This window comes from Notolepis coatsorum (assembly GCF_963971535.1).
Source record: "Notolepis coatsorum genome assembly, chromosome: 13".
NCBI classification, from domain to species: Eukaryota; Metazoa; Chordata; class Actinopteri; order Aulopiformes; family Paralepididae; genus Notolepis; species Notolepis coatsorum.
In genome coordinates, this window is record NC_140177.1 from 58,653,896 (window position 1) to 58,725,984 (window position 72,089).

Consider the following 72,089-nt stretch of genomic DNA (forward strand, 5'->3'; position numbering starts at 1 on the left):
TGGAAACCAGGGGTACAGTAATAAAATTAGCAATCAACCAATCAATCAATTCAATAGACCATGCTCACTTAAAACAGCGCTGCTTCTCTCTCAGTCTGACTCCCCCGCTGTTGCAGACAGGAGTGTGTGTGTGTGTGTGTGCGTGTGTGTGTGTGTGTGTGTGTGTGTCACAGTGTGTGTGTGCGTGTGTGTATGTGTGTGTGTGTGTGTGTGTGTGTGTGTGTGTGTGTGTGTGTGTGTATGTGTGTGTGTGTGTTTGTGGGTACGCCAGCGTCGGACAGTGTGAGAGAGAACGCTGCAAGAAAGTAGGAAGGAAGAAATTTAAATCAATCAATTAATCTATCAATCAATCCGCGATTTTTCTTTTGTTCTAGATTGAGTCAAGACCCATCAATTACATCATCCAACATTGTTTAAAATACTAACACATTCCCCTTGACAGAATCGCTTCATATTTAGTCGTTATGGTGCTTTCAACATAACCATTTGATCTCCGCGATCCTGTTTTCTCCCGGAGTGAGCCGGGGAGGGTTATGTGATTTGGTTGTGGGCGGGTCCTGAGCCCAGGACCGTGGATTGTTACCAATAAAGACGTGTGAATGGCCAATCAGAATCGAGAAATTTGCATGCCGTTGTATAATTAGAAATACACGACAAATGCATACGTTTCTAAGACTGTGTTGCCTTTCTTTGCCTTGATCTTGACTGGCACAATAGACAAGACGCAATTCGGTGCTCCGGCCCCTATGTGACCACAAGTTTTGGGAGTGGTGACTTGACTCATTCTGTTTTCATCTCGTGTGTCATCTTGTCGTGATCTTAGTTCTTTCCATTCCCTTTCATAAATATGTAGAATGGTAGGATGTCTTAGGTTACATATTTTACAAAAGAGCCTACTATGGCACTGTGAACTTATGTGCCCGACATATAGACATCCAAAACAAGCGCCCTTTCTTTTTAGAAAGTCTATTTTTTCACCATGCCGCTTTTTCTCCATTTTAGAACATGTTTCCAAACTGTGGCCCTCTTCACATAGCAGGCAGGATTCTCTTATTGGTTTGTCTCTCTCCTCTTGATTGTCAAACTCAACAGGTGCCACAAATGTAGCAAAACTGCTTCCTCTCTCCTGCAGGCGTCCTTGTGAAGTTTTGTTTCCAATCGTTAACTTTGACATTGAGACAACAGTGTCTAGAATGTCCCCGTACAGTGGGTCAGATGCAATAGACACTTGTCTTTCAATGAAGGTGACAACTTCACTGAAACCTGCTTGACGATGGTGTCTCTCCTGGTATTCAAAAGCAATGTTTCTCCATCTGTCTCTGAGTTTGTAAGGTAGCTTCATGATTATTGCCCGTAGGTTTGATGGCATGTTCATTTCAGACATGTAGCTGATGTCTTCCATGGCATTACAGCAGATGCGTAGAAATAACGAAAATGCTTGTAAGGCCTTGATATCCTCTGATTTTACAGGTACCCATCCAAACGCTCTCTCCATATATGCAGTGGCTATTTTCTGCTCATTTCCAAAACGTTCACGCAGAAGCGTTCTAGCCTTGTGATACCCCCTGTCGGATGGCATATGTTGACAGCTCTTTACCAGCTCTTTAGGTTGCCCTCTAGTGTACTGCTCCAGGTAGTACAAGCAGTCCACACTGTTAGCAGCCTTTCCTTCCACGCCATGTTCAAAGGCTCTAATGAATGTGTTGTACTCAAAAGGGTTTCCATCAAAGATTGGTATATCCCTGGGGGGTAGTGATAAGGAAACTTGCTGTTGCACAAGTAATGCTGTAATGTCATTTTGCTTCTGCATGATCGTGAAGATATTGCCTTGATCCTCACTGCTTTGAATGGGTTGCTGCGGTGAATATACAGCATGGGGTAGGTGTTGAGATCGTTGTGGCATGCTTGCAGTGAGAGCACTTGGTTTTGTTTTGGTTCCTTGAGAAATGATTTCCTTGTGCCGGGTGGCTACAGTACTGAGCTGCTTGTATGGCTTTTGGTGTGATTGAGTTGGTCTTGCAGGTTTGCTGCCTCCTGTTGGTGGATAGTTGACATGACAGTCTGACATTGATGGAATGAATTGTACAGCAGAGGGGTTGAGAGCAGCCTTTTCTTTTGACGCATAAGAGTTCATTCCATCTGTAACTCTGCTTTCAATGTCAGACCCTCTGTTCCTGAGAACATTCACCTTAGCTGTCTGAGCAGCAATTTGACTTTGTATTTGAAGCAATTGTCTTTTTTTCCTTATTTGTGCCTCCTGGGCTTCCATTTGTGCCTTTAATTGTGCTTGCTGGGCTTCCATTTGTGCCTTTAATTGTGCTTGCTGGGCTTCCATTTGTGCCTTTAATTGTACCTCCTGAGCTTCCATTTCATGACTTTCTTTTAACGCCATTTCCAATACCACGAGTGCCGCCACCTCGGCCTGTGCCAAGATGGATGCAGAAATGTTTGATGACATTGAGTGTCGGGTAGAACTACCACGTGACACCCTTGATTTAACCGTATTGGAAACACTGTCATCTGGCCCAATACTATTCACCTCCTCGTTTTCCATTTGACACAAGGTTGAAATTTGAACCATCATTATCAAGACCCTCGTTCGTATATGACACAGCATTGTTATTTGAACCGTTGTTATTCAGAACCTCATTTGTACTCGACACAGCATTGTTCTTTGGGTCAACCACAACCTCAGTTGCATTGGGCACACCATTGAATTCGTAACCATTGTCATCAACTTGTGTGGGCATGCACTGCTCCCTGTTAGCACACACCCATTTCTCCATTTTGTCAATGATTTGATTAACATTGTGCAGGTGACCTTGAAACCATTCTGTTTGTTTAGACATTTCGTCGTCGGGCAATAGAGGTTTTAGTGATTCATGTACCCGTGTAGTTTCACCAACCAACTTCCACAGTGTGTCGTGCTTAATTTGCATGACGGAAATATTTTCATTTGAGCACATCATTTGATCCAACTCTTTAGCCATTTTACACAATTGTTTCAGTCCAAAGTTCCTTTCTTTATGCAACAACATGATCTTTGTTTCCAAAGCTTTAAATATGGGCTTAGAAAGCCTTTTGCCAAGTTCATTGTCTGTTTCATATTGATTGACAGCTGCCTCCATTTCAACGTTAATTTCCTGATTCCCCACGCTACTCATGTCTACAATGTCAAGCAATAGGCGGAGGTTTTATTTAGAATTCTTGGTAGGTTTTGCCTTTATCCATTTGCGCAAGGCCACTCCTTCCACAACTTTATTCCATTCATTCATGAATCCGTCTCACCGTAACTTCTTTGATGTGTTGTTCCGCGTTGTGCATGTTGATATCGTGGTTGAATCGGCAGAAACGTCAATGAAAGGGGCGCTGTTCCTTGACTCCTTCCGTATCTGTCTGTCTTCGAAAACAATCTTGTTTAGAAGCTTATCTTTTTACTTGTGTAAGGGCAACCTAACAAGAAATGTTGCCAGTGAGGGAATACTGGGTGAAGCTCTTTCCTACGCGTGATGCTTGTTGATAATAAAATGATGTCTTCTCCTTGGTTACTGTTGAGAGTTTTTATTACTACTTGCGGTGTGGACAAATATAAGCATACAAAATAAACTCAAAAAGTGACTCAATATAACTGAAGACAAACAAACGAGCACGGTAAAAAGATAGTGTGGCTTCCCTGTGATAATTACCCAATTTCCCTGCCGCTGCACACCTGTGAACACATATAGACTGCACCTGAGCGCACATGAGCCCCGCCTCCTGTGCCCACTGCCAGCTAATTGGTCAACACTTTCATGGTGACACGGTGCCTTCATACAATAACATAACGTCAGAAAATCATTAAATTGGCTACAACAGGAGGCTTTAGATATGTACAGTCTTTTACAGATGTGTGCACAGGGGCAGTGTTTGTTTACTTTCTCAAAGCAAAGAGTGACACACTCCAGGCCACGGAGAAATTCCTGGCAGACATAGCCCCTTATGGTAACGTAAGATGCTTGAGGTCCGACAACGGAACCGAGTTCACAAACAGAGAGTTCCAATCACTGTTGAGAAGGAACAAGATAAGACACGAGACGTCATGTCCATATTCCCCACACCAGAACGGAGTGGCAGAGAGGGAATGGTGCACCCTTTTCGAAATGGCTAGGTGTAAGCTAGTAGACAGTAACTTACCTAAGAGTCTATGGCATTATGCGGTGCAAGAAGCCGCTTACACCAGAAACAGGTGCACCACCCCGGCACCACCCCGTATACAGCACTGACAGGAAAGAAGTGTAATCTAGCTAGAATGCACAAATTTGGATCAGTGTGTTATGCTTACCTGCAGGACAGAGGAAAGCTCGAGTCCAGATGTGAAAAAGGACTCTTTGTAGGGCACGACAAAGGAAGCCCCGCTTTCCTAGTTTATTATCCCGGTAAAGGGGGAGTGCAGAAACACAGGCTAGTCAGGTTTGTCACAAAGACAACATGTGAGAGCGAGACACAGACAGAGGAGCCAGACAGTCAGCAACCCCCAGAGGGCGATGACGAGGAGCACCCGAGGGTGACGTCACGTGCCCCAAGCAGTGGGAGGTATCCCTCAAGGGAACACAAACCCCCAAAGTATCTGACAGACTATGCCCGGAGAGGAAGTGACGAGGATGACAGTACACTTACCACCATTGATTACTGCTACAGGGTAGTCAGTGTGGTACCTCAGACCTTTAAAGAGGCCATAGTGTCCCCTGAATCAAGTAAATGGGAGAGAGCAATGGATGAGGAGATGAGGTCCCTAGAGGACAACCACACCTTTACTCTAACCAAGTTACCAGAGGGCAGACAGACAGTGGGAGGGAAATGGGGGTACTCAATCAAGGAGGATATTGAAGGCCACGACAAGTACAAAGCGAGATTTGTAGCTAAAGGTTACAGTCAGAGGGAGGGGATAGACTACGGTGAGACATTCTCCCCCACAGCCAATCTGACCAGTGTAAGGGTAGTGATGCAGAAAGCAGCTGAGGACAATTTGATTTTACATCAGATGGATGTGAAGACAGCCTATCTGCACGCACCCATAGATAGGGAGATATATATGGAACAACCTGAAGGTTATGAAAAGAAAGGAGAGAAGCTAGTGTGTAAGCTAGAAAAATCCATTTACGGCCTGAAACAGTCAGGGCGAAATTGGAACGAGATGCTTCATAGATGTCTCATTGAAGATCGCTTCCTACAGAACCCAGTAGACCCCTGTGTTTACTCAAGGGAGTCAAAAGAGTCAGGAAAGGTGATCATCGTCATTTGGGTGGATGATTTGATCATCGCAGCAGACAACACTAGAAACAGGTGAAAGGTATGCTCTCACCAGATTCAAAATGAAAGACCTTGGAAGGTTAAAGCATTTTCTAGGCATCCCTTTGAACAGTCTGCCAATTGTGTAAAAATATCCCAGAAGAGATATGTGGAAAAGATCCTGAAACGTTTGGACATGCAAGAATGTAGATCAAGGGAAACACCATGTGATCAAAAATTAGACTACCGGGAGGATGCTCAGAAACTGACAGATGTAAAAATGTACAGAGAAGCTGTGGGTAGCCTCATTTATTTGACAACATGTACTCGCCCTGACCTATTTTTTGTAGTGAGCAAATTGTCACAGCATTTTGCTGACCCCACAGAGGAGCACTGGATTACAGCCAAACATGTTTTTCGTTATCTCAAAGGTACAGCAGATAAACAGCTGTGTTTCAGAAAGAAGCAGCCCACAGGGGCACTATCAACTTGTGAAGCCGAATGTATGGCTCTAGCTATGACAATGCAGGAATGTGTTTATCTAGAACAACTGCTCGAAGTGATGGAAACCTATGTATATATGAAGACTCTTGTTTACGAGGACAACCAGGGAACCATTGCGATTGCTAGAAACCCTGTGTGCCGACATAGATGTAAACATGTCGATATAAGATATAATTTCATCAGATCTGTCATCAAAGAAGAAAGAATGACACTGATTTATTGTCCAACGGACGACATGGTAGCAGACACTATGAGGAAACCTATTTCCAAATTGAAATTGAAGAGATTTGCAGCGGTCATGTTTGGTGTGTAAATATTGACTGCCATATTCTGTTTGATGTTCTGAATTGTATTATTTTCTTTGTAAATAGTTTTTGAAGAAGTTATACAGTGTGCTATACCAGGGGTTCCCAAAGTCGGGGTCGCGACCCTCCGCGCGGGGGGGGGGGGGGGGGGGGTCGCCAGATGATTAAAAAAATAAAAATAAAAAATATATCCAAAAAGAAATTAAAATAATTTAAAAAAAAATTGCAGTCAGGCCACTGAACTTAGAAGCAGGCCAGGACAGTGTTTCTAGTTGCAGCAGCGCAATAGTTAGAGATAACCTAGGTGGGGAACAACCAGGAGATCACTGCAACTCACACAAGTTGGAGAACTCTCTCTCTCTCTCTCTATCTCTCTCTCTCTCTCTCTCTTGCTCTCACACACACACACAAGGAGCCGCATGTGATTGGTGGAGGCGGGACCCTTACAAAAAACTGTTGTTGCTAATCATTGACACATGCTAGCCTGTAATAATCCCCCCCAGAAAAATCTACTTTGCATTTGATATATTGCAAATATATGCCATCACACACACTGGCATTTAATGGGTTAGAATTATAAAAGTAATATGTGGTGTTATGATCAGGGCTGAAGTTGAATAAAATATTGTATTATTTTCAATTTAACATTACAAAAAAACTGAAAATCCATCAAAATCAGTGTTGTTGCTAATCATACAGCCTGTTTTTTAACAATAATTTGTGATGCCATCACAAACACTGGCATTTAAAGGGTACAAATAAAAAAATGCCTGCACCAGAATGCAGGAAATGAAGTCTTTGTAACAAGAAATGTCCTGGTGGGGGACCCCCAGACCAGGCATGTGCATACATTTTTTTTTTTTTTTTTTTTTTTACTGTTGCACATATAGATATACTGCCCTGCCCTTCCAAATGAAAGATGTCACTATAGAATCTAAATATTAGGTAAAGAAAGAGAAATGCCACCCCTCTTGTAAATAATAGGTCCTTCCAGCCTGGAAGGACCTATTACGCATAGGCATAGCACGTGGGTGGGTGATGATCATGAGATGATGTAAACCGCGCAGGGCCAGCAGCACAGCAGTGCACTGAACACGAAATTGATATCCAGCTGTTGTTGAGCTCACACTCGAGTCGAGACCTCTTTTTTTACAGTTACTATTTCAACTAAAACAAAGCAAGAGTACACTTCATCAGGTAAGGTATTTGCCCAACAAAATAAAATGTCGGGTTTGCAGTGCACTGTATATTTTCGTGAAACACGTCGCCAGATCACCCCTCCCCAGCCCCTCCCTGTCTGCTGCTAGTGCAGGAAAATCACACAGCATACTCTCTCTCTCTCTCTCTCTCTCTCCTCTCCTCTCCTCTCTGACGGAAAACAGAATAATTTTGATTGACAGTCGAGTCTGCCAATTACGTCACACGGCTTGCACCCGCCCTGCTGTTCTTAGCACCAATCGGCAAGCGCTATTAGTTTTTGACTTCGTGAATGTCCTGTGTGGTGACAAGTTTGACAACAACAAAGCTACAGTGCTAACAATAAGCTATTTGGCTGGATGCAGTCTGGAGGACAGTGGATATACATCAAGACAACAGTCTGTGACTGTGTGACAGTGGACATAATACTTCATCAAGCCCTCCTGACCTGGACCACGTTTCAACTAAACAAGGTAGTTAATGCGGTCTCGGTCGGTCGGTCTCTCTCTCTCTCTCTCTCTCTCTCTCTCTCTCTCTCTCTCTCGCAGCTGTTGGTCTGGAGCGCATATTGTGTTATTAAAGGGACACTATGTAGTTTTGGTGACATCTATCGGTGAAACTGAATGTACCATAGACTTGTATTAACCCCAAAAACCTTTTCTCATTTCGGGCACCTGCCTTTCTAAAGTCCTGTGCACGTCCCTGGGACTCCCTGCCCCAGACCCCCTGCTTAAAAAGTGGCCTGACTGAGGCTATATTTTGCACTATATTTCCTGGCCTGAATGATTTCCCCAGTCCGGCCCTGGTTAAAAGCCTCCAATGCTTATTAGTGTGTGTGCGTTTGAACGTGTGCATGTTTCAACCATACATTTCCATTTATAAAAAAAAAATAAAAAAAATAAAATAAAAGATTTTACCTCCTATAATAGTGGGGGTCGCGGCTCTCTGACCCCGTTATTTTTGTGTCGCGGCCTGAAAAGTTTGGGAACCCCTGTGCTATACAACCCTAAGTGGGAGTGTTAAAGTTAGAGGTTCTATGTAGGATTGCAAGTAACTGTCTAACTGTACATAACTGTTTCCACTAGAGGGCGCTCTAGGCGGAGCCACTAATGCTGCCACCAGGTGGCGAGTATTTAAGGAGATGTCTCCTCCCTCTCTACCTCTTCCCCACCTGCCTCTCACGGAGAGGAGAACTCATGTGCTGCTGCTTTACCATGCAAATAATAAACCACGCTGATTAATGGCTGAAGATAGAAACCATGCCTCTTGACCACATTATTGTCGCCCCATAGCCAGATTCTGTCAACAATAACCATGATGAGGTATATTATTTGTACATCTAAAATGATCTTGCGACTCCCTTGGGGGTTCTGACCCCCGGGTTGGGCGACTACAGATTTCAACCATTTGCAGTTACATGCAAAAAATATATATATTATTTTTTTAACAACGCGGCAGCATGATAGGAATACCTTTTAACGAGAGCTTTCTTGGTGTATTAATTAAAGAGATCACAGGGAGACGTATCCCATATTGTATCTCACAGCACTGCTGAGAGAATTGATCTCGCATTCCCGTATGTTTGAAACTTCTGATGCTAAATTCCTCTCAGCACACAACTGAAGGGGGGGGGGTGATAAAACACACACCTTAAAGATCATTAGCAATTAATATTTTGGAATTCGTGGAGAAAAACAGCGTTAAACACTTGTTTAATAATTCATACTATAAACAAGAAAGTCTCCCACTTCCTTAATAATTTAGTCGTAAGCTAATGTTGATTTATTCAGGAAGGTCTCTGCCACCAGCACTGCCTGGAGTGCTCAAATTTGAATTAAAGTAGGACAGTAGCAGGCGAGTCTGTAATAACATTTGTATAATTTTATTATTGCTCTGGGCTCAGTTCATTTCCTCCTCCAGTAGCTGCGTGAAATTGTTTGATTCTGGAAACCGCCTTGAGTCTGCAGCTCTGGGGTTGGAGGGTTGTACAGGAACAGGAAGGCATGCGACACACTCTGTGTCTGATTCTCTGTCAGAGACACACACAAACACACATACAGTACACACACACATGCGTGCACACAAAAAGAGATAAATAACTTTGTTACTTTGGGTCTCATAATAATGTTACATTGGCTCACTTAATAACTCAATCTGTCTGGAGAGAATATGATTGATATCCTCACTCACCTTGTCGCTTATGATAAATATTTTACTGTGTTTTGCGTGAGATTGCTAGAAAGCTGAATAAATCTGTCATTTATTACATTATCAAGTTATACAAATAATGAGATTTTGTGTTTGTGTGCAGTTTCAACGCAGAAGATTGCCATTTTCGGTTAACATTTGTTGAAAAAAAAATGACATCCACGTGTTCCTGTAATAAAAGTAAGCTATATTTGTGAAGCACTTGAACTGATAAAACTTCTTTTTTTGTGACTTTGACTTTGATATAAAAGGTATTGTTCATTTCATTTAGTCAACAAGAAAGTATAAAACCCTCATAATGACTCTGACATCCAAGCTACATCAGGCGGTGTTCCGTTCCTTGCATTGCAAATTTTGTTTACCAGTGATTGGACTTTCATTTCCAAAATGGTAATTTACAAAACTCTGATTACTCCAAGACAAACAATCACGTTTAGGCGGTATTAGGCTCGTGTGTAGCCCACACCTGAGACCCCGGTGGCTTTCGAGACAGGAAGGCAGGGTGGAGAAGTTCTGATTGGTTTCCTCAGGGCTCTGTTTTTCAGAGTTGCAACCACCCCCACACATTCCCTCACTGCACACCCACCCTTCCACCTCCACCTCCACCGCCACCGCCACCGATTCCTCTATGCAGAGAAGCCCAAACTCCGGTTTGATGAAACACATTTGTTTGACTTAACTCTTGCTTCGCCATCACGGCGGGCACATCTCGGAGGGCCTGGCGGTGTAATGTGGACCCATCAGCAATCGGGACTAATGAGAGGATATGTACAACTGTGGGACTTGACCGGAGGACCTGTTTTCCATTTGGGTCTCCAGTCTGCCGCCCATGTTATTAGGGAAACCTTTATTATTGTTGCCCTCTAGTGGGAACCATATAATAGGATTACATTTTATTAGAACCTCCCAGCGTTACCAAGCCCCCCCCCCCCCCCCCCCCCCCCCCCACCTCATCTTGTCCCTCTCCCCCTCATTGTAGTGTCACCGCTGCCTCTGCCTCTGTCCATGTGTGTGTGTGTGTGTGTGTGTGTGTGTGTGTGTGTGTGTGTGTGTGTGTGTGTGTGTGTGTGTGTGTGTGTGTGTGTGTGTGGGTGGCTGGGTTTTTGGGTCTAGCAGGAAAGGCCAATGAGTGTGGATTAGGAGGGGGGCTGGGGGTCCCACATGGCGAGGGGCCTTCTCTACTCTTATCCAAGTCACTGTTCAACTCGGCGCAGACTCATAATTTTTAAGGCCCTTTTGTCAAATATGATTTTAATATCGCTGCTTTCGGGGCAAAAGCCCTCTTACCTCTTGAATTGATTTTCTATGTTGTGGCCTACAGAAACCAATGGCCTAAGGACCATGAAACCTGTTCAAAACCCAACATGTGACTTCAATAATGTATTGGGTACAAATCTGAACGTGAGGTTGTTTTTCTTAAAGTGGCAACATGTAAGATCCTAATTTCTGTTTGTTTTTGCGACATCTATTGGTGATAGGCTGTTCATTGCTGTTGCATTTTTGCACTGTATTGACTTGCTGTCCATCTTGAAAATGCATGCTAACTACTGAGTTAGTCTTCTATTCATCCCAAATAAACAGCTGTTGCTGATAGTGACGTAAAACACATCACTTCCTGTGTTCTGAATATTTCCCCTGGAATGTCTTACCAGACACCAGCAGATGTAAAAGCATTCATGAACTGGGTATAGGCAGCATCAATATTGTGTTGTATCATTTGGCGATACAGAGTGGCAAAATAGACATATTTTTATATGAACATTTTGAGATTATTACTTCAATTGCTGAAAAACTGACCATTTTGGAGACACAATGTTTCCGCACGACAGTAGTGATAGAATGTCTTCGGTCAAATAAATGATTTCCAAAAATGTCTGGTAGCCTAAGCCTAATAGTGATACCATCACATGTGCAATCACACTACACTGACTACAGTAACATCATGGAACAGTTACAGTGTATCAGCATATCAAAGAACATATTTATTCCACAGATTTTGTGCCCAAATTTTTCAGTCGCAGGAACATAGATTGTCCTGTATTATGCTGACCGTAAAAACTCATAGCTTCAAATCTGAGGGCTTTAAATAGGATCGCAGCTATAGAGCCTTCCGCAAAAGTTGCATTTCATCTGGCCAAAAATACTATTTGATGAACAACTCTGGCTCAAAACTGTACACCCCTGCAGGGCAGATTGAGTCAGATTCTGGAGCAGTCTCAACCCTTTCCCATATCCAACCCACACTCCCTTACATAACCACAGGCCATTATAGGGGTGTGGCGAGTACATCAATGATCCAAGGTTACAGCTACATCTCTCGAAAAGCCCACACTGATCAGGAGGACCGAGGTTGTGACAATCACGAGGGAACAAACGTTTGAGATTCTGTAGGTGCCGTGCCTGCAGTGATCGAGCGAGAACGAGGTCTTTACTTCACAAGTCCCACCAACTATTTTCTGTCTTCCAAGCAGAGCAAAACTATTCCACGCAACTAACTAAACATTCTAGACAAAATAAGATGAGTTGAGATCGGGGGAGGGGGGGTTTGCCCTCTTTTCTTTTTGGCGTTCTTCATCACCGTATTTCAATGTTCTACGATTTACAGGTGAAATAATGACCAAATACTTGAACTAATTGATAATGGCAAGGTGTGTATTTGTGTGTCTGTGCGGTCGGTGGAAGTTCCAAAAGGTTGAATGCATTTTCCAGAGAGTTTGGAGACGTATTCCTCTCTCTCTCTCTCTCTCTCTCTCTCTCTCTCTCTCTCTCTCTCTCTCTCTCTCTCTCTCTCTCTCCTGTGTACATTTATAAGTCTGGCTATGATGTCATACACGCCAGGCAGTTTTCTGTTTGTGGCAACTCACATCTGCAAGCAATTTGGATAATTTGTCCACCAAAATACATCTCAGCTAGAGCTCTCCCACTGCTGCCGGAGCTGTTGAGCTCCAAAGAAAACACTGCTCTTCTACCGCAGCTCAGCATTACAAGAACAATGGCCCCGTATTTAATTTTTTTGGCCCCAAACACCAAACGTATTTCGAAAATCACCACTGGCTGGTCTCTACAACATTTAATGCGTATCTTGAATACTGAAGCGGGAGGACGCCATTATGACTTGGCTCCATTTGTGTGGAAAATGGATAACGTATGAGATTTTGAGGCCGGGGTGTTCTCGGTTTGCTACAGTTTGTCAGCCCTGATGGCGAAGAGAAAAAGTGCAAGGGGTGGAGGGGGGTGGCAGAAAATGCTAGGCTTGGTTGTTTGTGCACCAGCCGGTAACCTCCGGGGCAAATAACTTCATCGTAACACTTTAATCCTGTGTTTGTTTTCCTTTGGGACATGGTGGTCAAACAGTGGAAAGTTAAATGGCCCCTGGATTGGACGGCGAGGAACCTCCTTGGACCCTGGTCATTGTCTCTTTTAATGATGCTTTGAAAGGCACACTATTCTGATGAAGAGGAGCCTGGTCAACACGGTTGCTTGTGTAATTACAGTACTCTTCATCCATCTGTACCTGGATTTGAGTATTCGTCGTACCCATCACATGTATACTCACTGAACCAGTCAGATGTGGGTTCAAGTTTAACTGCCCTGAACGAATATTACCATAGCCTAGGAGTAAAAAAAAACTGTTTCATATCAAAGTTAAATTATACTCAAGATTTTTACCATAATTATGCTAAGACATTTCTTTTATCTCATAACTCCCTTTCATAACTTTTATCCTCACTTTTGTAAGTCGCCCCCTTCCCCCCGCGGATTGTGACATCGGATGGTGTCATGTCACTAAAACATTTGAACCAGATGAATTTGAATTCATGGGTTTTCTCAAAGGCTATTGCTTTCAACAGCAGGGGGCAGAAGAGAGGGCGCTCTAACTTCTTTATAAAATCGATTATGGATGGGATGTTGGGGGTAATTGGTGAGTCTGCAAATGAGGAATGACCCGTTCAGCCGCGTGTCCAGGTACAGACACAGAAAGGGGGCTTGCTTCTAAATCAACCCCAACTGCATTCAGATAGAAAATCGTGCATGTTCTCATTCCACTTATAAATGAGTTCTAGTAGGAAAGCACTTACAGCCTGCAATTCCTTTACTGCCTGTATCCCCCAAGTGAATCTCAAAGCCTGAGAAGTGCCTCAATCTTCCTGAAATTATGCATGGTTGAACATTTGAAATGAGCTCGCACATCAGCCCGGGGCACTGATTCAGACTTGATTGGGGCAAGGCAAACTGCAAGTGCTTATTTATATAACTACGTCATTTGGAGGTTGGGGGAAGAAAGAGAAAAGAAAATATTTTTTTAAGAAGAAAAGAAAGGGAAAACTCAGTGGTATTTTTATTTACTACGTTCTATTGGTTAAAAAAATAAAAGCTGATTATGTGTTTAGGTTAATCAACAAGTTGTTTGATAGATACATCATGTAGGAGACACCAAAAGATAGGCTACACGCTTAAGAAAGGGGGGGAATCAAAGGACTCCACCAGCAATCTATATAATTATCATCATCTGCTGCTTTTCCTCCCTGGCAAAGAAACACTCCATCCATTTGTAGAAACCGCCTCGGGGAACGTTACATCAAAACTAATCATAACGATTAAAATCAGCTTTTCTGTGCGAGAGGGAGGCAATAGGCAAGTTGGAGGCAGGAGTGAGGGTGTTGTGTGTATATGCAGAAAATATAGCTAGATTTCTGTATTCGATTTTTACTAAACACATAAACTCAACAAAAGACGGAGGCACTGCCGCTGTGATCTGCTCCTTTGCTCTGAGTTTTATTCTGCAGATTGGTTTAGACTGGGGCAGAGACATGAGCTAATTGTATCCTGATCTTTGCCTTGAGGGGTTTCGGAGCCCTGGAGCAAGTATTTTCTGTATTTTGTTCTGTCTACCTTAGCCAAGCTATTGCATTTCTCACTGGTGTAGGAAGGGAAGCAGACCGTGGGCCAAATCGGAGGGAACGGTGCTCAAAAAAAGATACTTTATGCCGTTGTGTGTTTCAGGTAAGCGGAGATTTATTTGCTTTGCTGTTATTTCGGAGGCTGGAGAGGCTGGGACACGGAGAGGCGCAGCCGCTTTTACGCATGTGCCAGTTGATGCGAGCAGTACAGTTCTTACACAATAAATATTTAACCACTTCCTGGTTATTGTTCCTTGATAACTGTACAATTGATGTATGTGACTGCGGTGTAAATCAGGGTTTCCTTGTAGTATATTTAGTAGATTACGACCTTGTTGGGCAACATTCTAGGTCTCGTCCTCCGTGTGAATTCGCTCCTGGCGCGTAGCTTCTTCAGCCCCCAAACACAGTCTAGTCGTCGTGTCCCCGTTTAGAATACTTGTAATAACATACTTGCTTAATCCGCGTTTTGTCGTGTCCATACACGCTTTTTCTATATAAGTTTTTCCTAAAAAACAGTTTCATTTCCTGACTGCCCCAGATATTCTAATGAAAGACGCCATTGTGGAGTAATTTTGCCGGAGGGGTTTTTCTTATTTTGTAAGACAGGAGGTACCTATCCTACACACGTCAATGCAGATTCTATGAATCGTGTCTTTATTCAAAGATAATTTGTCTATCTATGTAAACGAAGAGCAATGTGGATATTGTGCCTTTACTTGTCATTCCTAGCTGCTGCCCTGACCTGTACCGCGCGCTGCCTGGGAACTTCAAGGTCCAGACACGACTGTGCAAATATTGTCTTTAGTAGTGCAAGTCTGGATCTTGGATGCCGTCTGATAAAAGTTTACAAATTATACATACTGATATTTTACAATAGTCTAAGGCGGTGTATTTTCAGATTAGGTTTCCCTGGTTTTAGGCTATAAAATGCTAATACTTAATCACCATTTAAATTCAAACAAAAATCATGTAATCCCATACAGTTTATGTTAAAGTCATCAAGTGTTTTAACTGATAATAAACTATTCCTATTTAAATCGCCTAATATCATTACAGTTAACCACAGTGCAAAAAGGCGCACGAAGACGGTTAAGATCAGATGTTTGGTTTGGAGGGATTGGTCACTTGATGGCGCTGCAATAACAAAAGCATTACCAACTTCTGTTTTTACAGCATCTCCCCTTACATTTAGTTGTCTTCATTATTTGTCCACATGTATTGCATTGTGTCTATAAAGTTAAGCTGGTCTAGTTCAGGCAGATAGTATATGACAGATCATAAAAATACAACTAATTGGATAACTAACACAAAAGTTGGTGATGCCTTTCAAAACCTCTCTCAAGGGACACCTACGGGAGACTGCAATTCAACACTGGCCCCTGTAAATATCCTAACCCAACCCCCTCCAATGTACAGTCATTTACCTAGTATGGTTTTGTCAATAGTCCAATGTACAATTTTGTTTGTTTGTACAGTGTCTCCCCCCCCCCTCAATGTACAGTTTTGCTTGTATATACAGTGTGCCCCCCCCCCCCCCCCAACCACCTCCAATGTAGATTACCCAGTATGGTTGTCAATATCCCAGTGTACCCAACCCCCCCCCCCACCCAACCTCCTCCAATGTACAGTTTCTACGTCAAATGTATATACTCCCTTTTCCTGACTCCTTCTGTATCACAAACAGTACTGTATTTGCAAATCTGGTATGTCATAAATGTATAGATGTAGCAGTACTGACTATCTGTATGTCATGTATGTCATATATGTCCAGATGAATTGAAAATGGGGGACCCTGATGTAAACAAGACGAAAGTCTTTCTCTGGTCTGCATCCCCTTAACAATTGTGTGTATTGAGCTGTACTGTATTGTACCCATTCTGCAATCTGTTAATAAAGTTTTCAATCAATCAATCAATCAAACCTCACTTCCTATTACCAGTTTGGCAGCATTAAAGGGGAATGCCACCAAATTTCAGCTTTGAATTATGCCAATCGTGTGCCTTAGACCTACGCTCTAGAGGTAAGACTAGCCGTGCTAGTGAACATTCAGCAGGCTTATGCCTTTCATAACTAGAAACAAGATAGTCTCTGTCCCACCTCCTAATCTGCCAAAGCAATGTACAACCTAGAGAATCAGAATGATTTGGACAATATAGAAAAAGTAACTGTGACAGAATGGATTTGTGGGGATAAGGATATTCGTTTCTGGTTCAGATGGCATGGCAGTGCCATCATAAAATAAAAGATAAATTAAAAAGCTCTAACAAACAAAAGCTTGATTTAAAAAAGCTCACAAACCAACTTTATGAGTTCAGTTTGAAATCTCGTATTCATTGTCAGGCTGCACATCAGTATGACATCACATATTCTCAATTATCTGGGTTCATTGGGAGAGTCTGTAAACACAGATTGGCCTGCCCTAATGCATAATACTTTAAATATATGAATTCAGTGATATTTTGTGAGCCTCTGAGTCTGACTATATTATACAGTATATCCCACGTGCATCAATGTCACTTGAACAAAGATTAAAACATGGTTTATTTACCTTCTCAAGAGAAAAGAAAAACAGCTAAGACTTGTAACTTTTTTGTTATTGGTAGGCAATACTTCAGGCTGACCTGCTGTTAAATGTCTGTTATTTCAAAAATTCATGAATAGGCCTACTGCACCTCTAGAACAAACAAGTTCAGCTAGAGGTATCTTATAAAGTATCCATTTACTGATCAAGTACGCCTGATGAAGCTGATGTATTATCATAGTGTCTACAAGCCTAAATAACTTGTTTGGTATTCCCAAACTACATAGTGCACTTATAAGCCCTCATTTTGGATCCAATTATAAGTAATATTTGTTAAGATTTATTTGTCTCTGCGGCAGGGTGGCGCAGCGGACATTGCGCTCCTCACCAACGCAAGATACACCAGGTTCGACTCCGGCTGTCGGCGTTGCCTCCGGCTTGGGCCAGCCGTCATACTAACTCAATTGGCAGAGTTAGCGGGTGGAAGTCGATGGGTGGTAATCTGCGACTCCTACAGGTCGGTTGGGGACGCCTGCACAGCAGAGGCAGGAAATGGCGGGGGTAGTGTGAGCCTCCCACACGCCACACCTCGCCAATGAGAGTCTGCGCTGGCAGGTGAAAAGATGTGACAGGCTGCCTCCTCGTGTATCGGAGGGGACACGTGATGCAAGGCTTCTATCCTCCCTACAACCGGCCAGTGGGGGGCATATGCGAGCAACGTTCAAGACAGGGGAGGGGAGAATTGGCACAGTGGAATTGTGATGGGATAAAAATAGAAAAAGAGGAGAAAAAGTGGATTAAAAAAAAAATATTTATTTGTCTTTCCTTTTGAAGATACATATTTGTATGACTCGTCTAACAGGGTATTCAACTGCATTAGTCATTGCAGTTAGTAGATGCTAAAATGTGCAAAAGGTGGCCATTTCTATTGGCAGTTAATACATAATAGTTGCATGTAGGGATGGATTAGCTAGCTAAAGTAGAAAAGCATTCATTTCAACCTGTGATAAGCTATTAAATCCTGGAACAATTTATCAAAAAAGTAATGCACACCTATCTGGCCAATCAGAATTGAGTATTCACCCAGGCCATAATGGCTCCTACTATTCCCAATCCATACCTATTGTGGTTTACACACTTCAAAACTAGGTTGCAGTGAGTGAAGGTGAAGTTAACAGAGTCTGTTTGTGGACCTTTGAAAGAAATGGCCCTGGGCTAAAAGGCAGAGACAACCCATCCATATTATGTAAATACAATCTGACTGCCTCCGACTGAATGCTAATGCTCTGATCGGAAATGTAAAAATGCGTCTTGGGTGATATGTCGAAACACTGAAGAGTTGCATTATGTGATGCTGATCCAGATTTTTTATTTAGCAGTATTAGTACACCCTGATGGGACCAGGTTGTTACCTCCTCCTTATGAACTCACGGTTAGTGTAATTAGCCTATTGTTTACTTAGCACTGTTGTTTCCTTGATATAGTGAAGGAAGACGTTAGAAGATGTTATCCCACACCAACACAAGACTGGCCCGTCGAATAATTTCAAAGCCCTGACAGGAAACAACACAAGGGTAACAAGAGCAACCCGAGAACTCTGCAGGCTTTGATGCACTGTGCCAGGTTTAGATTAGCTTGAACATGTTGTGGTGTGGTTGTGTGGTCAACAAAATTACACAAGTTGGGTAAACAACCAAGCCGCTAAATGCAAAACAGTTTTGACTTTGTTTCAAGTGTTTCGCAAGAGTGCTGGTTTCCACAGCTATTATACTACAGGCCTGTTCACATGGAATGACATGTTTCATACTCTGATGTGGTGCCACTAATGTGCCTTGTGCAACGTGGCAACAGGTAAGACTGCGGTGATAGACCTATATACTCCAATGGGTCTACATGGAGAATCCACTGTTTTATGTTCCTGGTGCTGTCAGTACAGGCTCTGAGTACACTGGCCACTGCTCTCCAAGAGGATGTGTAGATTTGTTGGATATCATTCTCATGAGGTCAGGGCAGGGGGGTCAAGGGGAGCGTCCACAGTGATTTGAAGATAAGGATTCCCCCAACTGTGTCGGAATTATCGCAAGATACGGTATAAGAGCTCAATACCACAATCTTTCCATTCTCTCTCTCTATCTGCCTCTCTTTCACTCACTCACTCATACACTCACACACGCACTCGCACAATTTTCCACAATGCCTCACATTCTCCACTCAATCCACCTTTTGCGATGACAAGGCTTTGAGGAAATCCAATTCCAGCAAGCTGTTTTCAGAACTTACTCTTCACAGACACACACTCACTCACTCACTCACCCAGTCACTCACACTCATACACACACACCACCATCTCCACAAATTAGTCAGGGAACAAATTACCTGCATTCTGAGTGTGATCCCACGCACTTTGCCGGTTGCCTTACACAGGTCCCCTTTTGAAGAGCAGCCATGTGATTTCTCTCTCCTTTGCCCCGCAGGCCCCTCTGCCTTCTGCAAGGGATTCTGGAGTTGAATTTTAAAACGATACATGGCTGCTGCCTGCGCTTATCAGCGCGTGCACAAACGGCATGCAAATCAGACCAGGATCACACACTGCAGTGGAGGCCTACACTCAAAGGCAGGCTTAATTGCTAATTGGGTATCTAGGTGTGAAACCCACACTGCCAATGAGAAGTAGAAACGTGGATGTTTTAAGGCCAGTGGTTGAACTAATTAATTTTATTCTGAATGTTATTAAAATTGTGGCTTTCCTGCATTTCCTAGGAAAAACAGCCCAGGAGAGCGTTGCGGCATTAATTTCAACAATGATGGTAATGTGGTCAGTGGAGTTTTTCCACAGTTTTAATATTGGGAGTGTCGTGGTGTCCTACTACTTCTCTAGAGAGAACACTACTGCTTGTGAGACATGGCAATTTGTGTGTGATGCTTATCACAATTAATAATTTCACAACGATAAAACTCAGGTTATTTGAATTTTACGTGTGAAAGAGGGAAAGCGTGTTTGTGTTGTTTTCATTTGGTATTAAAACAACTAGTAAGTATACTAGTACTTTCCAGAATCATTGGATACAGGCTAATGTTCACGGGGAAAAGCTGCCACTTGCTGCTTTATGGGTGGAAATGTCTTGAGATGCTGTGTGTAGTAAGTAGACTATAGGGTTCTGAGGACAGGTCAAGCGTTCATAGGGTCAGGGCAGGATGCCCCAAGGACATGTCCAGGTGAGTGGGTCTGATCATCTCAATGTAGAGCAGACATGTTGTATTTTGATGTCAATAGCCTATAGTAATTTAACATGCTGCTCTTATAGTTCTGGTCTTATATTGGAATTTGGGTTGTATGGAGCTGTTGGGGGAAGGTTTAGTAATAATACAGCTGCTTCAGACTCAGATGAAACAATGGGCATCAACAGTATAGGTGGGGTAGGCAGAGACTAGGAAAGGGTAAAGGCCAGGTGTCAAATCCAGATGTGCCTCGACCTTTAGCAACCAGACGATTTCTTTGTTGAGCACAGGGCGGGCGTAGAGGTTTTAAATTCTGAAAATGCGACACGCATACCTGCCATTAAAACAGCGACAGCCCCAAAAGACCCGGAGGCACTACAATGCTAATGTTGTCGGGGGGGCTTTGACTTCTCCCAGCCATTACAAAGAAGCTGCTCCGTGTGACTGCCACGGCATCGCTCTTTACCGCTACCGCTCTCCACGCCTCCAGATTTGACAGGTGGAACCCGACAGTGTATCTCTCTGTTAACTTGAACTCTGGGCGAAGTAATGGACGAAACGGATATCATCATGGACTTAACGCATCAGAAAGCGAGAAAGCGACCGCGTCCAATCAGTTCCGTGGACGAGTCCGTGCACGCGTCCCTACGCACCCCGCTGCGAGAGTGCAGGGACCCCGCGCTCCTGTTCGCAGTGAGAGGAGACCTCCTCATACCCGCAGCGTCTTTAAAGCTAAATGACCATTCCCTGACCTCCTCTCCGACCGCAATAATGCCAGCGCAGGTAAAGCCAAACGTCCGATATATTGTCTCAACAAATTCGAGAACTGAAGCCCTCGCCGTGACGACCCACTTTAAGAGTGAAAATGAAAACACCGGTGTAGCCAACAACACTTATGTTTTATCGCATGCTGGGAATCGGATTCTTAACTTGTTTTGTGGTGAATCTGTAATGCTCTTTCGGCGCACGTGCACATGATGGCATTTTGCCTTAAAAAACAATGTTTTATGCTATTTCTGTTGAAAAGCGAGTAATTTTCAAACACAATTATAATGTCCTACGGTCCTACCTACATGTTAATCATTTGAAACACTGTAATACAGGTTATTGAAAGTAACTTCAGATTGCTGAATATTCTTCTTCAATTGACACTTGGTGGGCTTTTAAACTTGTTTGGCTGTGATGGGGGAAAAGTAAATTAGGTTCTGAATTCCATTATAGACATTGTCAGCTAATTGTGTTTTTAGGTTAGCAGGAGACCGTTTCTCTATATTACATTATTTAAATCTGGACTGATTATTGCTCATGTGAGATTGCTTCTCCAAATTAATTTGGTTTTGGAGATTATTGCCCACAGATATAGAGGATTGTGTGGTAACATTCAGGTCAAGGTCAGGAAATAGCTGCAACTTGGAGAGACAATTCTAATCGTGTACCCCTGATTGAGAAGTATATTAAAGTGAATTGCACTTTTGGATAGTACAAGTCTTCTTAGCCTAATCACAAACAAGATAAAAATGTCTCACTCATGTAGTGGCATGTCAATGAACCATGTTCACATCTCAATTTGAATAGCCTATACATTCTCAGTATTACTGGTAATGTAATACCTTAGGTTGCACAATAATAACAAGTACTCAATAACTATGTTAACAAACTGTTGATTCACGATTGGTCACTCAAGTCTCAGTGTGTAGGGAAATCCTTCCAGAATGGCTTCCAGCTTACTTTGCTTCCGAATGACACATTCAGTAAAGAACTATCCGTTTGACTCTCGAATCCCCATTCTCTACCTGCTTACCTACTGCTTAGTTCCAAGGTCCTTGATCATTATCTGTGCGTCCTAAAGTAAAAGTGTCTCTGAATCATTTATTGTGTGTTTGACCTGCTAAATAATCCCCCCCCCCCCCCTCAACTTGTGTCTGTACATGCAGGATAATCGCTCCAGCATGTCCAGGCCCATGATAAACAGATCTCCAGCCTCTCCCTTGAGTACCCAGGGCATCCCAACATCCGCTCAGCTCACCAAGTCCAACGCCCCGGTCCACATCGATGTGGGAGGACACATGTACACCAGCAGTCTGGCCACCTTGACCAAGTTCCCAGAATCCAGGTGAGACCGCAGACGATGGCGAGGATGACGAGGATGACGAGGACGATACACCGCCTCCAGTATAGGCTACCGTGTGTAAATGTTATATTGATAGTGATGGATGTCAAAGTGGCCATTGTTGTATGTATTTAAGTGTTTACATGGCCGTAAATGTCCAGTCTGTATGTAGGCCTTGACGGGGAACAGAATTGTGGATGACTCAAGAGTCTGAAGAACGTGAGTTGATGCTGCTCAGGCCAGATGTGTTCATCTGCATTAGAGCTCCCTCACTGCTTAATGTCATCCCCTGACAGCTCAAACAAATGTCAGATAAGATTCCATCCAGTCACACAAAGAAGAGAAACATGTCTTTCGTCTCATGAATGCATTGGGTATGACTAGAATTTAACCACTGGACTTGGACTTTATACAGCGCATGAAAACAGCACATTGCTCAGCGTGTTCCAAAAGTCAGTGATATCAGCGATTTTGGCTTCATCTACAAAATGGCTCCTCTTGTGATCTTTTAGCCCACAGTAATTTTTCGAGCGGTAAACATTAAGGGCTTCGAGTCCAAAATGCAGAGCGCAGACAAAAGCAGCTCAGCTATTCTGACAGATGTCACAGCAGCAGTAAAGGGCCAAAGGGCATGGGGCCATCTGGAGGCTGGGAGGCCGTGCTGTCACCCGGGGCTCAGCCCTAAGGGTGGCATCCTGCCTGGGGGAACCCTCTACCAGCTGGCCCTGACCTCTCCATCAGACTGCCTCTCTTCTCCTCTGTCTCTCTGTCCCAATGTCTGTGTTTCACTATTTCTTCCTTCTTTCTCTCTCTTTCTCTCTCTCTCTCTCTCTCTCTCTCTCTCTCTCTCTCTCTCTCTCTCTCTCCCTCTCCCTCTCTCTGTGTCACTCTCACTCTATCTCTCTCTCGTTCTTTGTGTTTAATGTATGCATTGAGTTCAGTAATTGTGTAAGCAAAGGTATCGACGGAAACGAACGATCTTGAGCTCGCACACGACGAGTCACAACACAAATGCGTGCGCACACACACACTGTCGCTCTCTCTTTCTCTCACTCACTCTCGCACACACAAGGTGTCAGCTATGCAGAAACAGAAGTGCATCATTATTATCAGATGATGTCATGAACATTAGTTTCATACCATTATCACCCAACATAAGGGTTGTGGGTTGTTGTTTTTTCATTTTTTTTCACATGATCTATCTTTCTCTGCCCCCCCCCCCCCCCATTCTCTCTCTACCCAACCCCCCGCTTCCACCCGCCCCTCTCCTCTCTCCCTCTCTCCTCTCCGTGGGTAGAATTGGTCGTCTCTTTGATGGCACAGAGCCCATAGTCCTGGATAGCCTAAAGCAGCACTACTTCATTGACAGGGATGGACACATGTTCCGCTACATTCTCAACTTCCTCAGGACGTCCAAGCTCCTCATCCCCGACGACTTCAAAGTGAGTTGGACCGACTGGTCCAGAAATGACCGGCTAAGTCCCGTTAGCCAGTCAGCATTCCCCCACAACTTAATGCATACAATGAATCCTAAGGCGTTGCAACGCCCCCCCCTAGTCCCCGGTCCTCCTGGAATTAGTACAAATGCTTCACATCCTGGAAACAAAACACTAAAGGCTTTGCGAAAACCAAGCAAGCTCAATCACAGAGGGGAATCCTACTGTTATGTGTGTTCTTGGTGTGAGCATGTGTACGTTAATTTGTACCCCTATAGCTATAAGTGACTAAAGATGCTTTGAGATATACACGGAAAACAACAGACATGCCTCTGTACAGGAAAAGAAAATAAAACAAGTGGCCTGGAGCCTATGACCACATTGACTAGATTCCTCTAATTCTGCTCTGTATAGCAAGTGTCCGGAATAGAGAGAGAGAGAGAAAGAGAGAGAGAGTGATCCTGACTGTATGTGACACGCTCGCATTCCGTTCGTCTTATGTGTCATTTAGTCCTCCTTAATTACTAAACTTGCCCTGGGAGAAAACAAATAATCACCATTATCTGATGGACTGTCCAGTGTGTGACTCAATCAGTGGGCGGAAGAGAGAAAAAAAGTATATGTCAGTAAAAATATGTGGCTTAAGTTCAGGCCGGGGCCAGATTTACGTTGGATTCGGAGACGTAGTGTGAGAACATGGTAATCTGGTAGGTTCCAGTCCCCGGGCACGCAGCCCTGTGTTGGGTGTCGCACTCTATCTCCTTTAGTCTGCCTCTGTGTAATAATCCTGAATGGTGTCTCTACTGGAGATTATTGCTTCTTCATGTGGAATAATGGTTGTTTCTGCCCCCCCCTCCACACACACACACACACACACACACACACACACACACACACACACACACACACACAACCTAAAACAGATTTTGTTAAATGTTTAGGCTAATATCCTACTAACCCGCTAATATTTAATTCAACCTTTGGTCTTATACAGCCGACCTTTCCAACAGAATTGAGCTAGAAGTTCTGGATACATAGCCAGCCGTAACAATTTGAAACTTAAAAGAACACGTATGGGAAATTTAGGACAAGAGTCAGACAATAAGATGGATACCGATTTATTTGACATTTTTTTATTGGAAGGATAAACCCCTTGATATATGCTATCTCGTTTTCGAGGGGGTCCTTAACCCTTTGATCGCCGGGGTTAAATTCATAATTTACCATCCCTCGCCAGCCGTATTTAACATGGAGAAGTTCCCCTTCTTTGCAGGGCTATAACTTTTTAAATTGTATTGCTAAATTGACATTACCATGGCCCATTCAAAGTCCTATATCTATTGTTCAGGGTGTAGCAACGTTATACTTTTTCATTCACATATTCATACTAAAATACGGTCTAAAGTAGGGATGCACGATAATTATCAGACAGACCGGCGCATGCAGTTCAGCGTTGCAGAGCATTTAGCCTGCTGGCTACCTAGCTCCACTTCAACCAGCATCGGGAGCTCCAGCAGCTTGTCGATGTGCTAATAGCCGCAGCAAGCTAACGTTAGCTGGCTCCAGCAGCTTGTCGATCTGCTGGAGCCAGCTAACGTTAGCTTGCTGAGGCTATTAGCACATCGACAAGCTGCTGGATCTCCCGATGCTGGTTGAAGTGGAGCTAGGTAGCCAGCAGGTTAAATGCTCCCGACGACATCAACAAGCTGCTGGAGCCAGCTAACGTTAGCTTGACTGGTTGCTGACTAACTAATGAAGCTACTCGTCCCGGGAGATAACGGCGTTGCCTGGCTGGTTGCTGGCTACCTAATGTAGCTACTCGTCCCGAGAGATAACGGCGCTGCCTGGCTGGTTGCTGGCTAACTAATGTAGCTACTCGTCCCGGGAGATAACGGCGCTGCCTGGCTGGTTGCTGGCTAACTAATGTAGCTACTCGTCCCGGGAGATAACGGCGCTGCCTGGCTGGTTGCTGGCTAACTAATGTAGCTACTCGTCCCGTGAGATAACGGCGCTGCCTGGCTGGTTGCTGGCTAACTAATGTAGCTACTCGTCCCGGGAGATAACGGCGCTGCCTGGCTGGTTGTTGGCTAACTAATGTAGCTACTTGTCCCGTGAGATAACGGCGCTGCCTGGCTGGTTGCCCTTCTGTCAAACTTCTTTAATTTAGCAAACGACTCGTCAATAGGTACAAGCGTGCTCGCGCCGTCGTCGCGGGCCCCCAACACCGTGGCGGTGGTGATGCCGCAGGTGACCCGTTGTTGTGGTGGTGATGTGAGGTGGTGATGTGTCCACTCAAAGCCTCTTTTTCAAGGCTCCGCTTTGAAAAAAGAACAAAAAGCTTCGAGCGTCTTAGGTTGGATGCACCACAAGCTGTTGACGGATTGTGAATTTTCATTTGGAAAAATAAATATGGTCACTTTATCAGTCAAAACTGTTGTCTTGGCTTTTGTTTCTGTTGTCTGGTTAGGTCACATTTAAGTTGGTGTTAAGTTATTGTCCTGGGAAGTCTTTTTATGTATTATTATTGTATTGTGATATGTTTTGTTTCATGTTGAAAAAAAAAAGATTTGATCAAAAAAAATATATACATAATAATTTTTTTAATAATACAATAAATATCGGTTATCGATATCGGTTATCGGCTTGAGGAGCATAAAGTTATCGGTATCGGTGTCAAAAAAGCAATATCGTGCATCCCTAGTCTAAAGTATAAGTATGTTTTTATCGTTTTCTGCAGCTTTCTCCAGAACGTGATTTATAGCCCCAAATGCATTATATTGATGATTGTATACAGTTTGATAGCAATCGGCGCGAGATAAAAATTTTCAAATGGACGTACTTCTAGAAGTTACTACGTATGATCTGATGATGACTGGATGGGCGGGGGGTCGTTTATAATTCCGTGGGCAACGTTATATCATTCATCTAGTGTGGGTGATATGATCATTGGAGCAGTTAGTATAGAAGACATTACAAAATAATGCTGAAACTCACCGTAGCTTCCTCGCGCCGTTGGGAGATGAGCGTGGAACAGAATTTTTTCTATTATGGGATATAGAAATACCCGATCCATTTCCAGGTTGTATAATAGTATATACGTCCAAATCATGTTGTTTATCGAGTTATTGGCAACGGATCGATATTCATTGTGTCGAGCTCGAGTCCCGGGACCTATAGCGAGTGATCGGACCAAATTGAAATGAGCACCAGCGTCCACTTCCCTGTTTATGCCCTGGGCGATCTGCCGATCGGCCACCAGATGTCGCTCTTGAACCGTTAGAGAGTTGACAGGGGCTCACCAGTACATATAATGTCTCCGGGGGAGAAATATGATTTCGATCACAGATTTTTGAAATATTGATATCAATGACGCTGTACAGCGTCATCGGCAGAATAAGCATGGCGGGGAATGACACTGAAAAGCGTCAACGGCGATTAAAGGGTTAACATAGGATACAAAACATACAATACAATACATAACAAAACAAAAAACAGGACAACAAATGCACTTATACACTGACAGACGCTCTCCCAAGCTCACCCCCACAATCCACACTGATTCCTCCCAAGAGGATCACCAATATATATATGTTCCCTTATAAAACACATACAAAATTATAATTTGATCTGAAAACGACATGTAAGCCCTAACACAGTAAATCAATAACAGGTGCAAGTAGTCTGTAGATGAGTGAACAAAGATATCTTGAATAACCGGTAAGAAGTAAGAGATCTGAGTGAACTAGGCAGTTTGTTCCAATCAGCTGGTGCTGATTTGCTCTCTGTGTGTTCAGTAGAAAGCTATCCGGCTAGCCTAAGGAATGGAAGCGGATACGCATCAGCTAGCCTAGCTTAACCGGTTCACGGCCAACCACGTATATATACGTGATAAGCTTGTTTTTGTTTTTATTACATTTCAATATCCCGGATGTTGTCACAGAGCTATATTTTGGCTGGAAAAGGCATATTGGGACTCCGAAAGTGCAGTACCGGCCAGATCCTGGTATTGCCGCTGTCTCGAGAATGCAGTTTCCCCTGTTGCAGACCGGGTGTAACTTTTTTTTTCGCTTTGGGTTAGCTTTTCTGTTAGCCTAAAGCTATGGCTTCACCAGATCGCCTGGAATACTTATTGCAATGCTGAATTCAGTATGCAGTAAAGTAAACGAATATAGCATCAGCCAATGGACATATCGATCTACCAGATGGCGATCAAATAACTAGGAAATTCTTTTTGGAATCCAACCGGCCACAGGTAAGAGCGATTTGACGCCAATTTCAGTCTGATCGGCCCTTGTTCTCATAGCCATCCACTCGGTCAGCGTATGATGTTGCAATAACGAATGCTGTTATTGGTAATCAATAATCAGAAACAACTTCCCCCGCCCCCCCCCCCCCCCCCCCTTTCATGCATTCATGGTGGAACATGATACCGATAATATGCATTTAGATTTTTAACTCTAGCTTGTGTAGGGCCGAAACGCCAATCGATTTAACGTTATTAGCTTAGCGCCCTATAACTAGCTTTGCAGGAATTACCCCAGACCATTCCGGTATATAGTTCATATTCACGACGCTATAAAACGGGAACGTATCAGAGCATGTGAGCGGCGCAAAGCGGGCGAGAAATCCGCTATTCGCTCGGGACGGCTTAGTTCCGCTCTCATTCGCTCATGTTGGCCCCCCCCCCCCAAGCCGCTCTCCGCTCGCTCAGTGCTCATCTTCATTTGCGCATCAAGGGCTCCGGCGCTCCAGCCCGCTCAGCAGGAAAAATGTAATTTTAATTTAATGTAAATTAGCTTGATTTGACCAAACTACAACAGTCTGCACCCCCTGGGCCCCTTAACAATTGTTTGTATTGAGCCGTATTGTATTGTACCCATTCTGCAATCTTTTAAATAAAAATGTTCAACCATTCTACTAGCTTTACTATGCTAATGTTCGCTAGCCTAGCCGCAATGCTAAGTGTTTATACTGGCAGATCCCATTCACGTTAGCATGTAAGCTAACAACACCAGCGCTCTTTTTGTGAGACTAAACTCTCCGTTCTTGGTGGTACATTGTGTTGATGTTGGTTTCGTTTCATCAATAAATGAGGCAGAACACAGTGAATGTATCATTTTTTTTTGCACTTTGTTTGTTTCTTGCTGAAAATAAATGTTGCGAAATACTAGTTCACTCGAGTCCCGAGGTGATTTAAAGATGGTGGATTTTCTGTTTTGACTTAGCAGGATGTGTAGTGTCTAGTGACGTGTTCACCCTTCTGATTGGTTGAAAATGGCCTTCATGTTTGAACTACATCGCCACCTATTGCTTTGGCATTGTACTACATGTATATTACGTCAGTTTAAACTAGGGCTGGGCGATATGGCCTAAATATTATATCACGATATTTTCGGACCTTTCGGCGATACACGATACACATCACGATGTTTTTCCTTTTTTCCCCAAACAATTCATTATGAGGCTTACCAAGACAGTATTTGAGTTTGCAAGCTAACATTAAAGACAAAAGACTCATGCATTTAGCATTTTTATATTATATATTAGATTTAGATTATTGGATTCTTAAGATTATATATTTAGCATTTTAGCCTTTCGTTTTTTTAGATTATATATTAGATTAGATTTAGATTATTAGATTATATATTGTAACTATTTATTTATGTATACATTTATTATTTGAACGGCTTAAGGCTATATCTGTACTTGATGTTTGTTTGTTGTGTTGCATACTTGAAATAAACTTCAATCAAATCAAACCCCCCCTCTTAAAAACAAAAACCTGTGTTTAACCTAGCCATCTATAAAACATCATGCTAAAACTGTGAAACAAATGTCCTACTCCCCTAAAGAAATAAATACATAGCAAACATGACTCAGTTATCCAATAGTGCTGCTGCTTTTTATTTTGTTAAAATATTTTAGTTAATAAGACTAAAAGACTACAATATGACTACAACGGTTTCATGACGGCTTCCTGTCCTCGCCGGAAGTGCGTCGGATACCTAAGTTAACTTATCGTTAAATGTTCAACAACAGAACAGATTGCTGCTAATTAAACACTTCATGGAAACGGAGTAACGTTAACGTTATGTCGAGTTCATACGTGTAGTGTAGTATGAACTCGACATAACATTACTCCGTGTCCACTCTTGCGTCGCAGATGGATGGTACACTATGTTAGCTCCGTAGCTAATCCGCTCATAGACTAATTTACCGATAGCAGTACTGTTAACGTCGGAGCTTATCAATACTCCTGGGTTTCGGGGGGCATCCCTAGCATCGACCCACCGCCTCTCTGTCTCTGGCTAGGTGTGTGCGCTTGCGTGCGTGTAGATGACGTAATTTGGACAAGTGTGTGTGTGACTGACTTTTTTTTCTGCGAGAGGGAGAGGAAAGCATTTAGCACTGCGCTTGTAAGTCTCATCTCAGCCGTGGCGGCCTCTAACGCGAGGGCAAAACATCACGATATCCACGATACGTTTAAAAAGTGTATCGTTAACACTTTCTTCGCCAGGCTTATGTACATCATTATACCATCCTCTGCCAGCTCTATTTGTCTATGGAGAAGTTCCCCTTCTTTGCAGGGCTATAACTTTTTAAATTGTATTGCTAAATTGACATTACTATGGCCCATTCAACGTCAATTATCTATCGTTCAGGACGTAGGAACGTTATACTTTTTCATTCACATATTCATACTAAAATACGGTCTAAAGTATAAATATGTTTTTATCGTTTTCTGCAGCATTCTCCAGAACGTGATTTATAGCCCTAAATGCATTATATTGATGATCAAATACAGTTTGATAGCGATCTGCGCGAGATAAAAAATGTCAAATGGACGTGCTTCTAGAAGTTACTACTTATCATCTGATGTTGACCGGATGGGGGGGGGGGGTCGTTTATAATTCCGTGGCCAACGTTAGATGATTCATCTAGTGTGGGTGATATGATCATTAGAGCAGTTTGTATCGAACACTGTAAAAGAAAAACGCTGAAACTCACCGCAGCTTCCTCGTAGTGTTGGGCGATGAGCGTGGAGCAAAAATATTCCTATTATGGGATGTTGAAATATGCGATCCATCTCCAGGTTGTATAATAGTATATACGTCCAAATCATGTTGTTTATCGAGTTATTGGTAACGGATCACTATCCATTGTGTCACGCTCGAGTCCCGGCACCTGATCGGCGAGTGATCGGACCGAATTTGGATGAGCACCGGTTTCCGGTTTGGGTGATCCGCCGATCGGCCACCAGATGGCGCTCTTGAACCGTTGGAGAGTTGAGAGGGGATCAACAGTAGATCTCAAGTCTCCGGGGGAGAAATATGATTGCGATCACAGATTTTTGAAATATTGATCTCAATGACGTGTTACGGCGTCATTGGCAGAATTAGCATGGCGGGGAATGACGAGTTTAGGCGTCCTTGGCAGAGAAAGTGTTAATGAACTGTACCCGATATTTATATAATATCATCATATCGCCCAGCCCTAGTTTAAACCACTGTGTGATCGTGTGCACTGAACGGCTGGGAGCGGAGGAGAGCTCTCGCTCCGGAGTCACTCTGACCCATTTTAAAGCCCACTCCGCGCTCACTTCAAAATCCACCTGCTCCGCTCGCGCTCTGGAACGTATTGATGGAGAAAAAATCTTTATGGCATATTGAAGGGAAGGTTTATACTGTCAATTGACAATGACAATGGACACATAGCAATAATATAAAATATAGATTTAGCTCTACAAACAACCTCACGCACAGTGAAAACTTGTAATGAAAAGCTGGCCTCAAAGTCTGTTAAAACTCCGGGAGAGGTGTTTTTGGCCAACAGCTAGGCTAGCTGATCCATATCCACCGTATAAACAGTTATAAAATTTTTGGTAATATAACCTACCTACCTTATGTAAAAGAAGAAGAAAAAATGCAATGATATTGAAAAACTGAGTCTTTAAAATACATACAGATGTTACATTTATTTACTACAGGCCCAGGATTTCAATGCATTTTATTGTTTTATATATACCAAAAATATTGATAAATGAGGCATATTGTTACTTCAGTTGTCAGTAATGCATGAATCGTAGCCTGTTTAACACATACTGGTACTTATATAGCAAAAGTAGCTCCACATACACCTTTTCCTTAGAAAACTTTTTTCTAGTTATATTTAGACTATGGTAAAAATCTGGGTGGAGGAAAGCAGATTTCACTGTACTGAAATACGCCTCTCTCTGCTGCCCCCTGTAGGACTACAGCCTCCTGTACGAGGAGGCGCGATACTTCCAACTGCAGCCCCTGCTGTCCGAGCTGGAGCGTTTTCGCCAGGACAAGGAGCTGAGCCGGGTGTCTCGCCTCTGCGAGTGCCTGGTGGTACGCGTGGCACCTGACCTGGGCGAGAGGATCACGCTAAGTGGCGACAAGGCCCTCATCGAGGACGTCTTTCCGGAAATTGGCGACGTCATGTGCAACTCCGTCAATGCCGGATGGAACCACGACTCCACGCACGTCATCCGCTTCCCTCTCAACGGCTACTGCCACCTCAACTCTGTGCAGGTAATGAATGGCTGATCTGACTGTACTCGGAAGTTATATTGCAATTAATTTGAGCCAATGCTGTGCCATTTAAAGGAACATGCCAACATTATGGGAAATATGCTTACGGTCTTCTCCAGAGTCCTTTCTGTGCGTTCAGTAGAAAGCTATCCAGCCGCAAGCTAGTGTATCTTAGCACAAATTAATGGAAGTGGTTATGGACCAGCTAGTCTAGCTGTTGGCTAAAAACACCTCTCCCAGAGTTTTAAAGGAACACGCCAACTTTTTGGGAAATTTGCTTATTTGCCATCTACCCTGGAGTTAGACAAGCAGATATATACCCTTTTCTTCTCTGTGCATGCATTAGGCTTAGGGAACAGCCACACCGTTAGCCTAGCTTAGCATCATTCACTGGAGTGTAGCCTAGTTCCCAACAGTCACGAAATACACTCCAAATACAACTCCAAAACGTTCCTGTAAACATGTTTTGGAGTTGTATTTGGAGTGTATTTCGTGACTAGGCTACATTGGCACACCTACTTCCAGTGAATGATGCTAAGCTAGGCTAACAAGGTGGCTGTTCCCTAAGCCTAATGCATGCACAGAGAAAAAAAGGGTATGTATCTGCTTGTCTAACTCCAGGGTAGATGGCAAATAAGCTAATTTCCCAAAAAGTTGAGTGTTCCTTTAAGCTAGGCTAGTGGTCCGTATCCGCTTCCATTCATTTGTGCTAAGCTAGGCTAGCTTGCACCCGGATAGCTTTCTACTGAACGCACAGAGAAGAAATTGGTATCCATCTTCTTGTCTGACTCTGGAGAAGACGGTAATCGCATTTGCCATACTGTTGGCATGTTCCGTTAAGAACCATTTCTGCAAAAGAGAGCACAGAGAGGGTTCTTGAGGATATTAAAAATAAACGTTTACCGTTATTCTTTCCCAGCCAACTCACAGACAAAGATTGATTAACACATCCACCGCCAATCACGTTGTACGATGGGTTTCAAGGTCATGCGAATTCCGCCATTCCACGGCGTACGACGTTATTGAGATCATATTTCATTTTTTCGCCATGGTATTCATAATTCCCTCACCCAGCCTCGGCTGAGACAGTGGGACTCGGCACAACCGTGCAACGCTTCAATACCGCCGCCTGGTGGATGATCGGGCGAGTTACAACCGGAAATGGATCTCTGGTGATCTCCGTGCATCTGGGAATTCCGTCCGGCAGTCACATATTGTTGCGGGACTCTAGACACACATCCGTGTATATGGATCGCTGCCATAACTCAATAATCGATATGATTTGGGCGTTTATTGCGCCATACAAACCGGAAATGGATCTAGTCGATCAACGTCAAATGAGTGGGATCTTTTTCCTCCAGTCTCATCGGCGAACAGTAAGAGGACAGTAACGTTACTTTCAGCGTGATTGTTTATTATTATTAACACTTTGATCGCCATGGTTAAATTCATAATTTACCATCCCTAGCCAGCTCTATTTGTCTATGGAGAAGTTCCCCTTCTTTGCAGGGCTATAACTTTTTAAATTCTATTGCTAAATTGACATTATTATGGCCCATTCAATGTCCTATATCCATTGTTCAGGGTGTAGCAACGATATACTTTTTCATTCACATATTCATACTAAAATATGGTCTAAAGCAGGGGTCGGGAACCTATGGCTCGCGAGCCATATATGGCTCTTCTGGTGACATCATATGGCTCCCAGACATTTTTGAGTAAAAAAAAAAATAAAAAATGTAATACTTGTGATATTTCTTAATAATACTGTGTCATTTTAAAGTAAACAGAAATTAGTTTTGAAGATACAGCCAATAGTATCTGTAGCTGAAGATATAGCGAGCAGAGCTGGCGAGGGAACACAAGTGGACAGAAATTAAAAATCTTCAACCTGAAGACCAGCTGATTCTTAAAACTTGGAACGAGCTTCCTGTGACATACCACACAATGCAGCATGTGAGTATTGCCGTATTGACCATGTTTGGCTCTACATATGCATGTGGGCAGTCATTCTCGCATATGAGGAACATTAAGACCAACCTACGCTCACGTTTAACTGATGGAAGCCTCAACGCCTGCATGAAGCTCAACCTCACCACGTATGAACCAGATTACAAGGCCATCAGCAAAACCATGCAGCACCAGAAGTCGCATTAAAAGTAAGACATATTTAATTTATTATACGTTAAAAATACTATATGGCTCTCAATGAAATATATTTAGAAATATTTGGCTTTTATGGCTCTCCCAGTCAAAAAGGTTCCTGACCCCTGGTCTAAAGTATAAGTATGTTTTTATCGTTTTCTGCAGCTTTCTCCAGAACTTGATTTATAGCCCCAAATGCATTATATTGATGATCAAATACAGTTTGGTAGCGATCGGTGCCAGATGAAAAATTTCAACTGGAGGTACTTCTAGAAGTTACTACGTATCATCTGATATTGACCGGATGGGCGAGGGGGCGTTTATAATTCCGTGGGCAACGTTATACCATTCATCTAGTGTGGGTCATATGATCATCAGATCAGTTAGTATAGAAGACGTTAGAAAATAACGTTGAAACTCACTGTATCTTCCTCGCGCCGTTGGACGATCAGCTTGGAGTAGACAGTTTTCGATTATGGGATGTTGATCCTGATGAACCATTTCCAGGTTGTATAATACTATATACGTCCAAATAACGTTTATTGAGTTAGGGCGAGCGATTGATTATCCAGTGTGTTGAGATAGAGTCCTGCTAATGATCGCGAGTGCCCGGACGAAATATGGATGAGCACTTCCTGTTTGACGAGTCACTTCCTGTTGGCGATCTGCCGATCGGCCACCAGATGGCGCTCTTGAACCGCTAGAGAGTTGAGTGGAGCTCAGCTGTACATCTCAGGTCCCCGGAGGAGAAATATGATTTCGAGCACAGATTTTTGAAATATTGATATCAAAGACGAGTTACGGCGTCTTCGGCAGAATGAGCATGGCGAGGAATGACGTCTAAACACGTCATCGGCGATTAAAGTGTTAATGCAAACCGCTCTGATCAATATATCACCCATACTACATAAAGCATTTACTGACGATCACGGAATTATAAACGACCCCCCCCCCCCCCTTTCATCCGCGCATGATGAGTCATAACGTTTAGGATCGTATTCAGTTGGATTTTTTAATATAGCGTGGATCGCGAATAAACTGCAATAGATAATCTATATTATGTGTTTAGGCCTATAACTAGCGTTCTAGGAATTACTGCAGAAAACGATAAAAACATACTTATATTCTAGACGGTATTTTCGTATGAATATATGAATGAAAAAGTATAACGTTCCTACATCCTGAACGATAGCTAATCGATGTTGAATCGGCCATAGTAATGTCAATTTAGCAATACAATTTAAAAAGTTATAGCCCTGCAAAGAAGGTGAACATCTCCATAGGCTTAGACTGGTGGCAGTGATCATACATTGATGGATATAAGCGTGGCAGTTAATGTGTTAAGAGGTGATAGTCTGTTCGTTTGACTTCACGTCATACGCTGTTTTACCACAGTGATTGCAACTAGAACTTGTTTAGTGGAAGGCAACGTTTCGATCCCGAAGGATCTTCTTCAGGTCTCTAGTTTGCAAGCGGAATCTTCTCCCTCTGACACACCTCCTCTGACAGACATTTATTCGCCTTGCAGAAACACATTAGTTAGTCAAATCCTGGAGTTATGATGATACCAAGGCCACCATCACTGCTGCTCCAATATACAGTATAACATCCACTGTGGCGCACTTGGCAACTGCATTATAGAGGTGATCAGGGGGTCTTTGGTTCAATTTCAGAGAAGTAAATTATATATCATGCAATATTCACAAGGGTCCCTGAAAATGGATTGCTTTTTGTATCTGAAGTTCAACATAAACTCTGAACTTTCACATCTTTACACCCACGCACAAAGCAGAGGGAGATATTGTAACTCTCTGTGTGTGTGTGTGTGTGTGTGTGTGTGTGTGTGTGTGTGTGTGTGTGTGTGTGTGTGTGTGTGTGTGTGTGTGTGTGTGTGTGTGTGTGTGTGTGTGTAACCGTTAACTCACATCTTTCTCATCCAATTTGGTTCAAATTTTGTGGAAAGGTCGATAAACAGTCAAGGACCTACACTGTTGAAATTTCTTCCCAAATCCACAAACGTTTGACAGTGCAGATCGAGGTCCAGTGTAGACTGTAGAGCAGGAGTTCCCAAACTTTTTCAGCTCGAGACCCAAAAGAGAAATTTGGTGTTTCCCCGGGACCCAAAATTACAAAAATACATCATGAATTGCCATAACATACATTTATAAACTACTGATAAAGAACACAACAAACCATGAATTTCAAATGTATATGAAATGTATTTATTTAATTATAAAAGTACATCACAGCAATAATCAGAGTGTAATGTTAAGTTGCTCACCACCTCATAACATACAATTTTGTAACACTTTTAAATGAACAAACATGTTCTACTCTCCTTTCTATTTCTCACCCCTTTTTCAACTCTCTATTTCTTACCCCCTCCCTCAGTCCCTCAACCTTAAACCCCAACATTGAGCAACATTCTGATTAATTTGTACTGACTTATTTTAAAATTCTACTGACCTGACATCATGATAGAAGGGGTATAATATTTCATCTATGGCACAATGAAATCTAATGAGAGGTATGTGGCTGGTTGAAGTTTTCAACCAGCAGATTTATTCTGGGCTTGGTTTTTGAAAGTGCTATTCTGAGGTCATGCTGAGCATTTAGTCTGTTTCTGTATTTGTTTTTTAGGTATGCTAGAGTAGAAAACCCAGATTCACATAAGTATGTGGTGGTGCCATATTTTTTTTTTTTATTGGCGACCCAATAAAAACGGGTCCGCGACCCAGAGTTTGGGAAACGCTGGTGTAGAATATTAAACACCAACTTGACAAAATCTCCAACCGAGGGATGCTAGGTTGGGACGCAAGCAAGATTGATACCAGAACTACTCAGCCTACATAATTATAATGTCTCAGTCCTAGAGAGAGACTGGAGAACAGGTTTACGGATCAATGTGTGCCGTATGCACAAGTGTTACATCTCTCTGAATGTCGTTGTAGTTATTATTAATTAAATTATTATAATGTAATATGCATGTAATTAATACCTCTGATAAACCGTCTTCTACATCAAAAAGGCTTCTACATTGCACCCAATAAGTAAGTAATAAGAAGAATCCCCTTACAGCATAAAACCAAAGAATACATAAACTTGCTAAGTTGCACTTTTCTTTTTATTTAACATGTAGCTCACCCTATTTCCCCGATTACCAATTGATATTCCACAAATTAATTGGTGGTAAAATCCTCCAATGCGCAATCAATGGACGAGGGTAGAGAGGTATTATTTAAAAGATTTCACAACGACTTGGACTTCTATAACTCCTTCCCGCAAACCCCACAAACAAACCCCTCTCTGAAGTGTGTGAGTAGTGGAGAGAGAGAGAGAGAGAGAGAGAGAGAGAGAGAGAACGCGCTCCCTAGCAGGTTGTCCCCAGGCAGGGCCCATAATCCTGTTTGGTTATTAAAGCACGCCGGCGGTGGGTGCTGTATCTGCGGCTAATGGAGGCCGGGGCGGGGGTTTCGGCAGGGGGAGGGGGGGTGGAGAGAGAGACTGCCAGCAATACGGGGACCTTTGTAGTTTTGGCGGAGGCTTGGGCCCGGGGGCTGGGGGAGAAACGGGGAGTGGTGGGGGAGAAACGGGGAGTGGTGGGGGGTGGTGGTAGACTGTAGCGGGCCATACTGAGCCAAGTGGCAGAGAGAAAGCCTCGGCGCTCCCTGGGGCCTCTTCCATGGAATGTGATCCTACAGGCCCCCCGGACACGTCTGTAGATGTCTGCAAGGCTGCGGGAAACAACTACACATGAACGTGTGTGCTGCAACGCAAAACAATGAACACGAGGCACAGGTTCTTGGTTCTGTGAGAGGGGACTCGTACGTGACTTCCTCCCGTTTATCCTCCTTCAGTCATCTGTGTCTGTTCATCCAAGTTCCTGTCACTGGCCGTATGTCGCCGTTTCCCTATTCCCCCGCGCCTCTCGCTAAACCTAGCATTACTTCAGCTATGTACAGATTACCAGAGTCCCTTGGATGCACTCCAAGTTGCAAAGCATTTACGCAGCGCTGCAGATTGTTATATCTTACAGTATAGAAGATGTTAGCTGTCCTCTGTAGGGCTGCGTAGAGCTCGCCTGGGGGCAATGGCCAACTCAAACCACAGCATGGGAAGCATCGTACAGTATGTTCATTCTTTTGCCCAGCTGTCAAATTGTCTTTGTACGTTGTCACCAAATGTTAAACAAATTTGACTAAGCATAACAGTACTGTCCCCGTTTGGCCCACGTAGCCCTTTCAGGCGCACAATCTCACACACAACACAATGAGATTGGAGTTTAGAGAACTGAGCATAAAATGGTATAATTCTAAGAGGCAGAATCCTGAGAAAACATTCCACAAGACACAATTTGCACCTGAAAAAGGTTAGTGGAAAGTGCTAACCAAATCACGACTGTTAACGAGCGCTAGTCTCATTTCACATCTCGTATCCCTCCGCTCTGCACTCAGGTCCTGGAGCGTCTGCAGCAGCGCGGCTTCGAGATCGCCGGGTCCTGCGGGGGAGGGGTGGACTCGTCCCAGTTCAGCGAGTATGTCCTGAGGAGGGAACTGCTGAGGAGGACAGGTCAGCGAGGGCCCAATTCCAACAGGATAAAACAGGAGCAGCTGGACTAGAAACCTCCCAACCAGCAGGAGGTGCTAGACTTTTCAGTGGCAGCCGAGCACTCGATGCAGCAGAGCTCTGTGGACTCTGTCTTTGTTTTGTTTCGTTGATGTTTTTACTTAAACTTGAGAACCGTCTAGAAAAAAAAAAGGTGCAACAGGAGATTTTTTCGCCATAAGAAGATACAAGACATTTGATAAGTTTGAGATCTCAAGGACATTTGTGATTGTCTAGCCCGCCCCTGCGTTATTTTTCTTCGTAGCCGCATTTTGCGGAGACGCTCTCTGATTGGCCACTGACTGACGCTCTCTGATTGGCCACTGACATGTGCAGCCTGCTACCTAACGCCTAGTTTATCACTGGTTAAGCTTAGGCGACTCTTTCGAAGTTGGTTACGGTTAGAGTTTGGAATCAGGGCTGGTGTTCTATCGCCCTGCTCTAAGACAAACTCTAACCTTAACCAACTTCGAAAGAGTGCCTAAGCTTAACCGGTGTAGAAACAGGCGTCACACGATTGGGCGCACATGTCACATGAAGTGGCCAATCAGAGAGCGTCTCCGCAAAATGCGGCTACGGAAAAAAATAACGCCCCCCCCCCCCCACACACACACATCGACAGATTTAAAAAGGATTTAGATACGCTGCATCCCCAAATGAAGTTTGTTTTAAAACTTTGAACCTACATTAGGTTTAATATGATTTCTATTTTCCCCGTATAAATTAAAAGGATTTGATTGCTTATGCAATATGTTGCATAGCCTGTTACCAGTGATTCATTTTTGTTTCTCCGCTGGCATATTGGCCAAGTCTCATCTTTATTTCCTTACTGTACAACGTTCATTGTAATGTGTTGCTTACAGTAAGGAACGTCTCGGTTAGCAAAATAAATGAATTTCAACAGAACAGAATATTAATTATCTTTTTTTGAGTATTGTGATAAAAAAAATGAAGTGTTTTTTACTTTAATGGAAGTTATTTTATCGGATTATACTATGATATATAGTTCACATTAGTATCATCAAAACTTTATGTCATCGACCATTCTATACTCGCTAAAGGAAATGATTTAGTAAATTATTATGATTATAATGTCACACCATTTGCCTCATTGGGGTGTATGAACTACCAACAACCCCCATGAACTACCTTAGAAATTATTTCATTGTTATCATGACATCCCCTTGAGTAATGACCTGTAAATGCTATTTGTCATTGTATGTGTATGTTTGTGTTTTTTTACATTGAATCTTTTTAAAGCAAAAGTGTTTTGCCTCAAGACATGACTGAACAGATTAAAACTTATTGTACTACCCAGTCCAAGGTCACTTTTACTCTTAGCACATGTCGATATGAAGTTGGATATGAAGTATTTCTAACATGATTGACCCACCCCACACTCCCTAGATTTGAGTAAAGAGGAATGTAGCACAAAAATGTGAAAACGAAATAATAATAAATCTTCAACTAAAGTTGTTACGATGGCTTCCTGTTGACTTGTCTTTTAATAGTGAAAAGTGTTATAAGAACTCTTACTCTACTGGTTCTAATGATTTCCAATTGGTTAGCAATTAGCAATGTGTCAAATGTTGATTAGAAGAATGTTGAATGATAAGTCAAGATGTACCTATCTCATCTTTACCCTTTTTCTCGCCAAATGGTGTATTTCTTACAACGGGAAGAAAAACCATAGAACGAAATCTTTGATGTTGTGTAGTGTTTTCGCTCTCTGCAGCTAGAGGTGAAGCTACTGTATTCCTACCAAAGCAGTACTGTACCTCAGAGGATGAATGTCTGTGCATTGGTAACTGGATGGGGCATTCTTTACCTAGTTATATTGAATGAAGCAGACTTCTCAACGCAAGTCCTGTCAGCTGTACTTTCACATATCCCTTCAGGGCCAAAATCCAAAGTGAAATCCCACACGGAGCCCTGTCGTCTTGTCTTCATCCCTTGTGGCAGAATCTCCACTTTCTTTGGCTATCTACAGTTTGTGCTATATGTCTCCCTTTCAGGCCTCTTTGTCCTAGATTCCCTTTTGACTGACTTATTCTGAAAAGCTAGAGGTGTAACTGAGTTGTGAACAGCGCTGCTCTTGCTCTCAATCCATTCTACATCGAATTGCCAGCTAGTGGTAATGGGCACAACAGGCATTGAAACCAGTTGTGCAACCCTTGTGCCTCCCTAGGACTGCTGACACACCCTGGGCTTGGTCATGAAATCATGGCTCATGTTTAAAGCCATATAATTTTAACTGTTTACTATTTTTAAAACCTTTTTTTCCCCATGATTAACAGTAATAGCATAATCTCAATATATCTCTCAACAGATTACTCATATTTCGGAATTATAACCACTCAAATCTGTGTTTGTTTGATACAACGTTTTTTTTCATAGAAAAAAACGGATAAATGTTTTTTTTACCATATTTCTACACATTTCCGCCGCAACACTACTCGACGAAATATCTCGACGAAATACTTCTGAATATGAATAAAAAAAAAAGATTAAAGATTCGATGACTAGTTCGGCCAGAAACGGCTTTGAGGCGAAACGTTACTAAGCGCTCATACTGACCTAAATGTTCTGCGGGCGGTTCCAAGTGGTTCTGCGGCAGGAATCTTGGGCTCTGCTCGCTGGTGGGAGGAGAACCAGACTTGCTCTGTGCGGTGTGCTTCCTCGTTGGAGCGCGCTGGCCAAGGGGGGCTTGTGTTTCGGCGTGTGGCGCGCTGTGGACTGCGCGGTCCGGTTCGCCTCTGGTTCTGTCTTGAAAATCCACTCGCTCCCCCCCCCCACCACCCCAAACCATGTATCCGGAGTTTCAATCACCGGCAGCCCGCCACAGCCTATTCACCCTCCCCTGAATTGTGGCAAAGTTATCTGTAGAGCAATTACGCCACCATGCGTTTTACATCTGTAACAGCACACCCTGACGTTAGTTTCATTAGGTTGTGGAATATGCAAAGGTTTGGTAAATATATCGAGAATTGAACGAATGAGAACAGATTTAAAAATGGTTAAAAATGCCATTTTAACATGGGAGCGGATGGAGAGTAGAAAACATGACCAGGGGTAAACAAGGCACTAAATACTGTAACTATTTTTCTAGAGTGTTTCATGTTATACGCTTTTGACACAATGAACATATATGTAAAATTAAGATATTTTCCCAATTTCATGAAATAATAATAAACACAGACACCGCTGAGCTCACACACACACTCAAAATATTTCAAAAAAGTAGTTTTCATGACCAGGGGTCCACAAGGGTTCAGAGCTCAGTTCAGAGTTGTCAAGGTGTTTTACAATCTAGCCGAGCGTTTAATGTGTTTTGGGTGATATTTTACAATGATAGAATATTAGAATATTCTAGCACATCAGGCTCTAACATATCAGGCTCTAACATTAGCCTCTAACATCAGGCTCTAACATTAGCCTCTAACATCAGGCTCTAACATCAGGCTCTAACATTAGCCTATTTGGGAAGCTATTGTCACTCCACCAGGCGGAACTGAGATGAGTCAAGATGGTCTTTCCCGAATTGAATAAAGGAATATCTTATCTCATCAAGTCAGTCGAGACCAAGACCAGAGTGTATCAAGTAAGAGTCAAGACCAAGACCAGAGTGTATCAAGTCAGTCAAGAACAGAGTGTATCAAGTCACAGTCAAGACCAAGAACAGAGTGTATCAAGTCACAGCCAAGACCAGAGTATCAAGTCACAGTCAAGACCAGTGTATCAAGTCACAGTCAAGAACAGAGTGTATCAAGTCAGAGTCAAGACCAGTGTATCAAGTCACAGTCAAGAACAGAGTGTATCAAGTCAGAGTCAAGACCAGAGTGTATCAAGTCAGAGTCAAGACCAAGACCAGAGTGTATCAAGTCAGAGTCAAGACCAAGACCAGAGTGTATCAAGTCACAGTCAAGACCAGAGTGTATCAAGTCACAGTCAAGACCAAGACCAGAGTGTATCAAGTCACAGTCAAGACCAAGACCAGAACGTATCAAGTCTGAGTCAAGACCAAGACCAGAGTGTATCAAGTCAGAGTCAAGGCCAAGACCAGAGTGTATCAAGTCACAGTCAAGGCCAAGACCAGAGTGTATCAAGTCAGAGTCAAGACTAGAATGTAGAATGTATCAAGTCGGAGTCAAGACCGGAGTGTATCAAGTCAGAGTCAAGACCAGAATGTATCAAGTCGGAGTCAAGACCAAAGTGTATCAAGTCAGAGTCAAGACCAAGACCAGAATGTATCAAGTCGGAGTCAAGACCAAGACTTTGAGGGGGGGGGGGTCATTACTCAAAGAAAGTAATGTATTACATATTACTCAAAGGTAACAAATATTACATTACACATTACTCCCTAGGGAAGGTCATTTGTTACACTACTCATTACATTACCTTTACATTACACCTAAAACGATCTGCAATGTGTTCTCACCAAAGAGTTCTATATGTCTCTCATTCAATGGGACAGGATGCAGAGGTTTGTGGCGCCAGGTGAAGAGAGGGGACACTATCATCTGTATCCTTGATGTGTTTCTATCAGGTGAAGAGAGGGGGCACTATCATATGTGTGACTGTCCTTGATGTGCTTCTCCTCATTCAGGATGAAAACAAGCAGGAAACTCTGGGAACGTTTAGATTTGCTGTTTGCTAATCATGTCAATGAAGAGGGAATAACGCTCCTTCAGCATTATGACAGCAAACAGAGACGGGATGAGAAGAAAGCTGTAAAATGGGGGTATTCTTCGATAAGCTTATGCCAAGAGGGAATAATTGTAGTATCTATTTTAACTGATGACAATAGAAGAGGTAATGTACTGTATCTCTCTCTCTCTCTCTCTCTCTCTCTCTCTCTCTCTCTCTCTTCATAACATCTGCAGTGTGTGGACTTGATTAAGCTGTAACGTCTAGCTCGCTCTTTCTCTCTAAGAGGTAAAAGAAAAGAAGCAGTAAGATAGGGACATTCTTTGTGGTCTCAAGACCGTTCTCGGTCTGTGGTTGCGTCTGTCCAAACTGCAGGGCCCATTTGGATGACAGTTTCTCATATGCTGACAGTAGGCAAGGGACCTGGATGCTGGAATATTTCTCAGATCGGTCAACAACAAGTATTTTATTTGAATTAATTTCCATCATTGTCCATTGAAATAAATATGTTGTATGAAGTTATACCTTTTGACCGCAAGAGAGCGATACTACACATAGGCCCTATTTGTTGGTAATCAGCTTTCTGGCACCTGTTTACAACATTCCATAGTGAGCCTATTGTTGTTGCTATATATGCATACAAAATATTTATTAATATATTTCCAATTGTCCATTGAAATAAACCATGCCCCTTTTCATATCTCAAGAACTGTTTCATGAACATTGCCGCACAAATTAGTTTCAAGTTCTTGACCTGGCATGTGCAGGAAGGGGAACGGCTCCCTCCTACCTCCACTCTTAATGACATGCCCTCAAGACCCCTACGCTCTGCATCTTCTGGCTGCCTGAGACCCACTCCTATAGGGAGGTGTAGTGATTACGTCATTGCTGTTTCCCGCGTGGTCCACCCCTCTTGAAATGTATTTCCAATGGACCCATTTCTAAATCGTCTCGTCTAAATCAAATAAAGCATGAACATTGGCATGGTGTACCTTTCTGTGTGTATTCATCCACAATCTATAGCTCAACATGAAAAAATTCACAATTAATGGTAAAGGTAGCAAAATAACAACGTTTATGTTTTCGTTCACTGAGGAACTACACTTATATATCAACTGGCTATCACGTCCCGCTCTGCCTACTGAGATATAACTCATCATCTCTAGCACCTAGTGTGCTCTAGGAAACAACAACAAATGCACCCACTTGCACGTGACCATGCCACTCCCATGTGCCCTATATTACACCGGAAGTGGTCACGCCTCACCCTTCCTCTTTCGTTTCCAACGTGGAAGCAGCTAGATGCACTTCGGAACTGGAGAGAGGTTATGAGCAAGAAGGTGATATGCTCAGCGGGGGAGCCTATGTCACCAGGGGTGATGGCCGCTCTCCCCGTATCAGACCGGCCGTTTCTGTCGGGGTCCCCCCTTGGGTGCGATTGCCTCGTTGGTAGAGTCAGGGTGCGATATTCAGACTCCGCGAGACGCCCTGCTTGCGCGGCTGGCGAGGCCAGGGTTGGCAACACACAGCGGGAGGGGCCGGGCCTCCTATCTACGGTTCCTGGCGGACCAGCGGCAGTTGGCTGCGGGTGCGCTTTGGGATTATCATCACGTATGGCTACAGCAGTGCCATATGTCGAGGTGGATGGAGAGAACGCTGAGGGAGCGGCTGGTGTTACAGTTTACACAACCTCACCCTCCGTTTTTGGGTTTGGTACAGACCCTCTTGTCAGGGTCCGCAACAGTGACAGCTCTGGCCAACGAGATCCAATCTCTTTTGGCGAAGCAGGCCATCGTCGTGGTCCCAAGGGTGGAAGCGATGTGTGGCGTTTACTCCCGCTATTTTCTGGTGCCCAAGAAATCGGGAGGTGTCAGACCTATACTGGACCTGTCCGCGTTCAATCGTATGATTGTGGCGAGAAGGTTCAGAATGTTGACCGTCAAACACCTGTTAAGCGCTGTCAGAGTGGGAGACTGATTCACCTCCATAGACCTGAAGGATGCGTATTTGCGTATTCACATCCCGATCTTCCCTCCTCACAGGAAATTCCTACGCTTCCTGTTTCAGGGCGTAGCGTAAGAGTACCAGAAGCTGCCCTTCGGCTACTCTCTGGCTCCTCGCACTTTCACCAAGTGCGTAGTGACCGCGCTGGACCCTCTGCATCGTCAGGGGATACGAATCTTGTTCTACCTCGACGACATTCTGGTCCTCAGCTGGTCGGAGGAGGTCGCCAGGTCTCATACCCGGCGGGTGGTGTAATTCCTCACCAGCCTGGGGTTTGCTGTTAACTGGGAGAAGAGTACTCCTCTTCCCAGTCAACAGGTGGAGTACTTGGGCTTGGTTCTAAGCTCAAAGCCCATGAGGGCAACCCTATCAGAGCGGCGACGGGAGGATATTCTCGGCGCGCTCAGGAGGTTCCGTCATGGCAGGATAGTTACGGCGCTGTCCGTGATACGCCTGCTCGGTATGATGGCATCTGCTCACTCTGTGGTCCCTCTTGGCCTCCTCTTCATGAGGAGGATACAGAGGTGGTTTTCCAGGATGAAACTAGACCCGGTGAGAGACAAGTGGAAGCGACTGACGGTTCCCGTGTCAATACTGGGGGATCTCGACCACTGGGGGAGACCTGGTGCCTTCACCAGCGGGGTCCCCATGGGCAGCAGGCTATCACACGTCACGGTCTTCACCGACGCCTCTCTCACGGGATGGGGGGGGACGTGTCGGACCCGCATAGTAGGGGGCAGATGGCAGTACCATGCTGCCCGGTCTGCTCTACATATCAAGGTGTTGGAATCAGGCATGCGTTCGTCATGGGACGGGGTTGCACTCCGTGCAGGCCCAGGGTAAGATAAGTACTCGCTATAAGTAGCCTACCCACCTGGGGTACTTTGCATATCAATAGCGCCGGTCGTCAGGTGTGTTAAATACGTTCTCAGATACGTTCTCAGATACAAGTGTTACATTCCATTCGTAGGGGCAATTAGGCACTGTCTGTAGTCTGTGCTCAAGCGAGGGGACATTTATGCGCATCCGCGGGAGCGCGCGTGCACGTGGCGCCATTAGGTGCGTGCAACCCCAGTTGATTTCAGGAACGCACGCCTGGTTGGAATTGAAGTCAGTCCTTCTGGTCCTCAAGCGGCTCGGCCGCCTTGTGGTGGACATGCATGTTTTGGTCAGGACGGACAACACAACGGCAGCGTCGTATATCAACAGACAGGGGGGAGTACGCTCCCTCCGTCTGCACCGGGCGGCGGTCGAGCTCTGGCTGTGGGCGTTTCTCAATCTACGCAGCCTGAGGGCTCTCCACATCCCCGGCAGGGAGAATGTGGGTGCAGATGTGATGTCGCGGGGCGGTCCTCACCCCGACGAGTGGGGACTGCATCCAGGCATAGTCAGACAGGTCTGGGACTGCTTCGGGAAGGCCGCGGTGGACCTGTTTGCAAGCAGACAGGCCCACCGGTGCCCCTTGTGGTTCTCGGTCAGTCGCAAGGACAACCCCCCCCCTGGGGGTGGATGCCTTCTCGGTGTATCCGTGGCGTCCCGGGATTTTGTACGCGTTCCCCCCCATACACCTGATAGCTCAGCTGTTGGAGCGGGTACGTCGGGAGTGCAGGACTTTGATCCTGGTCGCGCCGGACCGGGCCACGGCTGTGTGGTTCCCGGCGTGGCCTGTTCTGAGGTCACCGCGGGCCCTCTCCCAGGCTCACGGGACGCTATTTCTGCGTCCTGTTCTGGAACAGCCGTTGATGGTTTGGCGGCTGAAAGGGTGAATCGGGAGGTGATGTGTCTGAACCCTACTGTGGTTGACACCATCCGGAACGCGCACGCTCCGTCCACTACCGCGGTTTACGCTGGGAAGTGGCGTATATTTCAAGAGTGGTGTGAGCTGTGAGGTTGGGGGCCTGGACCCAGTGTCTTGCCCCCTGGACTCAGTTCTTGCCTTCCTCCAGACTATGGCTACGCTGTGGCTATATCCTCCTGTCACGTGGGCTTTGAGGGCGGTACGCTGTTTAGCCACCCTCTAGTGAAACGTTTCCTGCTTGGCGCTCGGCGTCTTAAGCCTGTGGAGCGTTCTTTGTCTCCGAGTTGGGACCGCCGACTGGTCCTGGGTCGGTTGTCGGAGGCCCCGTTTGAGCCTCTTAAGCGGGCGCCGTTGGGTCAGCTGTCTTTTAAGACCGCGTTCCTTTTGGCCATCACCTCCGCTAAACGCGTGGGTGAGCTTTGTGCTCTCTCGGTGCGGCCTGAGTGCCTGTCTATTCGGGTCGATAGCGGGGCGACTCTGAGGCCTAATCCAGTCTTCGTGCCAAAGAATATCCGGCGCTCTTTTCGCTCCAGGGATATTGTGATTCAGGCGTTTCATCCTCCTCAGGCTAGTGAGTTGGAGTCGAGCCTGCACCTGTCGTGTCCTGTCCGTGCACTGGGGGTTTACCTTAGCCGCACGCAGGGTTTCAGCGCCTCCGACGGCCTCCGGCATCTGTCACATTGGTTGTGCGAGGGCATTGCCCTTTGCTACACGTTGGCTGGACAGGTTCCCCCCGGGGGCGTCAGGGCGCACTCCGCTCGTGGTGTGGCGGTCTTTGCTGCCCTGTTAGGGGGGGCCTCGGTGGAGGACATTTGTGCTGCGGCCTCCTGGTCCTCCCCGAGTCCTTTCGTTAGGTTTTACCTCATGGACATGTCTAGGGGTTCTGTCTCCCAGGCGGTCCTGAGGTCCGGGACCTCTCCTGCATCCCGCCATCAGGTGGGCTAGCAGGGGTGTGTGGGTGTGGACCGCAGGGTGCTGTGTCAAACGTGGTCCCGCCTGCGCTGTGCGTTCAGGGGTCCTTGGTTCCCCCCCTTTTCACACTTTGGTGGAGTTGACTGCCTCCCCCCCTTCGTTAGGACGGGCGGGTGGACGGGACTCCCCTCCTCCCTGGCTGGGGCTTACGGGCCCTCAGGGGGTGCATTTGTATGGGCCACGCGTCTGCTCTGCCCTTATCTCAGTAGGCAGAGCGGGACGCGATAGCCAGTTGATATATAACGTAAGGTTATCCTATAACCCTAGTTTCCGCTTATGGAAATCGAACTAGGAAGGGTGAGGCGTGACCACTTCCGGTGTAATATAGGGTACATGGGAGTGGCGTGGTCACGTGCAAGTGGGTGCATTTGTTGTTGTTTCCTAGAGAACACTAGGTGCTAGAGATGATGAGTTATATCTCAGTAGGCAGAGCGGGACGCTCAGCCAGTATCATATAACTAGGGTTATAGGATAACCTTACGTTCTCTCTGGCGCGGCTGACGGCGACAGCACTGAACGACAGGCGTGCTACTGGTAAGTGTAGTTATTTTTTAACTAACTACAAATTAAAAACCTTATAACTACCTTTATTTCAACCAAGATTGCTTCAACAATAATGTTAGTGATAGAAGGGAACTCATTTTGTGCAAATGAGGCAGATTTGTTACAATAGCCAATAATCCATTTTTCTAATGATAAATCCCTATACGGGTGGACCGCGCGGGAAACTAAAGTGACGTCAGACTACATCTCCCTATTTGGGCTCCTGAGGGGTCATCAAAGTGAAGCAGGCTGTCCTCTGACTTACCACCACAGTCAGGACAGCTGAAACCCACCCAATGTTCCGCCATCAACTAAAAACACAGCTCTTCAATCAATATCTTTATTCTTATATTCTTAATGTATTTTACTATCATGTATATACTACTATCTACTATGCCTATACTACTACCTACTATGCTAATATGTCTATACTACTATGCACTCACAGTTCGACACTGACAAACAATACCACTTACCCTTAGCTGCCAGAGGTGTTCCCCTCTGGCTGATTTGTTTTACACAATTTGTAAGTCATTTTGGATAAAAGTGTCAGCTAAATGTAAACTGTTTGACATAGAGACTTATGGGAGATGTCAATTACCTTAAAGTTGGTTTATTCCACCAAAATCTTTTTTAAAGGTTTATTCTGCCCCAATACTGTAATACTGTGTAATAGTGTAATAGTTAGAGTTGGGCAGTATCCACATTTTGACACTGGCACCACAATAAACAACACAAATTAAATTCAAACGTATCCTACCGCAAGGGGAAGATATTACCGTCTGTGTCTGTAAGTTTATATTTAAATTAGAACCCAACATAAACATGCCTTTCTGCCTTTGCAGAGACAACAGCTTTGTGGATGGTAGCATATCCGTCAATTCCAAAAGTTCACCCTCCTCAAACTTTTCTGTCCATGAAAATGGACACAAATCTAGCTGAGAAAGACACATCATCAGCCCTGTCCAATAAAACGGATTTGCTGGCTTTCCCTTGTTATTCAACTGGAACCCAAAATGATGCCAAATTGCAGCAGTTGTGTACTTTTTAGGGACCACCTTGCAGCAGTTGTATACCTTTTAGAGACCAACAGTTCATAGAAACATTCTACTGGAGAAAGAAACCACAAACTCAACCACACAGACAGTGCTGCTGGACAAACAGTAAATTTAGTTAATTTAGGCATCTATTATAGATACCAAGAAGATGGCAGCGTGTGCACAACAACGCAAGGCCCAGCGTCTCTCCAGTTTTAGCAATTTACCGATAATATAACTATTAGTTTTAAGTCTGCTCACCAAGCAACAGGCTTGCTTTCAGATCACCCGACAATATCTTTTGGACATTGGATTACAACGATCTGACAATCTTATCAGCGATCTTCAGCTCCCCATTGAGATCGCTCGGACACCGGGGAATATCCTCTGTGCACGGAGGATTGGGGGCTAAGCTAAAGCTAACCCCTCACCACCTATCACTACTCAGCATCTTCCTCGCCCATGTGCAGCCTCTGGCCAAGTTTGTTATAGTGTAATCATGTAATAGTGTGTAATGGTGTCATAGTGAAATAGTGTAATGGTGTCAAATAGACAAATGTACTTTTGTACATGAACATAAATATTAGTATCACATTATTGTATAGTTGCGTACATGTTAGTAGTATAGTTGTATAGCACTATAAGTATATACTGTAGATGACATGAAAACTGAGGGCAGCCCAGTATTTATGGTTGAACACATAATCCCATATGGGGGCACAGCCTACATGCGAAATAATGAAGACGTTTTACCAAAATTATATAGTACAGTTGTGTAGTACTAAGTACTGCGTGTTCAGTTTAAAATTCAACTTGAGAACTCCTGGCGTAGCAGAGGACTGAAGTATGTTTTGTGCACCCCTATGTGATTTTTAAGTTTTTTACCTTTGGGGCAACCAGGATATAATGAGACCCTGTCGGGGCCTTATCTCTCCTCACTTCCTGGATCCAGACCAAGTTGAAAAGGAATTTGAGATCGCCTCCTCTCAGGACACAGCCTGTCGGAGCCAAAGATGAATGGTATTACTGTAAGAAACTGACTTTCAGTCCTTCAGAGGGCAGTTTTTTTTAGGAGAATAGAGCTAATTTGAGATACTCCTCTTTCTCTGGTGGTGGTGGTGGTGGTGTGTGTGTGTCTGTGATCGTCTCTCTCTCCCACCTACTCTCTAGTGATTATTCCCAGTCATCAAAAGGCAGAGTGGGGCCTGGAGATACCTGTGGCCGTCTCCCTCTGCTTACTCGCCAGTAGTGAGGGTCAGCGAGTTGAACTAATTCAGCTCGTCTTCAAATCATCAGCCCTTTTCGGGGCTTAGTTCTACAGTAGTACAGTACGAGCAGTGGCTAGTAATGAATGCCCTGGCTGAATACCCTGATAAAGATGATATACTTTGTGTCGTCCTGTTCGGTCTCTTCGGCTCCCTCCTCTCTGCTGTTTCCACTCCTGCTCTAACTGTGGTGAGCCGCAGGGGCTGTGGTACTGTACTCTAGGTGCCTCGTACCTTTGATTGAAAAAGCCCCCTGGCCATTTTATGCCAGCAAGATAATTATAAACGTAGCCCTCGGCAAAAGAAAAAGAAAGGAGCAACTTGCTTTTTCTCTATTTCTCTATCTCTCTCTCTCTCTCTCTCTCTCTCTCTCTCTCTCTCTCTCTCTCTCTCTCTCTCTCTCTCTCTCTCTCTCTCTCTCTCTCTCTCTCTCTTTGCTACCCCCCCTCCCCCCACACACAGTCGTTCTCAGCCTCAGGAGCTGATTTCAAATTTTCAAAGACATCTCATACTGAGACTGGAGATTGAAGCCTCATAAATACCTTCATTACAATATAATGGCCACATATTTCTAGCTATTATTTCTACTGGAAAGATATCCGTTTGCTTGATGAATGCGTTCCATATTCTTCCGGGGCCTTAAAATGTTTTCAAATGGGCATTCACTTGTACATTAATATGAGACAAGACACTGACTTGAGAATTGAGTTGTACAAATTCAATTCTAACTGTGGAGCAGAACAACACTAAATGAAAGGAAGGGTGGCTAACACCTACAGTAGCTATACTATATAGGTTATTTGGCTTCTCCAAAATAAAAGAATGGATAATGCACCGTTTTGCCATTTAGTCTGTTCAAGTGCAAGGTTTTACCAACCCTTCATGCACAAGAAATTAGAACCTAAGATATACATATTTCCACGAGTCGTTGGGTTATGGACAGAGTCATTAGGGGTGCCTAACCTGATACTGTGAGCTGAATGCTAGTGCTGTGGAGATCAACAAACAGAAAGTCAAAAAATGACTGATCACTAGTTTCCGTTTTGTATCCGTTAATGTCCATTTATTACAACTGACCACTGAGGGGACTGCCAGTTTGGAATACTAAGCGTTCAGCTAGCCACATAGCAACGCCTGTTTGGCTTCTTTCAGACAGACACACTGGAGGTAAAGCTGGACCCAGGCTACCGTACACGGCTCATTAGTTAAAATACCTATTTGTATATGTCATGCATGGCCCCCCTGGTTTGAAGTTACCCTTAGAGCTGAGCCTGTTTATTAAGCTGATCTGGTTTGTGACATATGTGTGGCGGCTGGTTTGGGATATGAATATATTTGGGGGAGTACTATGAACAGGATATATTTATTAGGGGAACATGTTAAAACATTGAGTTAACTACTAGTATTATCTCTGTTAGCTTTGAGTTAGCTGCACTGTAAGCAAGCTCCCTGGCCTGGAGTAACGTGAGCCTGCAAGCCATTAGCAGAGACGGGGAAGACCCTGGGACAAAATGAAAGGAGTGAGACGTAACATTGCTTATACCAGTAGAAGTAGAGGAGGCCAGTGGTGGAAGAAGTACACAGTTCCTTTACTTAAGTAAAAGTAGAAATACCCAGATAAATGAGTACTCTGGTAAAAGTCCTCCATTCAAAATTCCAAAAGTAGAAGTATTTGCTATTGAATACTTAAGTATCTAAACGTTTGTGTATTCCAGTGCTTGGGAGCATTCAAACCTCCATCCATTGACCTCCAAAGGTTATGTTAAAGTGGTATGTGGTCCAGTTATGCTGCTCTGATTACATCCTCAGTTGAAAGTATATCATCTTCATATATTTTTGCCATGTTTTCTATACAAAATCTTTTTCTTCAATATAACTAGTAACTGATGCATTCAGATAAATGTAGTGGAGTAAAAAGTACAATATTTCCTTTGAAATGTAGTGGAGTAAAAGTATAAAGTTCCCTAAAATGAAAATACTCGCGTAAAGTACAAGGAGCTTGAAATTGTACTTAAGTACAGTACTTCAGTAAAAAATAAATACTTACTTACTTTGATTGAACAGCTTGCTCATAGTCATGGTTTCTCTGTGTTTTCTGAACAAAAAGAATGGATCAGTGGGGCAGCTGTACTGCCTTATAAACCCTAGAGTAACCAGGCGTCCTTAACACATTGGGGACGAACAACGGATATCTCCGTGTTTCGATTCCACCCGTTGTGGACAGAAGCACGGATAAGTCTGTGGCAAGTTGTTATTGCTTTTATTCCATTTTAATAACCTATTCAAGGTCGCCGAGCGGCACTGCAGATTTACCCTACTCTTTGAATTCGAGAAGGTGCAATACCGGCCAGATCCTCTTAGGGGCGCTATCGCAATAATGCAGTGTGCACTGTGGCTGAAGGGAGCAATCTTTTTTTTGACTTTTTTTTTGAGTTACCAGTAGCTGGATTCTATATGTGTAGCCTGTACCTTGGATTACGTTTTGCATCGCAGATTTTACCATGCAATAAGGGGATTTATCATCAGCCAATGGACATATCGATCTACCAGATGGCAATCGATAACGGGGAAATGCTCAGTGGGATCCCACCGGACCACGGTAAGATATTTTTCACGTAAAGTACATCCCAATCGGGAATTGTTATCATACTCAACCAGGCGTTCGGCCTATGAAGCTAATGAGGCTAACGCGGTTATTGGTAATCAATAATCAGAAACGACGTCCCCCCCCCCCCCCCCCCCCCTTTCATGCATACATGCGTGAGGATCATGCCGATCATATGCAGTTTGAGTTTTAACTGGAGCGTATCTATAACCGAAATGCCATTGGATTTAACGTTATTAGCTATTAGCCCTTTAACTCGGCTTCCAGGAAATATACTAGACCAAATCCGGTATAACGCTTATATTCACGGCGCTATAAAATGAGAACGTATTGATGAATTTTTTTTTCTTTAAGCCATTTTGAAGGGACGGTTTATGGTCTCAATTCACAATGAGAATGGACAGATAGCAATACTATAAAGTATAGATGTAGCTCTACAAACAGCCCCACATCTGTTTACATTTCCTGGTCCTCTTGAGAATAATTAGACTCATCCCAGGCTCCCAGGAAAACAAACCACACTCTGCCCGAGGGGAGAGAGATCTGTCCTTGCGGGGCGTCAAATAAGAACTCCCCGCCCCCTCCATGCAATCCCAATTGTCCATCGGACGTTACAGGCTAACGGCTAGCTACAAGCTAACGGCCAGCTACAGGCTAACGGCCAGCCATAGGCCAACGGTTAGCTACCGGCTAATGGTTAGCTACAGGCTAACGGCCAGTTACTGTATCTGTGTCGGACGCGATGGAGAGGCAACGGAGGAATCCTCGCCCGGAGCCGACTGTTCCGCGGGGCCGCACGCCCGAGCAGCCGACCCCGCACAAACGACCCATCCGCTTAGACCGTCCGCCCCCGCCGCCCACCGCCAACCGACGCAAGCGAGCAGAGGCGGAGAGCCCGCGCCGCAAGACACCACCCACCAGAGAGACCGCCGGACCAGCCGACTGCCCCCCGCGGCAATAGTATCCAGCTGCACAGCCGGAGAGCAACGCTGGCGGGGCAACTGCCCAGCGACGCGCACTCTCATCCGGGCGCCGCTGAGGCTCACCCGTCTGCCACAAATGTGGAGCAGGAAAGCCCACTACGCCCCGAGGAAGCCCGAATGTGAAGCGCCGGCGGAGGTCAGAACAATCCTCCAGACTCTCCGGTGGTGACGACATTATTCGTTCTTTCTCCCGTAAATTAGTGAGAGAGGGAAAAACAAAAGACAATGACAACACAGCTCCTATAACTAACTAACTACTTCAGCACTTGATCTGAAGAGGTGCCCTGCACGTACTTCCAGGTGGTGAAAGTAGGGAAGGAGCTGGTAGTATGGCCATGGCCCCGCTTATGTGTGAGTGGATGTGGGCGTGGCCAGGCAGGTGTGGGGGTGCGTGCATGTGGTTGAAAGTTTTCATGATAGCATATGATTAAAGGGACAGTTCCAATAGAGCAGAGAGCGCAAAGCCATATGAAATATAACAATTCAGTACCTAGAGTCATAAGAACCATATAACTCTGTTTTAAGTTTTCAGAGGAACAATGTTTTCAAACTTTGTTATGGGTATCATTCATTCACTTTACAACTGCAAATCGGGCTGTCCAAACTATTTCAAAGCAACGTTGTATGTTCCTTTCAAAGGTTCAATTAGAGAATAAGAGTCACTATTCTGATTCTAGGCTAAATCATAACATAACATAACAGAAATGTTCTCAAATGGTGGGCCCTGAGGCAATATCTAACCAAATGAGCAAAGCCTAATGTGTATGCATTTGGGGGTCCTTGACATGAACAAGGAAGGATACAGTGTCATAGATGTGATGGATTCATGCACAGGTGAGCGAGCCCCCTCTCTCTCTCTCTCTCTCTCTCTCTCTCTCTCTCTCTCTCTCTCTCTCTCTCTCTCTCTCTCTCTCTCTCTCTCCTCTCTCTCTCTCTCTCTCTCTCTCTCTCTCTCTCTCTCTCTCTCTCTCTCTCTCTCTCTCTCTCTGTCAGTAACTTAAATACTGAATGTAGCTAATGAACACAGCTCAGAATGTAACTTTTTTTCAACCCTGGTTTTGTATAAATGGAAAAAACGGGCTTCCCTATAAACACGGTCCAGAATGTCAGTCAAATGTAATGGTGTTCAACCAAATGTAATGTTTTCCTCCAAGAGCATTCATACCGCATTCATTGCAGCAGCTTATGACTGGAACGCTTTTAAAGACACCCTTAAACTTACAGCTCTTACTTCACTGACTGCCTTCAAGAATATACTCAACACGCACTCAGTAGATCCCTCCTGCTCTTGCTGATACCCCAGTTTCACACTTGCATACACCCTCTCACACACAACATACTAGCACTCATTCATCTTCATACTCGCACCTAGACACACGCATCTGTTTGCATACACATGTGCGCACGCACACACACACATACACATACTTTCACCCCCCCCCCCCCCCCCCCCCACTCCTCCCTTGTGTATTTATTTTGTACATAGGCTGTGCATGTGTTTATTTGTTTGCTTGTTTATTTGTTTATGTGTATGATTCTTGACTGTGTTTTTATTTTATTATTGGTATATATATATATTATATATTTCTTTTGGGGCCTCTTGGACCAGATCGACATTGTAAATAAGAAACCTTTTCTTAATGTTTTATCTGGCTAAATAAAGGTAAAATAAAAAAATAAAATGTTAAAGATACCGTGGTCTTGAGGCGGCTAGCTCTGTGATGACGTTGTGTGGAAATGTGATTGACGTTGGTGTCAAGCTAATAGGGAGGTGTAGTCTGACGTCACTTTGGGCCGCCCACGAGGTCCACCAGTTTAGGAATTTATCATTGGGAAAATGGATTATCGGCTATTGTAACAATTCTACCTCATGAACATTGGCAAGCTTTCCATCTTTGCACAAAATGAGTGAAATAAAATTTGATGTAATTATTTTACGATTAATTGCGAATATTTTCATGTTGAGCTATAGATTGTGGATGAATACGCACAGCAAGGTACACCATGCAAATGTTCATGCTTTACTTGTTTTAAACGAGACGATTTAGAAATGGGCAATGGGGAAATACATTGCGATTTCAAGCGAGGTGGGCCGGCCGGAAACAACAATGACGTAACCACTACACCTCCCTCTCATGTGACATACTTCCGGCTGCCCCCGTCACTCCAGAATCTCCTGCAGCTATAGGAAAATGAATGGACTAATAATAGATCGCTCCTAGCTTTGTCTGTGGTTCATGCAGACTGTGGTCCCATGAACAAGGCCTTATTATATACTGTACATTTTTCTCTCTGATAAGGCAGGGGATTTAGAATTTCAAAGCGGCTGTTAAAATCGTGAGCCAAAAATAGCAGATGAGGTCACCCAGCGTCACCAGCATCAGTGCATTCTCAGCACCATCCGGTCATTTGTAGTGTTAGCAATTTGCCTTTAAAAATTATAACGAAAGATAAAATCCTTGGTGAAATGCAATTTCCCCCATTAACCCCACATGCAGTATCAAGGACAACATTACTGGTAAACGATAAAGGAAAACGCTTAATTTTCACCATAGGTGAGGGGGGGGAAAGACACACGTGAGAGGTCTATGCTAGGGGTCGAGCAGCTAAGTGTGAATGACTGCTGGTCATAGAGGTGCTTTGCATCTAAAAAGGTTGAGAGAACCACTGCCCTAGAGTGAGTGTGCAGGAAGAATGATCCCAGAATGCTCTGCTCCACTCATACGATTGGCCGGCCGGCAGGTAGACTTCTGAGCTCGGTATCCAATGGTGATTTTTGAATGCTGCGTGCTACACTAACCTCGTTCCCAGTTTTATCTCCTCCGTGAGATAAAGACTGGTAAAGCACTACGGCCGAAAGTGTGAATGTGGTAGAATTTCCGGTGTATGTACTTCCCCTGGAAGCTGCCTCTGAACGGACCAAACTTTTCCCGAATCCTGTCGGCAAACAAGCTAGAACGTCCCGGTCATGTAGTAAATTCAGGCAAAGCCATTGCAGTGGCTTAAGGAAATATTGTGCACTTCACACGTTTCTATAATTGTTTTGTTGAAACCGGAAAGCCTGTAGCCGGTACTTCCTGTACTTCCGTTTTCACACTTTAGGAGGCATAGCTTTACCAGCCTAGTGCTACACAGAACATTTTGTTGGAGCCCTTTTTTTTGGAATACCAATGGAGGACTTTATATCACAATGACTTGTTAATCCATTTTTGTAAGACTGATCAAACAGTATGCTAACTGATAAATATCAGAACATTTTTTAATCAACATGAGAAAAAGAATAAAGAAATCAAATAAAAAGCAATCACCTGTAAGTTAATTTAATGTGTCTCAGAAAAAGATTTATTTCCAAGTTGTTAAGAAAAAGGAACATGCAATGTAGTAAAAATCTCTGCTTCTATGTAGCAGTTTGGTTTTGTATTTTGCTGTTGTGGCCGTAATCAATATAGACAAACCCCTGTGGTTCAATTAAGTACCTAATTTACATTAGTTAGTAACAAGTGAGAAGAGTCAACATGCTATTCATTTGATTGACACCACATCCGGTTGGGTTGGGGTTGTCAAATCATTCTGTGTTAGTCGTTAAACAAAATAGCATTAAAACTCGACAGCATCAGAGAAAGTGACTACACCAAAAAGGTACGTTACAACATTTAATCACAAAACAATTCCTGGAATGTGTTGACAATTGTATAAGGGTGATGGGCAACTTTTGGGGGAATGGGACAGGGCAATCGAACAAATCGATAGCATAGCATAGTAGCGCAATATTTTGGTAGCAATATATCATATCGTCACCCTCTTAAAATAATGGCCTAAGTCATTTTTGGATTTTTTTTTTGCCTAACTCATATCTTCATGATGCTGGCCACCCTCTGGTACAATCGCCTACATCCTTAATTGAAAGGATCATGCTGTTTCTACCCTGGAAGAATATTGCCTATGTCAACAGTGTGACTTAGGCAGTTTTATCTTTTGCCTAAGTCACAAGACATGCGACTTAGGCAATTTTACAACCTTTCAAGATGGCAGATGCCAAGATCATGGATGCCAATTATCTTTGATACACTTTGCACATCTTTGATACGTCCTGTGGGAGGTAACCTGATGTGCTCCATGTCCAAGTCCTCCTATCAATAATTCACTATACCCCATGCAACCCCCCAGCTGATACTTCATATGTAGTTCTCCACCATTAAATAACCTAAATAATTTTACTCCTTCATTTCTTCCTACCCAAATCACTGTTAGAGTGATTTGGGTGATCCATTTGAATGCAACACCAATCAACATCAACATTTGTGACCCCTCTGCACAAAAAGGGCAGCAAATTAGACCCAGGCAACTACCGCCCTGTTTCTATTCTCACCTCCATCTCGAAAGTCATGGAAAAAATAGTCTACGAACAGGTCGAAAAGTACCTAGCGGAAAACAATCTAATCTACGAATTCCAATATGGCTTCAGAACATCCCACTCCACTGACACATGCCTTCTCTATTTGAACGACCACATCAAACAAGAGGTGGACGCGGGCAAATACTGCGGCATGGTCATGCTGGACCTACAAAAGGCCTTCGACACTGTCAATCACTCCATTCTGATTGACAAGCTAAAAGCAATTGGTTTTGATAGTCTATCAGTGAGCTGGATGCAATCCTACCTTGAGGGGAGGGAACAGATGGTGGAGGTAAACGGTACCCTATCCCGCCCCCTCACAGTGAGCTGTGGTGTTCCACAAGGAAGCATACTAGGACCGCTACTGTTCCTAATTTATGCAAATGACATGTCGTCAGCTTGTAACTGCAACTTGTTCCTGTTTGCGGACGACTTAGCCCTGCTGGTCTCTGACAAGAACAAGTTACAGGTTGAAAAAACCCTCAGCTCGGAACTAGGCAAAATCTGCATATGGCTTGCTGATAACAAACTATCATTACACATGGGCAAAACAGAGTCCATTCTCTTCGGTTCAAATAACAAACTCAGCAAGACCGACGGCTTCTCAGTTACAGTGGGTGAAAATATTGTCACAAGGAAAGATGAAATTACCTACCTGGGTTCCATCCTAGAGGCTAATCTCCATAGATATCTATAGAACACTAGATAGCTTAAGGCGGAGTCACCAGCGTCACTGAACCGCCGCCATCTTGCTCCAGTTAGCCTTGAGTGAGAGTGAGTGAGCTGCACAGACAAAAATACTCATAACTCGCTGAAATATTGACGGATTTACAAACGGGTTGGTTTGCTATAAACATCAAATATGTAGTTATGATACTGCATACTTATAAAAAAAATTTTTTTAAATATGTTTTTTTTAATCATAGCCACGTTAATAATGCTTGTAATAAACCAAACCGTTTGTAAATCCGTCAATATTTCAGAGAGTTATGAGTATTTTTGTCTGTGCAGCTCACTCACTCTCACTCAAGGCTAACTGGAGCAAGATGGCGGCGGTTCAGTGACGTCGCTCTCCATTGGCCGGCAGCGCGGGCAAGCTATCTAGTGTTCTATATATATCTATGCTAATCTCTCCTGTCACAAAATGGCATCCAATGTAATAAAAAAAAGTCAACCAACGAACTCGATTCTTGTACCGGATCTCCTCTCTGGTAAACAAGAATACCCTATTAGAGGGTACGACAGGAAAAAGTACCGTGAGGGACAAAGCAGAGGATTTTGAGAAGATAATAGCCAACAAATCCATCGCTCCCATCACTGCACCTACAATATCAACTGACACAGGCAGTGCAATTACTCAACCCGACTTCAACTCTCTGACTATCCTGATGAAAGAACAGATGGTCGCTTTCAAATTACACGTCGCACACATCGATACTAAATTCGAACACATCGATGCTAAATTCGAAGAAGTTATGAAAGCGGTCGCTGTACAGTCTGTGCGAATCACGACAGTGGAGAATACGGTGACAGAAATTACACGGGTAGTCAAAGAGAACGAGAAGAATGTCAACGATGGATTGACAGAGTTAACGAAGGAGATAAAAAATGTGGAAGAAGCATGTCGGATAAAAATACAAGAAGTCAAAGATGAAGCGATGGAGAGGCTGCTCGAGACCCAACGTTACTACAGGCGAAATAATATCCGCATTGTGGGACTTGATGAATCAGTCAATTGCACAGACGACAAGTTCCCAACAGTGTTAGCAGAGATTTTGGGTAACAACATTCTAACCACAGAGCCGATAGTGGACCAATGTTACAGAATCGGTACTCGAGAACAAAGAGGCAACGGTCCAAGAGTCATCATTGTTACTCTGCGCAAGACGGCAATAAGAGATGACATCATCAGAGTTGCACGCAACCAAAGGGGTAAACTGAAATATGGTGAAAATTCAATATTCATCTACGAAGATCTATGCAAAGAGGCCATCGCTCAGCGTTTCCCCTACAAGGAGGTGATGCAGAAATTGTTCAAGTGTGGCCTCAGACCAAGGCTAATATACCCGGCACTATTATCGATCGTGGGAAAAGACGGCCGGAGGGAAGGATTACGCACGCCTAAAGACGCAGAGGAATACTTGAATCTACATGGAGCAGGTCCCCCAGGGCAGAACGCAACACTGTCTCGCACCAGATAAGCCTACTCATCTCTCTCTTTCTCTTTGTATTTCAGTATTAGAATGACTTTACCACGACTCAACAAAAGTAGCAGATGATATGCATGTCGGCAACACCAAGGCACAAGGCTTATAATATGGTTCGTAATGCATTATATTTACAGACTTCTGGTCTCCGTGGAGACAAGAATATATCATTGACACTGTGAACAATCTTGAATATTCTGGGCTCATCGCTCGACTGCTCTGGGACACTAAGGAATATCCCGAAAATACAAGTAGTCAAGAACCCTGGGTAGGAAGATCATTCTGGAACATAACAGCAGTCTGTTTGTATATACTAGGGTATTCTACAACCTTCTAGAATATAATGCACCATTACAACGAAGGCCTGCAACTTTAACATTAACATCCGGTGTGTATAAGCATATGATCAATTGACTGAAGTTTAATCAGTTCAACATTGTTCTTTTCTATTTTTCTTCATTTTAAGGTGTTAGTGTTTGTCTACAATCTTTTCCTTTTTCTGATGTTTCCTACATAAGTTAGTAGAAGGTTCAAATGAATATATCAATGAAGGTATTCTTTTTTTTCATTTTTCATAATATTTTACTACATTAAGGGAAGGCGCAAGACCAAAAGCGACATTCTATTGAATTAGAATGAAAATGTTAGATCCTATGGCAATTAGCATAGGACGAGTAGGATTACAAAGCTCAGTTTGGGCAATCCGGTGGCCTAAGGGAGGGAGTCATACGCGGAGGATGTGTCTATGGAACACAGGCCTGTACGACTCTCTGGGAGAGGGGGAAAAAGGGGATTTTTATTTGTATATATATATGTTTTTAAGCTCGGCTCTCAACGGGACCTCAATAATTGGATGTACATCTATTGTAGCTTCGCACTCCAGAAGCATTACCAAAAACTAGGGATGTCCGATATTATCGGCCGACCGATATTATCGGCCGATATCGGCAGTAAAATGTGATATCGGAAAATATCGGTATCGGTTTAAAAAAAGAAAAAACAATAACAATATTTGTTATATATATATCCAGTGAAATGATTAGTTACCTGCAATTATTCCGTTTTTTGGGGTGGGAAACCCTGCATATATCGGTATCGGTTGATATCGGTTGATATCGGTATCGGAAATTAAGAGTTGGACAATATCGGAATATCGGTATCGGTAAAAAAGCCAATATCGAGCATCCCTACCAAAAACTACACTACAACATGTATAGATTATGGCTAGTTTGAATATAATGATATGGAACACTGGTGGGATAAATAAACAACACAAACGCAAAAGCGTGCTCACACTGATGAAAAAGGAACATGTGGACGTGGCTCTACTAAGCGAAACGCACATTTTAGAGGAAGACATAGATACGTTAGCGGACTACACATATCATAATATTAGTCACTCTTCTTTTGGTACGAGAACTCGAGGTGTAGCCATAGTCGTTAGACGTAAGTTAAATATTGAATTAAAGGGAGTATGGTCGGATGCAGATGGTCGTATAACTATAGCTATGATTGTACACAATAACAGGAAAATAGCGTTGGCAGCGGTATATGCCCCAAATTTGTACGAAGAGGGTTTCTTCTCTACACTAACCAATGCAATGTTAGACCTTCCCGATTACTCATTTATAATAGGTGCAGATTTTAATGCCATTTGGAATCCAAGGATGGACAAATCTTACCTCGCCTTTTCCAGCGAACAAAATAATTCATCTAAAGTATTAAAGGATTGGTCGAAGATTACAGGTGTAAATGACTTATGGCGATCACTTAATCCCACGACCCGAAAGTACTCTTGTCGATCTGCGAGACATAACACATTATCCAGAATAGATTATGTCTTTGCATCCCCGAGACTATTTGATAAATATGAAGTGGAAATGATACCCAATGCACTATCAGATCACTGTTATTTACTCCTAAAAGGAACATTTGGCATACTATCTTCCCGAGCCCCAAGATGGCGATTTAAATCGATGCTGCTTAATAACAAGGAATTCATTACACAACTCAAAGAAGCTCTTATAGTATTCCTACGGGAGAATGCAAACTCTGTGCAAGACCCCAGAATAATATGGATGTCAGTAAAGGGAATGATCAAGGATTTCACTGATAGCTTTTCCTCCAAAATGCGCAAGAATCAATGCACAAAACTGTCTGAACTGGAAACGCTTTACTCAACGTTATTTAATTCTCTAAAATACAACAACTCAACTCGACTAGAAAATCAAGTTAACGTACTAAAAATAGAGATCAATGCCATATACAGACAACAATCGGAAATACAAATACGCAGCACAAGACAACAGCAGTACTCCCAAGGTTCTAAACCTAGTCACCTATTAGCCATGCGATTAAGAATTAATGCAAAATTTGCAGATATAACTACCATTAGAGCACAACAAGTACTTGAAACAGACCCTGAAAAAATAAACGATACATTCAAAGAATTCTACTCCGACTTATATAAATCAGAAACGACCTTTGATAAAAACAAAATGGACACATATCTTAATCAAATTATTCTCCCTAAACTTTCAGAGGATGACGCTAAACAGTTAGAAACACCGATCACACTAGAGGAACTCAAGAAGGCCATATCCGAAATGCAAAGTGGTAAGGCTCCTGGTAGAGACGGTATCCCACCAGAAATGTACCTTTCTTGTTGGGACATAATTGGACCCTTATTACTAAATATGATCTTATACTCAGTCAAGGAGGGGAACTTCCATAAAAACGACAATATTGCACTCATAACAGTCCTTCTCAAAAAAGACAAAGACCCCACCGAGTGCGGTAGTTACAGACCATTAAGCCTCCTCGGAACCGATATCAAACTGTACTCTAAGGTATTAGCCATCAGATTACAAAAGCATATGACGTCTTTAGTTCATCCGAACCAAACTGGCTTCATAAGAGGCCGCCTGATCACTGATAACATAAGACGAATACTGCACGTACTAGATGCCGACAAGGACGACACCATACCTAAGGCGATGCTGTCCCTGGATGCTATGAAAGCCTTTGACAGGCTGGAATGGTCATATCTATGGGCAGTATTAGAAAGGATGGGGTTAGGAAAAGGATTCATTGATATGATTAAAGTATTATACAAAGACCCATCGGCCATGATTACAACAGGTACAATCATCTCCAAAATCTTTCCGGTATCACGCTCAGCCAGACAGGGTTGCCCTCTTTGTCCCGGACTAGTCGATCTATCATTAGAGCCTTTAGCACAATATATAAGACAATCCCAATCCATAGAACCAATCGTAATCAAGGGCACACAACATAAAATTAGTTTATATGCGGACGACGTAATATTTTTCATGCAAAACCCCAACACCACATTGCCTCATCTGCTCAAGTTGATTGAGAACTTTGGTGATTTATCGGGATTTAAGATAAATTGGCCGAAATCGGCTTTCCTTCCACTTAACACCCCTGCAAAAAAAGATATAACCCTCCCAGGAGAGATACCTATGGTAAAACATTTTAGATGCTTGGGAGTGGAAATATTCCCCACCATAAGACAAACGGTGAAGCACAATTACACAAAAATCCAAAACAAAATCAAAGACGACCTTGATAGGTGGGCAAAACTTAAAAACTCAGTACAGGCACGGATATCAATAGTTAAGATGGATGTACTACCTAGAATCAACTTCTTCAGTTCAATGCTACCGTTACCCCCTCCAGAGGGTTACTGGAAAAGATTACACTCCTCCACATACAAATTTATTTGGAATAACAAACCACCACGTATAAAAAGATCCACCGCACAGAGAAATAAAGCAGACGGTGGCATGGCATTTCCAGATTCTTTCCACTATTTTAAGGCGTACACATTAAGACCATTGACAACATGGTTTGACCCCCAAGCATTAGTATCCTGGAGAAAATTAGAAGAAAACATAGTAGCCCCACATAGACTGAAGGACATAGCATACACTAAACTACCAATCAAGCACTGTGAACGGAAATTTGGCCCCATAATTACCCATGCGATCCGGATATAGCGTGAAACACAAAAGAAATATCCTAACCCACAAAAATGGCACAATCATACTCCCTTATTCAATAATAATGCACTCTTAATTGAAAAACGACCTATAAGATTCCCTATATGGGAAGAGCAAGGCATACACTCATTAGGGGATGTTTTTAACAAACAGGGTTTTTGTAGTTATGGAGAAATATGCAACAAATTTAATCTCACCATGTCCACATGGCTTTTTTATATACAGTTACGGCTATGTTTGAAGTCTCACGGTGTTCCATTAGACATACCAATTGAACACCACAGATACCACAAATTCTTCTATGAAAGAGAGACATCGAGAGGTTTTGTTTCAGATTTTTATCATCAATTACTAACGTCCTCGTATGAAACCCTCCAACTAGACTCTGTCTGGAGGAGGGATATACCAGACCTGGAAAGTGACTTTGATTGGCAAGGAGCCTGGGCAAATGTCCGACTTACATCAAGGAACCCGGACCATCAACAAATCAATCTTAACTATATTCACAGGACATACTTGACTCCTTTAAGACTGAACAGAATGGGTCTTAAACAAGACTCCAAATGCTCCCAATGTACAAATGGGGACAAGGGACATTTATGCACATGTATTGGGACTGCCCACCAGTTAAGACATTCTGGAAAGATGTGACCCAACAATTATCAAAACTCGTATCTTGGAATATACCTGTACACCCCTCTGTATTATTATTGAATGATGTTTTTGAGTTTGCAGTAAATCCACAGCTATAGAGATTGGTTTTATCGGGTATCACAGTAGCTAAAAAGCTGATCGCATCACGCTGGTTTCAACCGGAAAAAAATTGCCGGAAAGTTTGGTTTCTTACATATCTCGATGTGATTTATCAAGAAATATCTACAGCAAGAATTCTGGGTCTCAATGAATCCAAAATGTCAATGTGGTTAGAAGTGGTGGAGAGAATAAAAGCTAGCTTATAATGGTAGTGTCTGGTTAGGAGTGAGGGATAATGGAGGTACTATCCAAAGAGGGGTCCGGGAGGGGGGGGTTCGAGCTGGAGCATATGTGTGTAGGTTTTTAGATAACAGGTATTAGGGGTATATCCTGTATAAGTCATTGGTATAAATGGTAATTTCGTTGGATATACACTGTATATTAATGCTTGTGTATCTTATCGTGTGTTGTCATGTTTGTTTATATGTGTGTTTAAAAAAAAAATAAAAAAAAAAATAAAAAAAATAAAAATAATACCCTGAAGACTCTGGCAGGAGCACTCATTCAAGGGTACTACGACTATGCTTGCACCTCATGGTACCAAAGCACCTCAAAGGCGCTAAAAACTAAATTACAAACATCTCAAAACAAACTGGTCAGACTACTGCTTGACCTTACTCCTAGAACCCACCTCACCCCCACCCACTCCCCGCCGTATGTATATTTCCCTCCCACCCACCCACCCCCTCCTAATGTACAGTCCCCTCCCCATCATATGTATATACTCTGTCAGGATCTAGGGGTAACAGTACTGTATATTTGAATACCGTTATGTCACAAATGTATCAGTACTAAATACCTATATGTCCCTATGCCATAAATGTCATGTATGTTGTGTATGTCATAAATGTCTATATGAATTGAAAATGCGGGACCCTGATGGAAACAAGACAAACGTCTTTCTCAGGTCTGCATCCCCTTAACAATTGTATGTATTGAGCCGTACTGTATTGTACCCATTCTGCAATCTGTTAAATAAAGTTTTCATTCATTCATTCACACTTTGACAACCTAGGATGGCTTAGAGTAGACGACAGAGTACAGCAACTTGCAATGGGCCTGGTCTACAAGATACACTACACGACCAAGGTACCCATGTACATGTCAAAATACTTCCCAAAGGTCAGTGAATACCACGATCACAACACCAGAGGGAGCTCCACAAATCATGTTAAACCCAGATTCGGCTCAAACAAGGGACTAAACACGTTTCGCAATTATGCCACATCAATGTGGAACACCCTACCCAAAGCTGTAAAGGAATGTGAATCACTACCCACTTTCAAAACCACTCTCAAGGGACACCTACGGGAGACTGCAATTCGAAACTGGCCCCTGTAAATGTCCTAACCCAACCCCCTCCAATGTACAGTAATTTACCTAGTATGGTTTTGTCAATATTCCAATGTACAGTTTTGCTTGTTTGTACAGTGTCCCCCCCCCCCCCATGTACAGTTTTGCTTGTTTGTACAGTGTTTCCCCCCCCCCCCAACCCCCTCCAATGTAAATTACCCAGTATGGTTGTCAATATCCCAATGTACCCAACCCCCCCCACACAACCCCACCCAACCTCCTCCAATGTACAGTTTTTACGTCAAATGTATATACTCCCTTTACCTGACTCTTTTTGTATCACAAACAGTACTGTATTTGCAAATCTGGTATGTCATAAATGTATAGATGTAGCAGTACTGTCTATCTGTATGTCATGTATGTCATATATGTCCTGATGAATTGAAAATGGGGGACCCTGATGTAAACAAGACGAAAGTCTTTCTCTGGTCTGCATCCCCTTAACAATTGTGTGTATTGAGCTGTACTGTATTGTACCCATTCTGCAATCTGTTAATAAAGTTTTCAATCAATCAATCAAACCTAAAAATCCTGATCTCTCAATCAGACCCAGATGCTGTAGTACTGACTGAATCCTGGTTAAAAATAAATCTTATACTGACTCCTCCATTGCATTAGATGAGTATAATGTGTTTAGAATAGATTGGGTGGGTAGAGGGGGTGGGGTGTGAAATTGTGTGTTTCTGTTACTGTTCTGCATGCAATTACCGTTCCTATTTATTTTTAAGTTCTTGTGTTAAAGATTGATCTGGGGACTAATAACTCACTTAATGTAATTGGGATAGACCACCATCGGCTGATGCTATTCTGTGTATAAATTAGCTGATATTTTGATACCGAAATTATTATTCTGCATGATTTTAATCTAGATTGGCTGGGAAGTAATTCTAGTCATTTTAAGGAGGTTAGTGGTAACTTGAACCTAACCAAACTTATCACAGAGCCAACTAGGCCAAACCCCAAAAATAACTCAAGATCTACTTAATTGATTTATTGTTTTCCAATAGAAAAAAAAAAATTACTGCTAGTGGTGTATTTGACTTAGGATTTAGTGATCATTGCCCACTTGTATCAGGAATACCAAACTAAAAAAGCAAACACAATTTCACACTATCATCAAAAGAAAAGAAAAAAAGAGAAAACGTCAGTGATTTCTTTTTAGATTTATTTGAGCATTTTTACAGCTTTATAGGCCATACGAGACCGACAGAGGAGAGGGAGAATGGGAGAGGATGTGGGGAGGACATGCGACAAATCAGCCCGGGAGCGGGAGGCGAACCCGGGACGGCCGTGTAGGTGTGTGAGGCACTATGCGGTGCGCCATGAGGGCGCCCCTTATTTTACCTAATTAATTTCATATACTTCTGAAATCCCTGAAGTAGAACTGGCTCTGGATTTCTTCATGAAAACATTTCTCTCAATCATTGATAAACATGCGTCGTAAAATAAATTTATGAATTTATGAGTGAAGGATAGGTCAACCCCTTGGTTTACACGTGACCTGAACTATCATCCTTATTCAGATAATGAAATCTGGGTCTGGGCTCTTGCCAGACACTCTGGGGATCCAACCCACTGACAGGTTAGGAACAAGTGTACATCATCTGTGAAGAATGCTAAATCAAGTTATTATTTAGATTGAATTACAAGCTTGCATTCAGATCCAACTAAGTTTTGGAAGACAGTATACTATAACAAAACCAGACTACTGTCTCCTACAATGGTCAAACATAATGATTGCTTGATAACTGAAAATAATGAGGTTTGCTTGGGAACAGCCACTTTGCCCCGGCTAGGCATTTGTTTGATGATGATGATGGTTATAAATGTAATGTGGGGCATGCCTCTCAGATTTACTTTGTGTCTATTTCTACTAGTGTTGTTGTTGTTGAATTATTGCAATCCATTTATACCAGGAAGTAAACTGGGGAGGATAACGTCAGGTTATTCTATAACCCTAGTTATATGAGTATAGCGAGCGCTCTGCTCTATTGGAACTATCCCTTTATCCAATCTAATAATGAATAATTTTCTCCACATGCACACACCCATCCGCCTGGCCACACCCACATCCGCTCCTCTACATAAGCGGGTCGTGACCACACCATCAGCTCCTTCCCAAGTCTTTCACCACCGAAGGCGAAGACCACGGGGTCCTCAGTGAGTCAGAGCAGAGCGCTCGCTATACTCATATAACTAGGGTTATAGAATAACCTGACGTTATATTATCATATAGCTTACGCTCTGCTCTCTTGGAACACAGGAGCTGAGCAGAGCGGAAGCTCGACAGATGTACCCACTGAGGCCCCCCACAACCATCAGAACCGGGGAGGACCCGAGCCCCCTGGACCCCCCTAGAGGGGGACGGAAGGGAATCGGATCCGACTGTGCGAAGAGGGTTTAGCACCTCAAACGCACAGGGTGAGCAGATCGTGGGACTTACCTTCACACAGAAGGACCCGCGACCACTCAGGCGCGCATCCCACACGCCACCAGGGAACGGACGGGAGGCAAAACACCCCCGTCACAGCCCCCAACATCACGGGGTCAAAGGTCAAGAAACCAACCCTGTGGCAAGGCCGTAGCAGCGGAGCGCGGAGGAGGACCCAGCCCCAGGAACAGCCTGAGGGCCAGGACCCCCTGAAAAAAGGGGGCCCGGTGAGGCCAACGATGCCGTAGTATCGAGACCCCACCAGACGGTCACTGGTGATACCACCCCCCACATCGCCAGCGTATCGGACAGGGCCCAATCCAAGAGCAGGCCCTTCCCCCCTACGGCACGCCGCCCTGAAGCACTCCACAAGAGGCTACACCCCCACAACACTGCAGGGCCAGTCGGCGCACCGGGGAGACAACCCCCAAAGAGGTTGATCCCTCAATCCAGGCAACAGGCCCCAAGAGCATAACTCGACCTGTGCCCGAAGCACTGCGGACTAGACAGGCGCCTAAGGGGTCTACTGTGAAACAGCACCCCGGCGGAAGGGGCGTTCTGTATGCTGTGCACCATGTCGCAACCTCCACAAACCCGACCCCTCCAGAGAGGTCGAGGTCCAAGAGAAGGCTGACACGATTGGCAGACATCAGCAGATCTGCGCCCCGGCGGACAACGGGTTAACTGACCTGGTCCGGCGCGACCAGAACCAGTCCCGGGTCCTAGTCACGCCGCCATCACCAGTCCTAAGAGGGGGGTAGTTACGTGTGTCAACCCAAAACATCATAGAGGGCGCCACCAAGATGGTCAGTACGTGAATGCACTGCACCTGGTGGCCCATCCCATGGGCGTGAGACCCCTCCGCCAATGCTTTGATCTACTCCATCATCTCCCCCCGGAGATGAACGTGAGTCGTCGAGCCTAACCCAGTACACTGGCGCTCGGAAGAGATAAAATCTCCTTTCCAGCTGCTCGCATTAAAAACTCAGTTTCTATGAATGAGCAACCAAGGCGTGCCAGCCCATGACGTGGTTCCACACAGAAAGCACCCAGGGCCAGCGCTATGTACACATCGAGACCCAAAAAACACATCAATGGTAATTCTAATAAGAAACCAGACAACGTTCCCTCCATGCCGTCTGGGACGAGCGGCAGGAAGCCGGCCAAACAAGACACAGATATGGGTCCCATATGACGCGTCCGAGGGAAAAAACCCTGTCAACACCGCTCTGTATATAAGAGGGAAGACAGGGAACCCCCAGAGAGACCTTCCACGTGAGTAACAATTGAAAAGATATATGTAAACATTGAACCACGTGACCAAAAGCTCAATACATATTTAAATAGAGAGCAGAGCAGAAAACGAACAGTTTCCAACGCATCGCATCACCCAATCTTGACAATGACAGTGGTCCATAGCATGGAGCCTGAAAGAACTCACGGAAGTCTCATGACCAATAGAAACGCGCCCAGTGACGTATTCTATGGCCGGGGAAATCCCGTGACCCACCTGTCCAAATATGGCTGGGACCAGGGAACCCCCCCCCCCCCTCTCCCCTCCCTGTGACGCGCTGACCCCACAGCGTGACAGGAAGACAGAAGAACAGGAGGTCCAACCCCCTGGCCAATCAGTAAAAGGGGGAGGGGTTCATCAGTTCACCCCCTATGACCCCACACCCCGGATACGATGAAAACAACAAGCAGCACATGATACCAGTTGTCTAGCATGCTACATGAAAAAGCGTATATCGGATAAGCTTAACAGTTGCACGCCAGGGGCGGTCAGGTGGCATAGCGGAGATTGTGCTCGTCACCAATGCAAGAGGCTGCGGTCTCGACTCCCGGAGAGTCAGCATTGCCTTGACTCGGGCTGATCGCTATACTAACTCGTTTGGCTGAGTTAGTGGGAGGGGAGCCGTGGGTGGGTCCTGGGCGTTGTGGACAGCGACCCCTACAGTTCGGTTGGAGCGCCTGCTCAGCAAGGGTAGGATCTGGAGAGAGGTAGTGCGACCTTCCACACGTTACACTCTCCCGGTGAGAATCTGCGCGGCCAGGCTGGCTGCCGGCTGGCTGCACATGCGTCGGAGGAAAGT

At 43.9% G+C, this 72,089-nt stretch overlaps 1 protein-coding gene across 2 annotated transcripts; it reads left to right on the forward strand.

Moving 5' to 3' along the window:
* Nucleotides 1-14,005: 14,005 nt before the first annotated feature.
* LOC311239159 (BTB/POZ domain-containing protein KCTD1) lies at nt 14,006-40,456 on the forward strand. 2 transcript variants are annotated; one of them, XM_084327416.1, is made up of 6 exons: nt 14,010-14,486; nt 19,668-19,714; nt 22,061-22,239; nt 23,534-23,678; nt 31,922-32,227; nt 38,827-40,456. In XM_084327416.1, the coding sequence occupies exons 1-6, from the start codon at nt 14,468-14,470 to the stop codon at nt 38,989-38,991; spliced, it is 861 nt and encodes a 286-aa protein (XP_084183542.1). In that variant the 5' UTR covers nt 14,010-14,467; the 3' UTR covers nt 38,992-40,456. The 2 variants fall into 2 exon arrangements, with proteins under 2 accessions (XP_084183543.1, XP_084183542.1); XM_084327417.1 differs by lacking the exon at nt 19,668-19,714 and having other exon boundaries at nt 14,006-14,486.
* Nucleotides 40,457-72,089: the final 31,633 nt, after the last annotated feature.

Bases quoted from the DNA above. Each gene is read 5' to 3' on its own strand.
- LOC311239159 (XM_084327416.1), top strand. The intron at 19,715-22,060 runs GTAATGTGGTCA...CTGTACATGCAG, and splicing joins CATTAATTTCAACAATGATG to GATAATCGCTCCAGCATGTC. The intron at 32,228-38,826 runs GTAATGAATGGC...CTCTGCACTCAG, and splicing joins GCCACCTCAACTCTGTGCAG to GTCCTGGAGCGTCTGCAGCA.